General features: G+C 33.0%; 2 protein-coding genes across 2 annotated transcripts; one reads left to right on the top strand and one right to left on the bottom strand.

The window, feature by feature from the left end:
- Positions 1 to 5314: 5314 nt before the first annotated feature.
- LOC143225582 (serine-threonine kinase receptor-associated protein-like) lies at positions 5315 to 33328 on the bottom strand. The gene is made up of 7 exons (XM_076455279.1): positions 33169 to 33328; positions 30725 to 30864; positions 23331 to 23481; positions 20648 to 20747; positions 12978 to 13115; positions 12595 to 12731; positions 5315 to 8624 (listed from the first exon to the last, which is right to left on the bottom strand). The coding sequence occupies exons 1-7, from the start codon at positions 33281 to 33283 to the stop codon at positions 8401 to 8403; spliced, it is 1005 nt and encodes a 334-aa protein (XP_076311394.1). The 5' UTR covers positions 33284 to 33328; the 3' UTR covers positions 5315 to 8400.
- A 23918-nt stretch (positions 33329 to 57246) lies between these two features.
- LOC143225583 (transmembrane protein 45B-like) lies at positions 57247 to 70618 on the top strand. The gene is made up of 2 exons (XM_076455280.1): positions 57247 to 57411; positions 67698 to 70618. Exon 2 carries the CDS (start codon positions 67768 to 67770, stop codon positions 68647 to 68649), a length of 882 nt encoding a protein of 293 aa, XP_076311395.1. The 5' UTR covers positions 57247 to 57411; positions 67698 to 67767; the 3' UTR covers positions 68650 to 70618.
- Positions 70619 to 72089: the final 1471 nt, after the last annotated feature.

Raw genomic sequence — 72089 nt, forward strand, 5'->3', positions numbered from 1 at the left:
GACAGTTTTTCTTCAGCTTAAATATTTGGGAGTCCAAAAGGCTTACTGAAACTTCTATTTTTAACAGTTTTTATATGAAAAGGAATAAATAACCAAAAAGAAAAGTAAAACAATACTTTGGAATGACAAAAAAGAAGTCAGTTAGATTTCTCTTTGTAAATTCAATATATATACTGAGTGAGTACTCATCTCATTTCTTGAAGCCACATAGCTTTACATAATAAAGGAATAAAAATGTATACTGTAGTATTGTATAGACAAATAATGATATATAGTATAACATACAATATTACAGTATAGACAAATAATGATATATAGTATAACATACAATATTACAGTATACATTTTTATTCCTTTATTATGTAAAGCAATGTGGCTTCAAGAAATGAGTTGAGTACTCACTCAGTATATATATTGAATTTACAAAGAGAAATCTGACTTCTTTTTTGTCTGTATACTGTAGTATTGTATACACAAATGATATATAGTATAACATACAATATTACATCAGTTAAGTAACGTTTATGGTATAATTTTCTTTTTTAATATTATCATTTTCATTTGAGGTTTTAAAGAGTTGAGAGCTTAGTCAATACTATTTATCCATGTTATAAATCTAAAATAGAAGATTTATTTTAAGCTTTAAGAATACCCATAATGATGTTACAAACTAATACTCTAAATAGCCAATCCATATCCCTCTTTCCTTTTGGGGAAACATGCAAAGGGCATTTCAGATCATGGTAATTTTTATAACTACTTCTGGATTGTAATCATTTTATTATTCATACTTTAGAATCATTGGTGATTGTAGGGAGGGAAGCATATGAAAATATTTGAAATTTGAGCCAGTGAATTGTGCATTTTGTTAATATACAAAACAATATTTACATATATGGATGTAATGAATGAATAAGGAGCTGTATAAGCCTTGTTTTTAAATATAAACTATTTTTATTCTGTTTCTATAGGCAAATGTAACTTTATCCACATTAAACCCACTAAAATCCTTAAAAATAATTAGAGTAGTAATATTTCACTTTATTTACTTCTATATTTTAAAATGTTCAAATCAAATTGGAATGGGATAATAATACCCTAATTGTATTGGCATTTATCAGTTTCAAAACATGTATTTAGTCTTTTGACTTTATATATACTGTTTGTACACAGAAAACATACAAAAATTCACCAAGTCAAGAAATGAGTTGTGAAGCTCATGAAAATCAGAATATCTTTTGAAACATTCACTGTTATGAGTAAAACATTTTTTGTTAAAGGTACTAAATTACTATTAGTTATTTACTAATTTTATACCCAAATAAAACAGATATCAAAATACAGTTTTTAATATTTGCAATTTAGACTTTATAGTTGTTTCCATTGTTCTAATGAATTTTATTTTGATTACTCTAGTTTCTCTCTTTGCACAATTTTTAAAAACTGTTTTCCCTAATTCAAGTACTACATATCTGTATTTGCATGGAATGAATTCATGTCAATTAAAAAGTGAACAGCAAAAAGGAACTATTCATTATGCTCCATATTAAGATGGTTACCTGTGTTTTTCACTGTTGTAATGGATTTACTATTATGTATTTATTTTACTATCTATGTTTGTTTCAGTTTGGTATATATTTAGAAATGCATATAATATTGTTCTCTAAATTAGCAGAAGATTCTCAAATGTAACAACGTACTAGGTGTGTATATAGTACTAGTGATTGTCAACATTGTTGCTAAATGAACTTTTGAGAATGTCACCCTGAGGTTTGTAAATCAACATGAAGGGGGGGCAGTTTAACATTGTTGATCTGCTACAGTTAGTATACTACAAACCTCAGAAGCTATAACTGTGATAAACACTTATTAGTCAGGAACTGCAGATGTATTTGACCAGGAATATTAATAGATTTCAAACATTACAAACCATTTGACTTCAACAAATTAACTTTGAACAATTAGTATTTCTACAAATATATCACATAACTTCAGCAGAAAAGCTCATATTGGAGTAGCAAGAGATAACTTACCCATTAAGTGAACTGTACCAATATATCAACATAGAATTATTTGTTCATTGTCATGAACTGTCAATAAAATATTCATTTACAGACCATATAGAAGACCCAGTATTGTTTGTAAAACTTTTATATACAAATTATTATTTGTAATAACTGTTATAATAAATTGTATTGTTGTTTGTATATTAACACATATTTGTGTTAAGAAAGAAAATTGTTTGTATGTCTTGTTGGCAAATATCATAAATTTGGTTTATAGTGACATTCATTTAACATCTAAATTAAAATGTCCAGCTATTTGAAATCATAATATGTAAAGTACTTAACATAATAAATGTGAGACTCATCTGAGATAAATTATGATGCATAACACTTGTTTACTACCTCTTTATAGTACAAGAAAATGACAAAAAATGTCACTTCTACATAAATGTTTACTCACCATGTGTAATACATTTACAATACCATACGTTTTGTGGTAAACATTAAAAAAAACTATTATTGGGAAATAACCCTATATTTGTCCTAGTGATTAGGTTACTCAACTCACAGTCTTGTGAGCACGAGTTTGAACCCCTGTTGCTGAACCTGCTCATTATATATAGGTGTAAACATTTTTAGTTACAAAAATACCAACTAACTCCAAACTAGTTAGGATTTACATTATAATGCAAAAAAGAAAAACAACAAATTTCAACAAATACAAGCTCAAAAGGATTTGGTCAGTTTTAAATTTTGCACGAAGCTACTTGAGGGCTATGTGCACTAGCTCAAAAGGAAGAAATACTATTTACTAAAACAATCATCCTAAACATTACATTATCAGTCTGTTTTGTATACATCAAATAAATCAACAGTTTTACAAGTGTATGTATGTGGATTGGAGGCCAATTAATGTAGCACATACAACTTAATCACTTACCAAACACAAGTACAAATTTAAACCAACCTCGAGATCTAATGAAATACTTAAAATTTATTGTTTCAGAATTCTATCTGCTCCATTCATGAGCATATGGTGCATTTTTGCAAATGTAAGCAGCTTATATGTGTTAGATAATACACTAATTATACAAGGTGTTGGTTATATAGTGGAGAATAAAAATATTTTATAACTGTGATTTCAAAGTATAGTGAGGAAAAGTAAATTAAACATTCTATGTTTTCAGTATAATAAATATTAAAATATACATTATTACTTTAATGGATAATTTACTAAAAATTTGAAAGGATGTGCCACGTATTCTTGCTATAGTACATATATTACTATCTCTCCAATTCTTGACTCGCAGTTTGGAACTGTGGAACACCACAATTAGGGTCAAAGAAAGATAAAAATAGCAGCAAGAGGTGAAACTACTAGTTGTTTTCATGTTTATTTGGAGATTAATTTTGTACCACAGTGGTAGAAACTAATACATTCAGTGTCAGATGTTTCTACTTAAATAACTTTAAGAATTATGGCTTGACCAAACATGGAAAGTGTTAGAATATTTTGTTGATAAAAGATTTGCTGCCAAACTACATGATCAGCATGTGCAACATACCTCATTAGACCCAGTACTTTAAAGATAATAGAATGTAATTCAAATGAGGAAATACCCCAGTCAAGGAGTCTTTATGCATCAAACAACTTTAACCAAGGTTAAACATGAATAAGTGTTTCCTGGTTGAGGCTGAAAATGTGAGTCATTACCATTATTAATGGTAAAAAGAAATAAAGTCACAGGAAGAAAAAGTCATTTTATTTAAATACTATAAATAATTAAAGTAATAAAACGAAAACTATTTTAAATCAGTTACTAACTGACAATATATGACTTCTACACATTGATAATACAAATTATGTATGATAGCATCACACATACACTAATGTGCAAAAAAATGGAACATTTCAAAAATATGTATTTTTAATAATAAAACAAAGTAATGAAACAAAAACATTTAATTCATTTATTATACATGATGTGTAAAGATTGAAAACACCTTATACAACATTGTGGCATTACATGAATATTCCAGCTGATACCACAAAGAAAGTTTGCAACAGTGTTGTGGTTCTTCTGTTGAGTAACACAAGTTGTGAAGATGTTCTTGTAGCTCCATGTAGTGTTGATAATCTCTTTGTTGAGATGGGTTTCCAATAGCATACAACTGATTGAAAATATTTTTTATTACTTTAATTATTTATAGTATTTAAATAAAATGTGGCTTTTTTCCCAGCCAAACTTGTGATTTTATTTCCTGGATTCTCATTAACATCCTTTCACTCTGGCTGCCTATTATTCTGGATGATTCTCGTTTAATGTCATATGCACCTTTTTTCTTTGTGGAAAAAAACTGCTGTACAGTTGAACACATGCTGGCAAAGATAATTTTCACTGGCAGGCTAGGTGATACATTTCGTTATTTAGTTTTAGAATGGCCACAAGTGACAAGGATAGTACAACTGTGCTGAAAGGGATTGCATTGTACTCTTGTATATAATATTATAAGGTCTGAAATAAGCTTACAAGTAACATTTTTCAGTTAAGTTACCTATTTAAAAATAGAAATTTCCATTAGGAGTGCTGTCTATTATCCAGTGCATTCATTTCACTCTTTGTTTCAAATTCAGTTGATAATTCAGACTTGACTCAATGATACATTTGCTAGTATTCTTCGAGTAACTGAGGTACTATTTCTAAGTCTAATATTCTCAAAGCACTTGGGTCATTTACATAACCTTGTTATTACCATAACAATGAGTAAATAATATTAAAAAGAAAAAATAATGTCAAAGTGCATGCACAATTGCATATTATCCAGAAATGACATGCCATACATGAGTGTTTCTCGTGTTCTAGAATGATCAATAAGACTCTCATGTCATGATTGGTCTGGAGAAACTATCAACCTGTGATTGTCAATAGTTTATGCAAAACAAAATTTGACCCAATTTCAACAAAAATGATTCACTTATGTAAAAGTACATATGAAGTTTTTGAAAAATCTGTATACAGCAATTACTATAGAACATATTAACATTTCAAGACCATAAATCCATCATAGTCCTGTGAATTTTATGGAAAAAAGTGAAGATATAATACTTTTCTGAGTATGGACCTTATATTTTCTTATGAATTGTTTAAAAAACAGGGTTTATTTTGATACTTAATCACATTTTGATCTTTGAAGCTTTTGTATCAAGTTCAAATATTTAGTGAGTTTATTACCATCACACTTCATATATACCAATACGAAATGTACTATGTATGTTTTTGTATCTTTGGATTCACACTGTACTCAAATTTGACAAGACAAAGAGCATTTATTTATTTTAGCAAGCTCCACCAACAACTGAAAAGTTATTCCATAAACTTGTTAATGGTTTCTAATAGACAGATGTAATCACCTAGAATGATGTTTCAAAGTTATCTTAGACAGTATACATATAGCAGAGCTATGGCTTTCTTGGAAAGCTTCTGCCTGTTGTTTTTTTATAAATACAGGACGTCTTGGCTTCTATGCTTTAGATCTCAATACCTTATTTGAGAAGCCAAAATGTCATTTCACTCTAGAAACAGGCAATAGCAGTCCATTAAACCCAAACTCCACCTATATCATTTCATGAATACATTTAGTAAAGATGCAAAAAGTTATGTTAAAGTAACACATCTTAAACACATTATTTTTCATTACTATTATAAAACATACTGAAAACTTAATTTACTTATACAGTCCATAGAAAAATATTACATCTTTGAATAATGGTGTTTCTAAAATTTTCTTAAAACAACTTAAATTTTTCAATATTTGAAAATAACATTGGAATGGTTTTTATCCCCATTTTTCACTTATGTCAGTAATTTCCCAAAATGATTAATTCAAATAGCAATAGTACACATAAAAAGCACAACTTTCTTACCAGCAGCTAATGTTTTACTTGCATAGTAGAAAGTATATTTTACAACATTCTTGACACCATGAGCAAAATAACCAAACTCTGGTATTTACTATAGACCTTGGTGATGATACGTGTTTTCAAAATTACTAGCGCAAGACCAATAAATCCCATAGAATGGTGATTATCATAATATAGTCTTATAATATAGATGATCAAGACAAAAACCAAAAATCAGTATTTTTCAGCTTTTGCTGGGTTATTAAATCAAAACTTTTAAATTTTTGAAAGTTAGGAAATTTATTTGGTACTTTCAAAATAATGTTATAGTTTAAAGAAAAACATAACTAACAATCTTGTTTGTCATTCTTAATATAACACTTCTAGATAACTTTGCTTATAAAAAATAAATAAGGACTTCAATTATGTAATTGCACAAAAGTACACTAGTCATATAACAAATAATTACAGACAGGAATTATACATCTACCAATTTAAACTTCCATATTTTCACATAAAAATGTTGCTGTTGTTGATACTTGATAAATGCCTTCATACAACTTGGTTGGACTGTTTGAAATCTAGATAGCTTTCTTACTTTTCCAATTCCTTTTATTTTTTTGTGTGCATAACAGAAAGCTATACGTTTCTTTTTAAACCCAAGAGTGTATTAAAGTGTGAACTCATATATATGCTTGTCTGAAAGAGCTTAAAGAACCTAAAAGAAAGTAGTAAAAATATATAGATTTAAGTTCTTAAGTGAATATTTCCAGAGGTCGCACAATGTTTTTACAAAAGTAATTTCACCATTTTTAGGGAGTGAGTTAGTTTATATTAAAAACATGCCCTGTGTGGACACTACAATTAGTAATTGGTGATGAAAGCAACAATGCTTTCGCTCATTTTATGGGATGACTAAAACTTCTTGAAGTAATGAAGAACATCAAACTATTTTTATGAATAAGCAATAAGAATCTCTTTCGGATGGGCCAACATAAACTGTGTTAGCTGTTAACATTGGTCAAGTACCTACTAATATATTTCCCATTCCATGATAAATATTGCTGTGATTATTGATATAATAAAATTAAAACTTACAATAATTGCTAATGTATAGTGTGTGCTTACCATTAATAAAATGTGATACAAAGGTTGCCAAAGACCTAAAAACTTTAAAGTAAAAAATTAAAGAATTTAAAACATATTTGTATGTAAGCAAGCTGTTAATTTAATATCCCCATTTGCTGGTATGAATTAACAGCTTCATAAAGACACCCAATTGTTTCATACTTGTGTCATGAATTTTGAGCTAATTAATTACAAATCAGTGCATTAATCCATGTAAAATATGCTTGAGTTGAGAAGGAGGATGTCTTACCAATAGTGATGTATAGGTTACTTCTTGTATTATATATTGTTCTTGCTACACAATTTAAGTTTATCAGTTTCACTGTCTTCTTTCTTTGGTCAACACTGCACAAGTTAAATGCTTCTAGATATCCTTAAAACGCACAGCAGGAAGAAGTGAACCAAAAGAATATGACCACAATAATAAAATGATTAAATATTTACCATTTTTTTACATTATATTTCATGAGTTATTTACTCAGGAAAGTTTATTAACATTAACAGACCATAAACTTATTCTTGGAAGCAGTTATTATATATATATTTTAAGTTTTTTGTTCCTAAGTAAGTCTTCAGCAACTACCAATTTTTTTTATAATCCTGAAAATGATTCATTTATTAACTTTATTTTTTTACAAAACCAAAACACTTTTCCAGCCAATAAAATAGCTATGTAAGCTACTTTTAAATCTTAAAAAGATCAATAAAATACAGAGCTTACAAATTATTTGTATGCACCTAAAGATTATGCTGCAGTGACAAAGAAACAAAAATCCACAGAACAGTCTGATTTAGAATTCTTTTATGTACCAAAAATAATGCACAAACATGAGAAGAATAGCAGATGGTAAAATTTTACAGAGCTGTATTGAAATTAAAGTGAAAACAATGAGATTATATGTGTAAATATTATACCTAATTCTATGCAAAAATAGACAACCAGAGAGAAATGTCAATAAAGGTACAGTTCCTAGTTCGAAGAAAAAAAAATACTGACAATACTTTTCAGTAATAGAAAAACAACTAGTAAAACAAACTGTATATTGCATCACTATTCATACGGTCATCAATTTGTGGTCCTATTAATTCAAAGTTTTAGAATAGCAAGTTTAACTTTCTAAGTATGCTTGTACAAGTAAACAAAAAGAAATTCAATATTGAATTTTTACTATTTTATTCTTTTTCATTTTTAGCTTCTTAAGCCTTTCTTATTTATCAACACCAAGTGACAGGGAATTTGAAAAGTCACTTCTGAGAGCTTTAAAAAAGTGGGAAGCATAGTTTTACAAGTTTCATTTTTAATGATGTTGACCTAAACCTTTTAATTTTTAAAGTAACAAAATATTGGTGAGTTTTAAATCAATATTAAGCTTCTGCCTTCACAGAATTACCATCTTGGGCAGAAGAGACATCACCAGATTCATTAGCAGCTGCATCATCAGGAAGTACACATTTCCAAAGTCCATATGTTTTACCCACTGTAGTTTGCCACAACCGAAGGGTTCCATCCTCACTACCACTTGCATACAGTTCTCCATCAGGAGAAAACCGCACACAGTGAATTGGTCCAAAGTGGCCTTTGAAAGAATCTAAATGAAGTTTAAAATAAGTAGTCATAAACTTCTTGATCTATCAGCATACTAAAGGAAATGACAAAAGTATCACTATACTGTGAAATTAAACTGCTGGTAATTTTAATTAAATAAAAATGCCTTTATAACAGATTGAAGTCTGACTTCTATTAATATATTAGCAAACAAATAATTTAGATTAGTGGTTCTTAACGTTGTTGGAGGTATTGAACCCCCGGAAGTTTCGTACTTGCATTCACTGAACCCTTCATAATTGGAAAAGTAAAATATGATTTTTTCAAATTCAAAACATAAGCAGATATTTTATTAGTGCACAAAATGAACCATGCATCAGTTGCACATAATATCACTATGTTCAAAGAACAAAAGCAACAAAACATGAATTTCACACAAAAACAAAACTCAATTAATATTTACTGCAAATCAATGTGACTTTTGCTGTTGCCTTTCAGAGAGAAGTTCAGAAATGTGCAGCTTCACCTTGGCAAGTGCCACTCTCATATCATTTTTGCAACAAAGTCTGTTCCTCTTCTTCGTTTTTATGTCTACCATCCTCGAAAAGGATTGCTCGCAAAGATACGTTGTAACAAATGGTACAAGTATCTCAAGGAATTTCTTAGGAATAAGAGGGTAGGCTACGATTTGATTACACCGAAACATTGAGAGCATTGTTGTTCTGAAAAGTTGCTGTTGAACCTGGCTCTGCTGAAGTTCAATGATTTTATTGAGGTATTCATCATTGACATCTGCTGTCGCAACACTAAATGTGAACGGCTGTCTCACCCATGCTGGATATGACTCTCTGGTGAGAAAGTACCCATCAAGAGACTTTGCAAGCTCATCTAAGTGCATGGCAATTGCTTGCTTCAGTTCCCCGGGGTACAGAAATGTCTCCAATTTCAGATATATCTTTTATCTTACTTACACAGTTGTTCAACATGGGAAAGTTTGCAAAGTTATCATTTTCCATTCATCGTTTCCATAACAGTAGCTTTTTTTGAAAAGCATTCAGGTTTTCATCTGCTTTGATGATGTTGACTCCACCACCCTGCATCTGTTGATTGAGAGCATTGAAGATATTGGCCATGTATGCCAAAATGAGAATTAACTCAGATTTTTCGAAGCAATCTGCACGACAATGTTGGTGCTTTCGCTAAAACAGGGCTAATTCTACACGCATGGCAAAAACATGATTCAGCACCTTTCCCCAGGATAACCACCGAACATTCGAATTCAGAGCCCATTTCATTATACAGCTCTTTGAAGATGCAGTGCTTCAGGGCACTATTTCCCACAAAGTTGACACATTCCACTGCAATTTTTAATACTTCTGCCAGTTTTGAAGGCAAGGGTTTTGTTGCCAATGCATGCCTGAGCAGAACACAGTGCATTACAATGATGTGTGGTGCATCGGCTTTCACCAGCGCACTAAAACCAGGGTTTTGTCCCAACATGACTGGAGCTCCACCTGAACAAACTGCAAAAACCATATCCCACGAAAGATCATTGTCTCTGAAGAAGTCATCCACAAGTTTCTTCACGTCGGCTGCCTTAGTTGTTGTTGTAAGAGGCTTACAAAATAAAAATCTTTTATCTCGTTGTTCTTCACATAGCACACGAATACAATAAGCTGGCTAAGATTGGAAACGTTGGTGCTCTCATCGTATTAAAGGCTGAATTTTGCTGGGCTTGAAATCAGATCTGCAACTACTTGAGCCAAGATGTCATCGCTCATGTCATCTATTCTGCTGCTGATGGTGTCATTTGAAAGAGGAATTTGGGATAACTTATTTTCAGCAGCTTTTCCCATCTTAAATGCAGCTGGTTTTACGAGTTCTTCACCAATGGTGTGTGGTTTGCCCTGCTTTGCGATCAAGTATGCAACTTCGTACAATGCTGTAAGGATTGGTTTGTCGATGGGTACAAAGCCGAGAACAGGCAGCCTTTTCATCGAAACTGGCTCTCTTTACGTTGAATTCAGCAAGCATTGTATTCTTGTATTTCCCATCTACATGCAGCTTTAGGGAGTGTTCTCTTAGTTTTGCTGGTGGAAGATTAGAATTGCTCAACTTGGCATTGCAAATCATGCATTGAGGATACTGACTCCCATCATGTTTCGTTATACACATGAATCCATATTGTATGTATTCGTCCGACCACTTTGTTTTTGCTTGATATAGTTCGTATGAAGGGATTGAAAGATTAGGAAAAAAAATCACAAATGATGCACGATTACTTCAGTCACAAGTCAACTGCTAAGCGCATGAAGTTCCCTGCAGCACAGATATTAAGGCCAAGTGATGTGACATGATCAGCCGCAGCCAATGATAGCCAAGTAAAGCATGACATCATGAATCATATGAGTGGGGTGAACAGAACGGACACACACAGTGTGTGTCTTAACCTCCGCCGAACCCCTGAGACTGACTCACCGAACTTCTGAGGTTTGATTGAACCCAGGTTAAGAACCATTGATTTAGATTAAGTTATTTAAATATTTGCATTAAGAAAAATTCTAAAATCATGACATATCTGACCTTATCCAATAAAATGTAATTGTAATTTAATGAATGTACACTTCTTTAACATGCAATGAGATTGAATTGAGCCTGTCAATTTGCTTTTAACTTTCATAAAATCACACCTTAACAACTGTTCTTATAATGTTCATTAAATTTCTGTTATAAACATAAATATAACAGTATAATTATTTAATTTGTTTTGAATACAATAAATCATCTTTGCTTTTTCTTTCATTCAAACCTCTTCTGATCTTGCCTAATTTCCTCCATTTCTTTTCTTAGAAATTAAAACTTTGTTGTAGCAGACTTAATTATCAACTGAACTACACTTACTTCTTGGATATTCCATTTACAGTTCCTTTGCACTTTAACACTTTGTTAACTTCAGTCTTTTGTTTCAACAAATCATTTTCATACAAGGATGTGCTTTGCATTTTCATTTGTACTTTGTATAGATTTGTTAAAAAAATTAGCTGAATATCAAATTTCTGGTTTACCCTATTCCCAAAACATAGTGAAATATACATTTTTTGGAAAAAAATTTAGATAATTCATAACCTGTTAAGATGGAACACTTGATATTATTCAACAGTTATCATGATTACTATAAAATGAATTTTTTCTAACACACAGAAAAAAACAAAACAGCTAATCAAAGAATTCACTTTTGGTAAATTCTGTATAGTCAAAACTTATGCAAGCTTACTACCAACAAGATTATTGAGTGATATATACTGTTACGTTCATCACGACAACACTACTTGCTGCATATGGTCACCACACAGATTTCATTCACTGTGCACAGAGGCACTTTGTTGTTTTTATTTCTTAGCCAAATATTGTCATAGAACAACTGGCTAACCACGTCATCACAGAATTGCATAGTTTTTGTAAACATTTTTATCTCTGTAGATGCTGTACAGCAGATGTTATCAAAACTAAATAAACATAAAGAACCTATCTTCTGGTCAAGGATAATAAATATAAGACAAACCTCTACTGCTTGTCATGGTCAGGCCCTAACAGACAAACATACTTCCAATTACCTCTACATTCTCTCTACTGATCTTTGTTTTGGATCTTAGATTCATGAAATGTTCACACATAAGAAGAAATATGGCCTTTTTACAAATAGCAGCTTAGAATACATGTACATAATTTTGTATATGTAAGGAACATAACTTTTTTGCATGTTATAGTAAGTTAATGTTTCATATGCTATTACTAAATAGTTTTTCTCAAACAGTTTATGTTTTTCATGTTTGAAAATTAAATGCACCAAGTCCTAGACTATTACTTGCCAAAACAGTGACATAATAAAATGTTCTCACAGAATAATTAATATATACTTGGAGCAACAACTTCAACATTTTTGTACATATGCAAAATATTTAGTTTGTACTAAGAGGTAAGTAAAGCATAATAAAGAAACACAGTTGTCTTACCAAGTTCTGTTCCAGTCTCATAATCATACTTGTACATTTTAAAGTCTTCTCCTCCACAAACAAACACAGAGTTATCAGGATGTAAAGATGCTGAATTGACCTGAGTTGGTGCTGTGTATTCTTTGATTTGGTCATAACTAGAAACATATATAATGTCAAACCAAACAATTTAGATATTACTGTTCTTTATTCAGCTCAAACAAATTAAATTTTAACCACATTAAATCTCAGGTATAATGAGGGTAGATATTTCTTTTTCAAAATGTAACAATTAGTATTAGTAGTATAAAAGGAAGAAATTCTTAATTTCATGAAGTGCTTTAATATCTTTAGGTTAAAACTATATTTTTACTTGGAAAGAGAGAGAGGTCAACAGAGCCCACCTGTTGGCATCCCAAAAGCTAATGTTGTTTCCATATGTAATGACTAGAAGAGTTCCATCCTGTGACACTTGTAAACTACTTGGAGTTGCCTTGAATTCCAGTTTCTTCACTTCTTGTTGAGTGCCAGTGTCCCAAATCCTTAAATATTACAAAAACATTAATTGACAAAGCACTATAAATGTATGAAGTATATTTATACAATGATTATGAAACAAACTTCCATGTCATAAAAAAATTTTTTTTTTTTTCAGTTTTATTTTGGACAGCATTTCACATATCATCAGGTCCAACTGATGTACTGCCAGACCGATGAAGGGCCAGTTTGAGTTCCACCAATGTAAAGGGACAATTATAGTCATGGAGACAATCAGCTCGAAAGGAAAGGGATGATTGCTCTGCCCGAGTCTTGATAGCTAAGAAGGTGGAGGAAGAAGCAAAAGTGCTAGATACCCAGCCAAAGCTTTTACTTAGAGTATCAGCTACTTCCTGGCCATCAGAGAGCAAGATCGAGAGGGGGATAGAATTATATTGCCCATTGACCTTCTGAGTCTTGTCCCATATGACTGGTGGCAGAAGATATGCTGGTTGTGAACTTAATCCAAGATTCCTGGCTTTGATGTCTTACCCATCGAGCACGTGCACGGGTTTGCTGGAAAGGAATGAAGTTCGAGTGTGTGGGATATCTACGGAAAGTTTCCCAGGCCTGTTTTTGAACCTTCTGTGCCATGTGGCAGACAGGATTCCACCATGAATGAGGATATCGTGGAAAATGTGTTGGGGTTTTAGGAATATATTAAGCAGCAGCTTGTATAATACAGTCAGTTACTGCTACCACACAGTCATCTATTAATGGCTTACAGATGATGGCAGGATCAAGTTCTGCAAGAGCAGTGAAAGAGAGCCAGTTTGTGTGATTCAGCTTCCACAGGGGCACGTGGGTCTGATGGCATTGACCATGGCCACTCTCTCTCAAATTTATAGCAAAATGATCACTGCCTCGTGGATTATTATCAACCCTCCATGAAAAATGGGAGAATAGTGAAGGGGAGCAAATTTAGATACCAATAGCAGTAAAGGACTGAATAGGTGCATGTAAATAAGTAGAAAAACCAGGACTGAAAAGAGAAAGGTTGTGATCAGAGAGCATACACTCTTCAGAGCAATCCCTCCTATCAATATCAGCACTTCCCCAGAGGGGATGATGTCAATTAATGTCCCCCAGAATTAAAAAAAAAAGGAGATGGCAACTGTTTAATGAGAGCATCATGGTGCAATTGATCACATGTCTCTCCAGGCAACAGGTAGAGAGAACAGTGATGGTAGGACCCAAGGTAACATGGATGGCTACAGCCTCCAAGGGTGTTTCGAGTGGCAAAGACAGGGTGGGCACATGCTGATCAACCACCAGTACCACCCCTCCATGCATTCACTCTTCCATCACACAGCTTGTCATTTCTGTACGAAGAAAACCACCAAAAGGTGACTGTATAGGCAGGTTTCAGAAATGTTTCCTGAAAGGAAAGACATACAAGATGGTAGGAAGTAATCAGTGCTTTGATGTCATCCAGATTAGAACGTAAACCTTTACAGTTTTATCGTATAAAGGTGTCCATTTTTACTTATGTGCAGACAAATTGGAGGGGAGAACCCTTCTGTTTATGACCACATCTTTTCTCTTTACTGTCTTTATTCAAGGGAGGTCTTTGATGTTGGAAGAGGATTCCAGCAACTGAGGATGTGAACAAATGATTGTTTTGCATCTTGGGGTGGGAGAAGATGTATCTGAGGAAATGCCTGTACCCAGAACCAAAAGAAGGGGATCTTGGGATTTGTTGGTATGTATGTAAGGGACAGAGATGGATGTTGAAGTTGATTTAACAACTTTATTAACCATGGAAGTCAAAAATCTTTTCATCTGTTTTGAGAACAATTCTTTTGGAGGCACAGAGAGATCTGTCTGCACATCTCCTGTAGTAGTGGAATGAAATGCAGCAGCATACATCCAAGATAAAGTGGCAGACAGCAACTTTCAAGCCTCATGACAAGTAATGTTATGAACCATTTTCAAATGCTGCATCTCTTTTTCTTCCAAGCATTTGGGGCAAGAACAAAAGTAGGACAGGTGAGAGGCAATGCAACTGATGCAACAAAAGTCCATTTTACACTCATAGGCATCGTGGTCCTTGCCACCTCAAAGAGTACACGTCAAGGAATCACAACATGACGTCTCTGAATGACCGAACCGCTGACACTGGAAACATCGGAGAGGGTTTGGAATGTATGGCCATACCCTGCCTTGATGGTGGCAGGTGGATGTGGTGAGGTAAATGCCAGAATGAGGATACTGGTCAGCATTGTAATTCCATCTTTGCAAGTGGAGATACGCCTCACTGCAGAAACTCCTTGCAGAAATCAGTGAGAATCTCTGACTCACTGAATCCCTCCCAACCATAGCTCCTTGTGATAAATTCAAAGTAGTATGAGGTGTAGCCTCAATAGGTATTTCCCCAATTGCCTTTTAATGCAAGAGGAGTTCACTGTGTTGAGATGTGGATGTTTCCACCAATATGTTACTAGATCAAAGCTTCTTTACTGACTTTGAAGAGCCAGCAAGTCCATCTAGTCCTTTCTGAATGAAAAATGGAGACATTTGCCCTAAATGTTTGTCTGAAAGAGAATGTAGGATAAGAAAATGAGATACAACAGGTGTTATACATGTTGAAGATTGCTGTTCAGCATCTACAAGAGGTGGTAATTTACCTACGGACTATTTTTCACTATTTTAAGTACGATTTTATTTGGAGAATCCATAATAAAAAAAAAGGAAACTTCAGTGCCCACTGACCCCACCCATTATGAAGCCCTAGGAGAGGATGCATTAACAATGCCAAACAAGGACACTGCAGCAATGCCAGAGTTTCGTGAGCACTATACCCAAACACCAGCATCAGATACAATGTCCACAACACCTGTTAAGAACATTCAACACTGGTACTTGGTTGACCCTGGCCCAAGTGGACCAGCCGATAGATCCAAGGGGGCCACCCCAAGGCTGCCCGTCTACAGGAATTAAAGGCCAAAGTGGTGTGTTAGGGTTGGACCCCTCAACCACCAGGATCCTCTCCTCCCCTTTATGAGTTACCATGCACAGCAAACACGTGGATGGATGTTGAGATCCCAGAGGAGGTAAACTGAAAGAACAGAACCTTCCTAGGAGGTCCCCTCACCAGGGACAGGAATTCACACCAAGAAGCAGAAAAAGGGAGTAGCACATCCAAAAGGGAGAGAACAATGATCGGATAGGGATCCAAACCACTTGATATATGAAGCTTATTCCTACAGATAACAGTAATGTGAATGAGAGTGAAAAAGATATGTCCCAAGGTGTAGAGTGGTTGGATACAATTGACCATACAGACAAGTCTATTGCATCCAAAAACCAACCACCAGAAAGTGACATTCTTGCAGTGGTAGGATGAGGATCATACCACCTTTAACTCAAGTTTAGCAAGCCAGAGGGGAATATCATACTCACCAATCTGTGAACAGAACACATAATAGCAAAATGATCAAATGTATGACTGATCTGGGAACCAAACAACCAGATTATTGGAATAATAAAAACTCCCCTGTATTGCAAAATATTCCACTCAAAACCAATAAGAGCAGTAAAATCCTTTGTACTTGAAAATGTTCAAAGAATGGCACAAGAGGGAGAACTGTAGTAACTTACATGATCATACACGGTGACCAACAACATGATAGTAGTGAACATGAGTTTAACTGAGCGAGGGAACTTCGATTGGTCTGGTTCTGAATCCAGAATCCAGTCACTGGGGACAAATATTCCTGTGGGGGTAAGAAGAGAGATTCCAATTGAAGGGGGTGAACTGCAATTTTGATGGTTTACTACAAAGCTTCATCCCTTCAGACAGATTCATTTATGGATCAAGCATCAGACTAGAGGACATCTCATCATTTACATCAGCAAAATGCCACCAACCTACTCTCAACAGAACAATGCACTATTGTTTATATCATATCTTTGGGATTTGGAATACTACAAGTGGTACCAGGTTTTTCTTTGACAGAGTGTTTAGGTAGAGTATGCATCACCTTGATCAATGGTTAAGCTTGCTGAACAGATTGTACAGTAGGTTCAAGTTGAAACCCAGATTACAATTGATAGAAGCACCACCTAGCTGACTAAAATGCTTATTCTCCAAACTTCAATCTCTCTTTCACTTCTTTGAATGTCACTGACTTATGCAGCAGTGCAAATACAAATTTTCTTGGAATACATTTCTTTAGCTGAGCTTGCACATCATTGACAGATGAGAATATTTTTTTTGTATCATATATAAACCATTACTTTAAATTTTTAAATGTTATATGCACAATAAAAGAAATATTTTCTATACAGTTCTACACTTTGAACACATTCTTACAACATGATACAAATGTCATTTCCAATCACATTCAATTAGACCATCTGGATCTCCTTGGAGTAACATGGTGCATGATTCTCGATAGTCATGCAGAACAAATGCAATCAGTTGTTCTTATTAAGAGCACTGAAACTTGATGCTTTCTCTCAAACTTCTTCATTTGAAAAGTTTGACGTCAGTGTGAATTCAATAACAAAGGACTTCCAAATTGAATAGACATTGCTTTCACTTCCTGTTGTAGTACTACAACCACTTGCTTTTACATTTGAGTTCTTCGATGATCTGCACCATTCCTTCAGTGTCACAAAATCCCAGGGGTTGTTAGAAGTATTGCTACACATTTTATCTTCCTTCAATGGAACAGTATAACAAATCCTTCCTTTTTTCCTTTCTTCAAGTCTTTAATTTACTCCGTGACCGTCTCCCATCTGCTTTTCATACCATTCAGACCTCTGGGTCTAAAACCATTGCATACACACTGACATCAAGAACATTTCCCATACATTCTGCACATACTCACTTTGCACTTAAAAGTCATTTTCTTCTTTTCCTGTTTTAACATTGCTTTGTCTAAACATGATCAGTACACTTACTCATTGAATGCTAATGCCCATTTTGTGTACAGCTGTGGAACTGGTTTTAATGAAGGGTGCAGCAATTACCTGCTTTTTGTCCAATCAGATTTTGGTAAAATTGATAGCCAATCAGCAAATGATTCAGAATGACTTCAAAAATGTTGTGCAAAATCCTGGGTACTTGGCTCATTGAAGCACTGTTAAGTATTTCCCTTTAGAACTAAAAATTTAAAACATATATTAATATTAAAATTTGATTTATTATCTATGATTTGATGATGATAATTAAATAGTTTAATTAAATTATACCAGTAATGGTACTGTTACTGGACATCCAGTATCACCTGTACAGGCACCTCCATGTTCCACCACCCCAATGACCTGGAACTGGAAAGTTGTAAGGACTGCTGTACTCCACCAGAAGAAAAAAAAAAAAAAAGAAATGCAATGGAGAGTTTGGAAGAACATGAACACTGGAGATAATGGAATGGGAGACCACAAAATCCCTATTCTGAAAAGCAGACTATGCCTGATTTATTCAATCTAAGGAATGGCAGGATGGGCAACTACCCCTTCTAGATTTTGTTTATTTGTTTAGAATTAACCACAAAGCTACATAATGGACTATCTGTGCTCTGCCCACCACTCAAAAAGACATGATTGGCAAAGATAAAGACTGGAAAATGAAAATATAATTAAATCTATATTGATAAACATTTAGTAAAATACAGCTATTTACAAAAACGAAAAAGGAATTATATTGTAAAAATAAGTGTACATTAACAATAAAAACTTAGCAGCTGGTATTTGTTGAAGGTACATTTATCCTAATTTATGATTTACCAGAAAGATGTATGAGAGGTAAGCCTAAAATTACAAAGATGCATGTTAAGCCTTATCTGATATTTTAGTACAAAAAATATCATTAAATGTTAATTTAAAAAACCCTACCCTTACGAGAAGTTGGTAGAAATATAACTAAAGATATGATATTGAAACCACATTACTCCAAATAATAATGCTAATATCAAAAATATTTAAAAGGTTATAATAATATAATAGCTCATCTGTCCAAAGTTGGCAGACCTCATTCCAAATTTATGAGCCCTCAAACTCAAAGAAAGTCAACTCATATAACAACCAATCTCTTATTTTATTTTGCACACACAAGGCAACACTAAACAAGAATAGCTATTTATGTGAGTGGAGGTAATATACCAAATCAAAAAGTAATAATTCTCTCATTTAAATGATTAAGTATATATCTAAGTTCAAAACCAGAAGTATAATGTGCCCTATTTCAAGGTTTTCCTCACCCCCTCTTCGACAAAAAAAACCCAACAAAAACAAAATTGTTTGTGGACACAGTCAATTTGATGATACCATAAAAACATTACAGTAACTGAGACAGCCAACTCTGGGTAATGGATAAGAAAACACACACAGACATAGACTTGCAATAATATAAATTTCAATTACATAAATTTAAAAGTTAGATGTCTAATTTCTGAAGCTTTCAAAATACCATTATTGTTAACTAGTTTTTAAAAGCTAAGTTAATAAACACAATAAAACAAAAAGGTGTAATTACTCATGTATAAAGTATCAGATAAAAGTTTCAAGTGCAGTCAATAACTAATATTTTTGTAAATCATTGAATCAAGTATACTAAATTTTATGTAGTATTAATTCAAACAATAACTAGATTTAAAAAAATATTAAGAGGCAACAGTTTGAAATTCAACTTAAATTTTTTAACTGAATACAGATATATTTAGTTACTAGTTTAACTGAAGTAATAATTGGGACAGACCATTTGTTATACAGTACTCTAACTACAAAACATATGTAAGGAATCCCACTGCATTACTGATCATTTAATTCTACTGAGATGAGTCTTCCTATGGTCACAGATTAAGCTTAATTGAATTAATATTTTATGAATTTATGCTTATAAATTTCTTATCAAATTGTAAATTATAATTCAAATTTTAGCATCATACATTAATTTTTTTAATTTAAAAATATTTAAAAAATACACCTAAAAATTAATTTTTGTGAGTCGTGATAAGTTGAATGCAGCACCTGTTCAAATTAGATGTTTGTGATGCATGATCTAGGAACTTAAATTACTGATGTCTTTTTTATTTGCTGAGATACTGCTCATGTACTAGATCAAACACAGTGCCCCCACTCACTTCTTCCCATTTTGGAAATACTTATTTCTTTCTATGACATGTGAATAACCAATTTGAAAGGTCAAAATGCCCTCCTAGTAGCATTCTTAACCATTTTTAAGTATGTCACAATCACCTCATTCTTTCAAAACAAAACTTCAAGGTCATAGGTTGAGTCTCTAGTTTGCTGAGATTTCATAATTTTTTAAAGACTTTTGTAGCCATAAATTGGGTGGATTACATCTGACCCATAATGAAAGGGTTAAAAAAGATAATAGAAAACTGTAAGAATGGCTCTTGAAAGTTAAATTTTGTCATGCATTTTGCTTTGACATGTTACAAAAATAATTAATAAGAAATCAGTTTAATGAACTTCTACAGCTTCACTAGTCCCATTACCATCAGTCTGGTTGCAACTGGTACAGAAAGTAGATGTTTTTTATCACAAAGTGGTTCCTCAGTCAACTCACCTTACAGTCTTGTCATCAGAAGCACTAATCACAATGTTTTCTTCCTTTAAAAAGAGAGCATGCCTAATAGCAGATGTATGACCCTTAAACAGCAAAGGTTCTGAAAAGAAGAAAAAAGAACTGGACACAGGGTTATTTAATATTATCCTGCTCCATCTATAACAAGCTTTAAGGTATATATATATATATATATATTTGTAATATTTGAGCAATTTTTAATAAGCAAAATTTCTTTATAGCTCAGGAAAAAAAAGTTAAAAATTGTAGATGACACATCTAGCTTCGAATAATTCAAAATATAAATTATTAGCAATTCCAATTTTCAAAAAAAAAGAGAAAAAATCTCAATAATATTTACTGTTCAAGGCCAAGCAATGGACTAAAGTGAACAGAAGATAATCACTCAAGACAATTCCACCTATTTCATCCAACATATATAAAAGACAAACATTTAATCATGCAGTTAAACCCATACACACAAAAATCCACTTGATAACTCTTAATCATTATTATTACAGAATACTACTCTAATCACTTACATATTTATGTTTCTTGCTTGCTGTCATATGTAAGTTCTATCACTAAAGCAAAACTCCATACAGATGATTCACTACTAGAAGAGTGAAACAACAGGTAATTTGCTTCAAAAGTCAGTGCTGTTGAAATGCTCAAAATTGAATGTTTTCACAAATTTATGATTACATTTCTCCAAGGAAATTTAAAAACTGGAACCTGAAGTGATGTGTTTCTTTAAATTAAATCCAGTATTAGGATAGAGTTGGGAGATTTAGTTGACTAATCAGGATAACTGATTACCTATGAGCAGCAATTACCTTGATTAATGTCACAAAGTAATCAATTAAATTGTGATTAAATCAATTAATAAGAATTGGTGTCTCTCATTACCACTGTTTATGAGTATTCCACCAACTGTTTAATCAAAATTACAAATAAACTGATTGTCATCTAATAATCAACTAACTGAAATTAGTGTTTCTGATTATTAGTTTTCAATTATTCCAATAATCAAATAAAAAAAATTGAATAAATTGACTGAAAAATTAATTAATTGATACTAGGGTTTCTGATTATCATTACTTTTATTATTCCAACTATCCAAGTAATCAAAATATTGCTATTATGTTTATTTATTGTAAGCACAAAGCTATATAAAGGGCTATGTGTGCTTTATTCAGTTTTATATTTCTAAGATGTTTCATTTTATTTCAAGTTTGTTCTTCTTTGGTAATTCAGAATGTGAAAAGCTTGTGATTCTAGTATCTCAGGTTTGTTTCCCATTGCCAAACTTGCTTACCATGTCTTTGTTATTGCAAAGCTGCTAAAGTTAGTTGCTACTGTCTACTTTTTAACTACTGACTAGAAAAAAGAATAACACTCCCTATGCTTCAAGGAATGTGGTACTAATTGATTAATGGGACTGCCAATTAATTTATTAATAGATACCACTAATTATTCAGTTTTATACAAGAAGCACTGATTTGCAGTATTTAATACAAAAATTAGATAATTAGGTTAACGAATACTCTGCAATTCTCAAGGATACATAGAAAAAGCAAAAAGAAAGTTACTTGCTTACTTCCTTAAGTTGATGAACTTAATGAACTGTGTTGAGACAAGGTTAAATTTTAATGAAATAATCACATTTTAGGAAGTGATCTGAAAGTGAAAAATTTCACTGTTACCACTTTTTTTTTTTTTTTAAATATAAGCATTTACTCACTCCATATACATACACACCTAATATGGCTACTGATCATGCTATTTGTTGCACACTTGCAGGTGGAACATTAACTTGTTAAGGATGTAGGATTTTTATACTAGATGTAATTAAAACTAATGTAATAATGAGTTTGGAAAAATATATCACAGACAAATGTTTTGGAATTATGTTAATTGTATTTTGAAGAACTACTTATGTGAACACAATAACAAAACATGAAAGTATAAAGAAAGAATACAAAATAAAGAAGTTGAGAGAAGAGTACAAGTGTCTAGGAACTGAAGACAAGAACAACATGCTTTGTTGTATTTAAATGTTACAAAACAGCTGAAATGATCAATCAATTACTACTGAGGCCGAAACATGAGATGTCTACATATTTACCACACAGTATTTAATTAATGACTAAACTTTAGGATTTGTTGCTAAAATAGATATTAGCTAACAATTGTAGCCACAATCCCTGAAGTTTCTTGTCAACAGTAAATCCTATTCGTTGTAGATATTCAAGATAAATGAAATTTTAAAAAAAATTCTAAAGCTGTTTACAGCAGTTATATATATGTATCAGGTTACACGTTATAAAAAACACCAAATTATATATAAAAAAAAGATTAACCACCTAAAATGAATAACCAAATTACAGGAAAGGACTGACTATTTAAAGATGTTGATATCTACAAAAAGAGCATATTTAATATCAAGTTATGAAGTCAATCATTCATTCTCTTACTTACAAAACAATGGATATGACATTTAAAGCTGTGATATGTATGAAACAAGATATTGTTAAGATATAAAAATGGATATGATACTAAAAAATGTGATAAACTACAAGACAAGCCAACACTCAGTTACAAAAATATATCAGCTACTTAAGGATAACTATAAAGCAAACCAAACCAAAATATTCACCCCTACAAATTTAAAAATAATTAATACCTGCATCATAGTGGTTGATATCAAAAATGCGTAAAAGTTTTTCATTGCTACCAGTCAGCAACTTCTTCCCATCTGGACTGAAGTCTACACTCTTCACTATATGCTGATGAGGAAAAGTACGAAGATCTTCACCACTTGCTGCATCCCAAAGCTTTGAAACAAATTCCATTTTTTAACAGCAATATATTGTTCTTGAAAGAACACATTTTAGGGCAGGTTTATCTCACACTTCAATCATGAAAATAAATTTTAATATACGACAAAGATGTGTATATTCAAATTCAATAAAATTAACATTTCCTTAAGCTTTGCTAAAACACCTTTAATAGATTTACAATCTTACTACAATTAATGCAAGTTACAATACTTTTACTTACTTCAACAACATTTGTTTGGTCTAACTACAATTATTTCGTAAAATATTTCGCATTATGCTTTTTCAGATAATTAACCATAATTGGTTGTAAAAGGTAAGATACTGTTTTTGTTTCTTATAAAATTTATATATGAACAAAACATTTGATATATACTAGTCAAAGAAGTTTGTAGTCCAAGCACAGTATAATAAACAACTGACCTAAAGATAAGCAAGTGTGCATTTTTAATAGTTCAAATGTGTTTCAATCTTTCATTCCATTAACTAGAATTTAAACAACAAGCTAGTATACAGATGCTAACATCAATCTTAGAGTTTAAAATAAGTGTTGCTAGAAAATTAGCAAAATTACTTGTCTAATGTGCTAAGGAACATACTTAACTAAAACTATATCATTCTGTTAAAAGATAAAGAATAAGTTGACACATAAAAATAAAAAATTTTCATAGTTTTATTTTGTACAAAGTTTGAAGTAGATGCTTTTTGTCAGTTGGCAAAAGGCATGTTGCAAGGAAGTTAAGCTCAAATTCACTTCGATATATTGAATTTAAACATACTTTATCAAACTTTAAAAAGTTTAAACCATGAGCTGTTACTAACTGCAATGAAATAAAAATATAATCTTTTGTATTTTAAAACACAAATAGACTAAACTTATAAACATAATAACAATTAGAGATTTACTAATACGTACGTGTAAATACTGAAATGTTCAAAAATAAGTGATATTGTAATAGTACACAAAGCTTTTAATAATTCAGATATCTTAATGATAGGATTTCTCTCAAATTTTCTACACATCTCAAAGATTAAGAACAAATAAAAACAATGCAGGAATTATGAAAATGTGTAACTCAAGTAAAGATTCAAGTGGTGCAAAAATAGAGAATTAGGAGATTTTTAGTGGAATAAAAGGTCATCAATCTTTAATAATAACCAGATTATATATTTATGTGTTTATAAAACCAACTTTATACCTTTCCCAATAAATATGCAATATCTTTTATATCAAAATATGCTATATGCAAATTACTATATGGAATTAATAATTGATAACCGAAACAGTTTCAAGAAAAATGTTTATAAATTAATTACAAAGCACAAAAAATATTTTGTCACAAAATGTGTAGACACACACACAGATGGTAAATAACAGATCTTTATTAATTAAAGATAATTTATTAAATATTCATCAATAATATCTGCTTAAGACATCTTAAACAAATTTCTGTTATCCTTAACTATTTAGGGCCAGACAAGAAGTTTGGTAATGGCAACAAAGATAGTGGTTATGAAAAAGTTTATTTACAGATGCTTTATACTTTAAAATGCACCTATTCATTATCACCCAAATCTCAAAATGATGATCAAAAATAATTTAATAATGATAAATAATCAACAAATTAAAAACATGTACATGTAACATACACCCTTGTGCAAATTAAATGAAACAAAACGGAAAATTATGATTTTTTCAATTTTTTTGAATTTTATTTCTGAGAATCCAAAATTTAATAACAAATTAAACATGATATAACCGTCTTTATTTTTCAGAAGATCATTAATCCCCCTTGACATTGAGTCCATGAAATGACTGCAATCTTAACTAATTTTTGGATCGCAGTACCACACTTCAATTATGGCCTCAATTAGCTTATCTTTTGTAGTACAGTCTTTTCCCCGAAGTCTTTCTTTACAAATTGCCCAAAGATTTTCAATAGGATTTAAGTCCAGTGAGTTTCAAGGCCAGTCCAGCACCTTAATTTGCATTGTAGTCATAAAATTCTTCACAAGTTTTGACGTGTGGCACGAAGCCAGATCTTGCTGAAAAATGCCAGATCCATCTGGAAATCTCTTTCAGTTTTGGAACAACTCTTTTCTGCAATACTTCGATGTACTGTGGTCCTCGCATCATACCTTCTACGATATGTAAGCCTCAGGCACCATAGTAGCAGAAAAAGCCCCAAAACATCTTCTTCAAGGGATGTTTTATGAACTGATTGATGTGAAATTCTTGAAGTTTCTCACCTGAAGATCTGTGAACATGCTGACTTCTTTGACCTTGCACAAAGAAATGAGTCTTGTCACTGAATAACACCTTCCTCAATTGTTCTTGCGTCCAGTTCTTGTATTTCAGATCACACTGATACCATTTTTTCTTCATTGAGTTGGTAAGAAGTTGTTTTTTGACTGGTCTCCTTGCCCTTCTAATGGAATTTCGAATAACATAATATTCCTCAAAATTTCATTATATATCCCAAAAATAGATCAACCATACTGCAAAACACAGCTAATGACACCGTCTGTGTGTAAAAAATGACTATTAAAGGAAATCAGTGGCTCCAGCGAGCCTACACCAGCTGCCATGCAAAAATATTGAAAATTGACTATTTGTTTCAATTAATTTGCACAAGGGTGTATGTAGTAAATTTTAGAGTACAGGAAAAAGTTAATTAAATCTGATGAAACTTTGTAGAATGGACAGCAACTGCCTCTTTTGGAAACACAAGTGTAGAGGACAATGTTTCAAAAGTCTTTTGCCTTTCATCTCCGGGTCAGTGGAAGACTTTCGAAATGTCATCCTCTACACTTGTGTCTTCACAACGGCAGTTGCCATCTATTCTACAAAGTTTTATCATGAATACCCTGCCTAAACAATCTATCAAAGAATAATTAAATCTGCCTTAAATCAACTATCCCTACCATCTTTTAATATAACTCATAATCAAAATGATCTTATGTCTATCAGTTAAATGTAAATCTATTCAAACCTTGGCACCAATAAACAATCATAAGTTAGAACTGTCATCCTGAAAGTAAGGTTTAAAATACTATAAAAGGAAACACTCCTGTAAAGTACTAAAGTGGCTTAACTTATTTATCAGGTTACCTGCAACTGTGACATTTAGGTTAGCTTGGTAGAAATATTGATGGTATTTAAGGTTGATTGACCTTCTGTTATTTTAATTCATATAAACGATCAAGTTAACAGAATGTTATTTGTACATTAAGATAACTTCTCTGCACACCAAACTAAAATTTAACCTCTATGACTATATATTTTTCTTCACACTATTTGTATGTTCTTGGTATATTTATTTCACCAATATATGTTCAAATATTTTTATTATCAGTTCTATCTACAGGTGGACAAATGATAAGGTTGGAGTACAGAAATTCCTTAATAACTTGTGGAAGATGACAATTAGCACTGGATGCACATTCTAGGTGTAATTATCAATACAATAAACAAACTTTTTATTTATGGTAAAAAAACAAGCACTAATCATAGAGAGGAAGTGTGAGACTGTACCAGGCAGATGAACTTCAGTGCAGAATCAATGATATTCAGTACTTACTATCCAATCCATGGTGGAAGTACACACAATCTTCAACTCAAGTACAGGAGACAGAATGGAGAAATTTTGTAATTCCCAAATAAACAGGACACGTGTGCAAATCCACAACCAACATCATCCATTCCTGAACTCAACATAAGAATGATGGAAGGAAGGAATATGCCAGTGTGGGAGTTCATTCAAATCCAGAACCAATCAGACAAGTTTCACTCTTGCAACATCATCCTCCAGGTTTGCACCTCATGAAGGTGAAATGCATAAAAGGACTACATCTGTTTTCCATGCAACATCAGCCTCTGCAACTCCATGGAATGAAGAAAAATAATGATATCCCAATCCAGAATGACCACCCAACAGAGAGGCTAATAAACCTAGAAAGAATGTACTAACAGGGAAATAGTAGTGGAGGAAAACACAGATCAGTGCTTGAAAAATTGAAGGTACAGGGAAAGGTTACATGATATCCCACAACGGATGAAACTGAAGCACAATGATTGAACAGAAAGGTGATGAAATTCATTAAGAAAGGAACAAGGATTGAGGAGAAAATCCATGACAGAGAGACCAATGGTGGAAAACATCCACTTCTGTTGATAAATTAGGAGAAAAGAAGAATGAATGAAATGGGACAAAGGGGATGCTACACACAGGGATAAAATTGAAGGAAAAATGCCATGTATGAAGAACAAAATGAAGAATGAAGAGCTAATGACCAAGGTAGGTGAAAGAAAGATGGTGTCAGAGGAAGAGTTAGGAGTTGTTTGCAGTTGAAGGAGAAATAGAAACCAGGGTTGTGTTGGCCAGAAAGAAGCTATCAGTCGGACCTGACAAGGAGTGGACTGGATGATCAAAATATCAGGAAAGACATGGACTTGCATGGAAGTGGGTAAAGAAAACAGACTGTTAAAATCCTCATCATCATCATGAATGAGTTCCACTAGCCCTCAAAATGCTTTAGTAGGGTTGGGAGAAGAGGAGCAACTCATGCAAAGTTCAATTTCTGAGGGAATGAAGGCTGAGAGCCCCATACCTGAAGATATTATCACAATATTCAAAGTAGTAATTAGAGCAGAGATGTTGAGACACAAAATTTGAAAGTCATATTTGACTGTGAACAAGTTGAAAATCCAAGAAAAAGGTTTAAAAAGAAAGTAAAACAAAAAAACAAGATAAGTTAACTTGATAATAAACTACAGTTAACAAAGAATTGTGGAAACTTGAAAGTACTACTTCAAATAAAAGAAAGAAGTATCATGTAAATCTGTACAAAAATTCAGAACATCTCAATTCATTGACCATCTAACAAGTGACTATAAGGTAAAATCAAACAGAGGGAGTAACCTATGTCAGTAAGTGTATGTAGACAGAAGTTTCATGGCTACATATGTAAATAGAGGTAATGTATTGGAAATCTTAGCTTCGCAATAATTTTTAATTTGTATTATTACCAACATGATTATTTGCAAGCCCTTTTTAAAGAATATTATGTTTCATTTTGGTTCTCTTGTTAACAAAGTGCATAGACAACATGGGCTCATTTTTTATTTTTAAGGAATAATTGATTCCCCTCTTAAATTCTTTTAGTAAAGATGTTCAAGGTACCAACTCATTCTATAAGCTAATCAGCCTGGTAAAATCATAAAAACTTCCCAAGTCTCACCCATTATTCTTTCAAGTTTTAAACTTATATACTCTCAAAATATTGTTATAAAAATTTAGAGACCTTTATGATATTGAAATGCTCTCTTACCCTTCTTTTCCCAAGAGTAAAAATTTAATAGACTTTATCCTATCCCACAAGGTAATCCTTCCACATCTCTGGAATCATGCTAGTAATCTTAATTTGAATCTTTTCAATAATTCAATATCCCTTCTTGATAAGGCCAACAGTGTACAGAGTACTCCAAGTGATTTGTAGAGATTATTACTTCTTTTGACTTAGACTTAATGAGTCTATAAATACATTAAAATTATATTAACTTTGATACTAGCAATAAAGTTACAGTGACTTATTCACCACTATGCCTAGATCCTTCTTTTCAGTCACACTACTGAGTGAATTCCCACCTCTATTAAATGTGACCAAAATTATGATAATCTAAATGCACTACCTTACACACACTATAATTAAAGGTAAATGCCACCTATTTGTACTAACTGTTCAATGTACCAATTGATCCAAGTTATTTCCCGATTCCTCCATATCTTCAATTCAGCTGAAAATATAAAAGTTTAGTATCCTTAACCAACTGTAATAATTTAGTTATTATTCCTCTATCAGTGCCATTAATGTAAATAATAAAAACCAAAGGCCCAAGCACTTTGCCCAGAGGCACACCACTAGTGACAAAAATCTATTCTGAATGAACTAACAATTTTTTTATTTTTTCAACCAATAACCTAAAAATCCATTATACTGAGTTTTTTCAGTTACCATGATGGAAGATTTTGGTTTAAGAGATCTTAACTATAAAATGAGACTTTAAAACTAGGATTTATTTTATTCAGAGATCAGAAGAAAAACAGAACTTAAGTGTCTCCTGCTAGCAGCTTTAACTATGATTGGTTTATTTCAATGGTGGAATAAGGTTTGAAAAAACTTACATATCAAAGGCAAGTTCTACTTTTAGAACTTCAGGATCAGGATTACTTGCTAAGCAATAACATACTACACAAGAATTATTAATAAGTGAAATAGGTTACCTTAGAAAGTAGTTGGATGCTATTAGACAGAATTTACTCAGACTTTTGATGGATATGAAAGTTTGTTTGAATTTCTCACAAAGCTACACGAGAGTTATCTGTGCTACCTGTCTATAATTTAGCTGTGTAAGACCAAAAGGAAGTCATCACCACCCACCCCCAGTTTTTAAACTACTCTTTTACCTATGTATAGTGAAATTGGCCACCACATTATAATGACTATTGGCTGAAAAAGCAAGTATGTTTGATCTGACAGGGATTTAAACCAGAGATCTTCAGATTACAAATCAAGCATCCTAATCACCTGGCCATGTCAGGCCATTGGAAGTAAAAGATATTTGGTTTGAGTTGACAACGTTGCTTTGTTTTCTGAAGAGTAAAGAAACTGCCTCAACTGAATCAATGGTTTTTCTTTCAATATTTCTATTTTTATGTTCCTAATACCTTGAAATATAATTATACAAGTACATAGATATGAAGAAATGTTTGTCTGGAGAGTGAAAACAATATTCCCATGATGCCCTGAATGTTTTTTCATAAAATAATACAAAACCTAAGTAATTTTAATGTAATGTTTGTACAGCAAATAGAATTATAGAATTAATTGGCCTACAAAATAATGTATCTTTGAAAGTTTTGAGAAGCTAATCCAATCACTAAAAGATATATGGTGCTTAAAAACACATTTAATGTTTCACATACATCACCTTAAAGGACAGACTTCATAAATAAATGCCATAAATATATACTACTATGCTAAGCTCAGTAAGGGTAGTAAGACTACATAACTGAAGCTAACTTCCTACTCTAATATCACATAGGTAGAAGTCCAGTGGATCATCTCAACAAACTTTTTCCATGGAATAAAATGCTTCAAATATTGTTAATTATATAATTATTTGTTCTTAAGAAAGAAAGCAAGAACATTTTCCGATATAAAAAACTGAAAATAATACTTTAGCTGTGAAATCAGCAGCTCCAGTTGCTGCATGGCTGGCATCCTTATTCAGAGCAACTCCCCATACTGCACCCTTATGTCCAACAAATGTTCCTATCCAGTCCCCAGTGTCACCTTGTCTGAGCATTGGTTTCCCATCTGAAGAAAAAAAAATGTAATAGTGAGGTTTTTGGCCCTAAAGTAACCTCAAGTAATTACTTTTTAAATTTATTAACATTTTTCTCATCCTTGTCAAAAGTTAAGTATTTTATAAACAGTATACACAAATAAAACTTTCATTCAACATTTCAGTCATCCTTTACGTATGGAAATCATCTATATAACATGAACCACATAATTTCTAACTTTATCCTTGTTTCACATACACTAATAAAAACAAATATTTTTGGTCATGTAAATACTGTATCCAGTGCATGTTGGTATTGATATGAAATTCAAAATTAAGTTATGGAAAAAAAAAATGGTGTGGAAGAATACTTAATGATTAAGATAATCATCAACATAAATGTTATACAATAATATGATTTCATATTTTTATTCATTTCCCATTCAAGTTCTAAGAGTCAACAAAAGATAAATGTTTTGAAGTGTCACAAGTACCAACAAAAACCCTGTGAATTTAGAGCATTTTTTTTTCTCATGACCAACTGTTCCACACAAGTGTAAAATAATCTTGAAGTGAAATATGTTTTTTCTACTTTTATTCATTTTACATTTCAAAGAACTTGTTTGTTTGTGTTTTGGAATTTCACACAAAGCTACACGAGGGCTATCTGAGCTAGCCGTCCCTAATTCGACAGTGTAAGACTAGAGTGAAGGCAGCTAGTTATCACCACCCACAGCCAACTCTTGAGCTACTCTTTTACCAATGAATAGTGGGATTGGCCATCACATTATAATGCCCCCACAAATGAAAGGGCGATCATGTTTGGCGCGATGGTGATTTGAACTCGCGACTCTCAGATTACAAGTCGAACACCTTAAGTGGCCATGCCTGGTTGTTTCGATGAACTATCTTCGGATTATGATGCACTATTTTGAATTTTGCAATCTAACAACAGATACACAGGCTTAACCATTTGAATCAAAAAGCATTCTGAAAGAAAGCACAATTCCATTATTGTAGACAATATTTTATGAAATTATGAATAACCTGGACATGCCAGTCACATCAGTCATTTAAATGGCTGAACATAAAAGAATATTAAAAATTAAAAACTTTTTTGTTGTTGTTAATAAAGAACCATTATGAAGTGGAAAACACTGGCAACAGTTCTCAAGTTGTATTTAGGCTATAGCTGTATAAACTATTATAGTCAGCAATTATTATAAATATTTTACTGCATTATGTGTGTTAGGGTATATAAAATAAGCTTACAAAGGTGTCCTACAGAAGAACCATAACTCTGTGCTACGTTTAAAGTGTGAATGTAATGATGAAGTATCAAACCTTTAAATTAAAAATCTTAATACCGGATGTTCAGAAAACCACTGTGCAGTTTTGCAATCAGCATTCATACAGTCTATTTCAAGCCAGCAACTAAAAGCAGTGTTTACAAACAAAATAAGCAGGATCCAAGCCTGTATTGATACCGATGGGGGTCACTTTCAACATTGTTTATAATTGTCATTCTTATTTACCTCCTTTATTCTATATTGAAACATGTCTGTTAATAAATATATAAGTGCACAGTGACTTTCAAAACACCCTTTAGAAATAGAGAAACAATATGCTAAAAACTTTTCTTCAAAATTTTAGTTATTTGTTTCAAATCAAGGAGATTTAATTAAAATTATTTATGTACATTGTCTTATTTCACAGTTGATCTGATCTATAGCAACAGCCAATAATATTACCAGTATGCCTCCACTGTTCCAATTTAATTTACATGTTGTACAGCCTGGCCGACGTGAATAATACTGATATATATATTTACATTGAACCAATCCAAGTATCATTCAGTACCATAAGTACCAGAAAATTATCAAACTGTTCCCAATATCACTATTAGTATTACTTACCACTTGTATTGGAGATAAGTTAAAAGTACAATGAAACTGCTAAACTAAGTAATTTCATTTTGATTGCTCCCACGACAGCAAAGTTACTATTACTTGTGTAGTGTTAACGTATTAAGTCACAACTACCATTATTAATGTTACTGTGTGTGTATCAGTACTATTGCTAGTACTAGTCACATACATCAGTAATACTAATATCACTATCAGTACAAAAATGTATAGTCACATTCACAGAATATAGTTTTATTTTAAACATAAAGTTATTTTTAAGTCATGCTTTTACTGCTTAGTATTAAAATATAAACTCACTAGTACTAAACCAAATAAAGAACTGAAATAACGAATGCAAATTGAACTTAGCAAGGAGATATAGACTAATGTCAGGCATTTCAATAAATAAATAAGATTTTGACTTTTAACCTTTGCATGCAGATATTAAAAAATATCCATATGAAGTAATTTGGCTAAAAGCAAGATGGACAACAGGTCTAGTATGGCCACTGCACGTGAGCGGAGTCTGTTTCATACCAGCCATGTTGGCAGCTAGAAAGAGAAGTTAGCCAGCAGATGGCGTAGACAACTGGTTCTCAATCTAAATATACAAACATTACGTACAGTCATTTCTAAAAATGCACAAGGGGTAAGTAATTATAAAAATTACTTGAAATAACAAGAGAGTTTAATTTTCTTCAGAATAAGTATACTAATCATAAAAATCAGTTTAAAATAATGTAAAAATCAAGAAGACTGTCATAAGTAATACATTAAAAAAAACGCGCTTTTCTCTAGTCAAAATATGTTTCTTGGGGCCCGGCATGGCCAAGCGTGTTAAGGCGTGCGACTCGTAATCTGAGGGTCGCGGGTTCACATCCCCGTCGCGCCAAACATGTTCGCCTTTTCAGCCGTGGGGGCGTTATAATGTGACAATCAATCCCACTATTCGTTAGTAAAAGAGTAGCCCAAGAGTTGGTGGTGGGTGGTGATGACTTGCTGCCTTCTCTCTAGTCTTACACTGCCAAATTAGGGACGGCTAGCGTAGATCGCCTTCGTGTAGCTTTGCGTGAAATTAAAAAGCCAAGCCAAGTGATAAGTTATACACTTTTTAAAAAAATGCGCTTTTCTCCAGTCAAAATATGTTATTTGGTTATAACCGGTTTGAGACTTGGCAAGTTCCAAAAAAATATTCACTAAAATGGAGAGGCTAATAACATTTATTTATTTTTTCTTGTTTGTTTAATATATATGAGTGAGAAAACCGAAAGGGTTACAATGTGGAATAAAAACAAAGAGGCAATATTTTTCAAATTTCAATCATATATTGAGGAGATCGTAAGAAGCGATCGGAATTTAGAATAAAAACAAATATAATTATATTTCTTTAAGTGTAACCATAAAAAAATGTAATAGAAATGTACACAAGATAGTACGAAGAAGCATAAAACAGCTTTGAATTAACTTTCCAGATAAAGATCCTTTTCCTCCACTGCTTTGTGAAGTTCATTTTATCAATTCCTTATGATTCAAACTTGATGCTACCAACTTAATTTGTTAATAGTATTATTGGTAATTTGGAAACATTATTCAGACAGATCGACCTCAAGAAAATAAAAAAGATGGTAAAAAGTCAGGACTGTACAAAAAGAGGAAAGATTATCCTTACGACTTTCCTTTATTCTAATCGTTAAACTACGAGTAACCTAAGTAATTTATTTTTTGTATTCTGCCTATTTTCAGTCATTCCATTTATACCATAAAGCACTATTATAAATAATTCGTCAGTTTAAAATACAGGTTACATTACGTTTTTCTGTAATTAGTTGATTGAATAAATAGGTTATGTATTTTTACTATGGAATTTACAGCAAATATTTATTTTTCTTAAAGTTAAGTTAAATTTCTCTCCCGTCTTTATAAATATATTTACAATGTGGTATTTTCAAATAAATTAATTTATTCACAAGTATTAGACGAGTCGTCTTTGCAATTTGTGAGGTAATCTGAATCTAAAAGTTCGACTGTGTTGGCCCGGCATGGCCAAGCGTGTTAAGGCGTGCGACTCGTAATCTGAGGGTCGCGGGTTCGCATCCCCTTCGCGTCAAACATGCTCGCCCTTTCAGCCGTGAGGGCGTTATAATGTGACGGTCAATCCCACTATTCGTTGGTAAAAGAGTAGCCCAAGAGTTGGCGGTGGGTGGTGATGACTAGCTGCCTTCCCTTTAGTCTTACACTGCTAAATTAGGGACAGCTAACACAGATAGCCCTTGAGTAGCTTTGTGCGAAATTCAAAAAACAAACCAAAACAAACAAACGACTGTGTTTTGAGATGGGAGAGAAATAAACAGGTTGGCTGCATCTGATTGAAAATGAAACAATTTTTACAACCCAAGCATAAAAATAACGTGTATACTTGCTTACACGTGAAATTGTGACCTCTGCTGGATTAATAAGTAGATTTGCAGCCTTCTGTGTCTTGAGGTAGATCACTGTTGAGCTAACCACGTTAAAAGAAACAAGTAGAACCGAGCGAGAATAAAGTTTTGATCTTACGAGAAACCTTGTATTCTTTCACTTGTGATGACATTACAATCTAACTTGCTACTTTCTCACAACGATCGTTAGTTAAAACGCAAAGACATCAACTAGGCCAGTGCAAGGACATCGCCGCATTTTTTCTGGGTGAAAAATTACGCGAGAGGATTAAGGATATAAAGACAATTTCAATTCGGAGTTCTAACTGTTTTCTGGACAATGTGTTTTATCGTAAACTGCGTAGAAATAAACTACAAAAACTTTAAAAAGTTCACTATTACTAAAGATGTTTGTAAAACAAATGATATACTCACATATTTTATTTTCACCTAATTTCTTCTTTTAGGTATGTAACGGATTAACTATTATGTGTTTATTTTAATATAGAGGTTTGTTTTAATTAAATATATATTTAGAAATGTAAGTAACTTATACTGTTAAATGTGTATTGCGAAAATCCTGCCTGTTCAATAAATTTGTAGAAGATTTTCTAGTGTAAGAATCAACAATACACGTTTTACAATATTGAATAGTTCAATATTGTTGATTTACTGTAGTTCCTATACGATAAGCCTCGGAAGCTATAATTGTGATTAAAGCTTATTAATCAGGAAAGTGCAGATGCTTGACCAGGAATATTTATAGATTTAAAACATTACAAACTCCTTAACTCAGTGAATTAACTTCGGACATTAACATTTTTGCAAGGACATTATGTATTTTCGTTTGTGAAAAACTCACGTGTGAGCAGCTAGAGATAGGTTAACATAAAATTAATTTGTTCGTTGTGAACCGTCGAAAAAATATTCACTTCCAGATTGGTCAGATGAGTAAGCATTGTTTTAAGTTTGTAAAAATTTTGTATATGATCTATTATTTATAATAACCGTTATTGTAATGTATGTTATTGTTTATATATTAAAATATTTTGTATTAAAAAAGATACTTTGTATATAAATTTTGTTGACAAGTATCATAAATTAGATACATATTGACATTCATTTGACATCTAAATCTAATTCAGTTTCAAGCTATTTCAAATTGTTTGTTTGTTTTGAATTTCGCGCAAAGCTACACGAGGGCTATCTGCGGTAGCCGTCCCTAATTTAGCAGTGTAAGACTAGAGGGAAGGCAGCAAGTCATCACCAAGCACCGCCAACTCTTGGGCTACTCTTTTAGCAACAAATAGTCGGATTGACTGTCACATTATAACGCCCCCACGGCTGAAAAGGCGAGCATGTTTGATGCGACTGGGATTCGAACCCGCGACCATCGGATTACGAGTCGAACGCCTTAACACGCTTGGCCATGCAGGGCCTTTTCAAGTTCTAATACATAGCATAATAAATTGGGATCTTATGACCGAGATCTGAATCAATGACAAAATTCGATCTCAGTTAAAATAAAAATCTTAATTCAACTTATATTTATAAGTGCCAATAATATTTGATCATGTCTAATTATCTAGGTTTTCTTGAATCAGCTTTCCTCAAACAACTAGAAAGATACAACAAAAGTGAATTTCTTGAAATTGCCAAAGTTTTAGAGTCATGATTTAAGACATCAACGAGAAAAATGAACTAATAAAGCATATTATTGAAATACTAGTCGATGATGATTTGTTGCCTGAGGAAGCATTAGGGGAATACTTTAATGTCTTTACTAGCCAGTCAGAGTTAAGTGATAAAGATAAGTTAGAAATGCAGCTAAAACTCCAATAAATCGAACTTGAACAAGCCCGTATCGAAGCTGAAAAGGAACAAGATCGTACCAAAGCCGAAATAAGCGCAAGAGCAAGCACATATCGAAGATGAAAGAGAAAGTAAACTTCTCGAGGCTGAATAAAACGGTATCGAAACTGATAAAGAAATTAGGGTGAAATAAATAGAAATTAAACTGAACTTCGATCGACCAAGGCAAAGTGACAACTTTAAACTCAATCGATACATTAAAGTACCACCATTTAATAAAAATGAAGTTGATAAACACTTTGCGACAGTTGCCCAAACATGGAATGGTCCTCCGAAAATGGCCATTAACTGGTAAAGTTTATGCTGCCCTGTCTCTAGAAGATTGTATAGATTATGATAAAGTTAAAGCAGCTATTCTCAAAGCATACGAGTTACTACCAGAGGCTTATCGTCAAAGACGTTTATTTTGATCGATAGTGTTATTCTATACATATTAACAACACTTTCGACAAACTAAGACAATTATGACTAATTGAAGAATTTAAACATCATGCGAGTGACAACCTCAAAACTTACTTGGATGAAACGAAAGTTGAAATATTACATAAAGCAGTTGCTCTTTTCGATGATTACACTTCCATGTCTCAAAAATTGTCCTAAATATGTTGATAAATTTTTAAGATTCTCACACACTAAGAAAACAGTATTTGGTTCTTGTTTGACTAACTAGCAAGTCATCCAGTGGGATAATGGTAAGTTTTTGTAGTTACAACTCTAAAATTCCGGGTTTGGTTTATTGTGATAAACATAGCAGATAAACTAATGTTGCGTTGCTCTAAAATAAACTAAATAATTAGTCTGCAGCGAAGATAAGCGCTAGATCTATTCATAACTTTATTATCTGATTTACTGTTTACACAATTCAGCTTGGAACATGGTCAAAACGTATGTTAAGTTTCAATTACCTAAAACTGCATGTAAAAATTCAGTAGCTGCTTGCTGAGTTTAGTTTGCGCTTATTTTAAAGGATTAAAAGTATTTCTCATTTTCAGATTTACAAGTTACTTTTAACATAATACTGGAGGCTGGGACTACATCATATTTATTTGATACATGCTTAACAATGCTTTAATTGTCTTTGAACTTGAAATTAGTGTTCTTTTAAACGATATTATTTTCTTCTAATAGTCAATCCAACATTAGCTCCCCCAGTATGTTGGGCAATAAAGTTTATAAATAACATGGGAGTGCCGAGTAATTCAATACATCTATAAAACTAAAAAAAATCCAACTTCTCAATAAAGGTCTGAGCACACATTGAGGGTAAACTTGTTAATAGACTCTCTTCACTATGATATTTATTTTCTAGTTTCTTCTCCAATATTCGTTCAGTGACCTGAGCAGATGTAGTTGTTGAACAGTTTTATTGTAAGTAGAATCAATAAAGATGTTTTTGAAAAAAGGCATGTTTCAAAATCAGTTTAGCAGATGTAAATCTCACCATAAAAGGTCACAAAAACTGGTGATACAGTTTTTAAAGGATATAAAACATTTAATTAGGTTTTGTTTGAAATGAAGTGCAATGGGCTTTTTAATGGATGTATAGTTGATGCAGGTGGCTTTATGATAACAACAAACATCAATATGCTCTTGTTTGTTGAAATACATGTGTCAAGAAAGGGCAGAGCATTGCTTGCTTCACAGTTGAAATTTACGTTTTCAAATGTCTGGAATTCAAAAATTTTACAGATTTCTCTAACTAAATTACATTTTTCAATACAAAAATATATCAGCAACATTGCGATTGTAAATAAATGGTTTGAGCTTAATAGAACAATCCCCCAGCCAATTAGTTTAATGTAAACACGTGAAAATATTCACCATTATAACACAATAACAGAAACGGAAACACGCTTTACCAAGCAAAATAATTGCATAATTTGTGAAAAGTTAGGCCATTATTATTAAAATGAAATAGAAATGCACTTAGTACTGTGCAACTGAAAACTACATGTGATATTAAACATCTGCTTGTGTAATACGTATAATCAAACAGGTTCCATGAGCATCATGAACGATGCATCAGAAGAAACAAATAATTTTATGAGTTATCTGGAGAAAGATGTGCAATTCAGCATTTCAAGCACTACAACAAAACCAAGAGATATATAATGAGCAAATGTAACATCAAATTATTGTATACAGCGTCTGTAACCTTATATCAGTTCAAAATAAACATTTAGTACTTTGTTGGTCCTCTTTGTATCCTAATAACCTCTGTAAGGAGATGTGGCAGGCTTTTGATGGGGTTACTGATGTAACTCTGTGTAATTTTATTACGGCTTCTCACTAGAGGTGTTGAAACTCAGGTACAATAGCAAGTTTATGGTCGTAGTTAGCAATTTTTCGACTCAGTTCTGCGCAACAGTTTTCAAATGGATTATAATCTGGAGACTTTGTTGACCATGGCAATCTTGTAACATCCTCCTGATCGAGATATCCTGTACAATACGTGCACTGTGGGCACGTATTATTGTTCTTCTAGGATACAAATCTAATGTCAAATCTTTCCGAAGAATATGGCAAAAATATCTTTACCAGGTGGTGCTTGTAGGAGGCATCATTGACGTTTCCATAAAGGATATGAAGAAAAGTTTTTCCATTATGATAAATAGTTACCCAAACATGTACTGCACCACATCTGTGTTCCTATAATAAAGATGTTCTTCAAGAAAGAGACGAACACAAATTCTACCACAAGCTTTCACAGGCGAAAACAAGACTTATTTGAAAATATTATATTTTGCCAGCGTCATTGCCCCCCAGTGGCTCAGCGGTATGTCTGCGGACTTACACGCTAAAATCCGGGTTTCGATACCCGTGGTGGGCAGAGCACACATAGTTCATTGTGTAGCTTTGTGCTTAATTCAAAACAACAAAACAACAACAGCCAGCGTCATAATTGTAAGTTTTAATGTTGTCTTGCCCGAGTAACATGATGACAGCAGTGAATTTTGATTAATGTCGGTTTGCAAATGGCTCTTCTTGCAAAATAACCTTGTTTGCTCAGTCTTCTATTCACTGTTCTTCTAGATATTCTGGGGTGAACTTGTTCATGCTATTTCTGCCATAAGGTGTTGCAGGCCTTCTTTTGACCTTGACGTGTTAACCTGACCAAAACACGATTATCTCGGGCAGTACGTTTTCGGTGTTTACCCGTAGACTTTTCTAGAACAACGTTTCCTATAGTTCAATGACATTTCAGGATTATGAATACAGAGCACTGAGGGTACTCTGTATTGTTCTTACAATATCTGTTTGCTTCATATCGGCCCAACATGACCAGATAATTAGGGCGCTTGACTTGTAATCTGAAAGTCGCGGGTTTGAATTCTCGTCATACTAAACATACACGCCCTTTCAGCAGTGAGGGCGTTATAAAGTGACGCTCAATCCCACTATTCGGTGGTAAAAGAATGGTTCGAGAGATGGTGATGGGTAGAGATGACTAGTTGCCTTTTCCTTAGTCTTATACTGTTAAATTAGGGAGGACTAGCGCAGATAGCCCTTGTGTATCCTTACGCGAAATTCAAAACAAATGTTTTCGTTTTGGAATTTCGCACAAAGCTATTCGAGGGCTATCTGTGCTAGCCGTCCCTAATTTAGCAGTGTAAGACTAGGGAAAAGGCAACTAGTCATCTCTACCCATCACCATCTCTCGAACCATTCTTTTACCACCGAATAGTGGGATTGAGCGTCACTTTATAACGCCCTCACTGCTGAAAGGGCGTGTATGTTTAGGCGACGCGGGCGCGAACCCGCGACCCTTGGATTACGAGTCGCACGCCTTACGCGCTTGGCCATGCCAGGCCTCAAAACAAATGAACAATTGCTTCATACCATTTCTAGACATTCGATAAATTTGACGATCTATATCTTCTGGTTCGTGCAAAGGCATGACTCTATACCAGCTACAGGGAAATTGCCTGAACAAAGCATTTATTTTTCGAAAAAAACTGTAACAAAAATACACCATTAAAAAAAGGATATGTGTGTATGTGTGGTTTAACAAACTAATGCTCAATACAGACCAGAATAACAACTCGTACATCTTTACCTTAGTTGTTACTACTCAGGCAATTACTCAACAACTAATGCATACATGTAAACAGTAACATTAATATAGAACAGTGTTTAAACATTTTGGTCAAGACTGTACAGTGAACACAGGGCAAAATCTTCCTGAGACTTTACAGCTAAATTATATTAGCAATTTGCTCAAATGTCAACACTGTTTTGCATTTTTTTAAAATCATTGAATGGCGCAAAAACCATGGAGCACAATATCTTTTCAGTCATTATTTTTTATCATATGCTTTTTGAAGTAAATCGAGTGGTAAACATCAAAATGTATAGTTCACATCATACTATGAAATACCACGTGATAGCTCAGAAAGCAAGAGTTGTAAAGTCCTTTCAACTAAATTTCTGAACTACTAGTTCCAATTTTCAGTGATACAAACTGTTGGTTTACTAGGTATTATACCTATTCAATTCATCTGCTTTAATTTTTTTACTGATCGAATAATGAATGACATATCGGTGTAACGCGTGCAGTGCATTTCACGTTTCGCTTAGGAGCTTTTCAATTACTTGACTGTCCTGGTAGTCCTACAGTATAGTACATACATCACATCTGAATAGTTCTCGATAGCTCAGATAAAAAAGGTCACAAAAACCCTCTTAATCATTGGCTTTTAACAAAACAACTATCCCAACTTTTATTGTCAGGTTCAAAACACGTAGTGTGCTCTTTATACAGAATGTGCATTACCTGATGGTTTGAAAATCAAGGATCACTATTTTTGTTCATTATGTGATTGTGCAGATAAGTGGAAGCGTTAACCGTATGTGGAATTGTGAATTACTTGATAGCTATAAAAGCAAGGAACACTACTTCCTTTCAGTCTGTAATCATCTTTGTTTGGTTAATTTTGAATTTCTCGTAAGGCAACTCTAGGGCTATTTGTGCTAGCCATATCTAATTTAGCAGTAATAGGTTATAAGGAGGGCAGCTAGTCAACACCGCCCACTTCAAGCTCTGAAACTAGCCTTTTATCAATTAATAGTGGGATTGACCGAACATTATAATTCCCCACCGCTTAAAGGGAAGTATGAATCTACAATCATCAAATTACGAATCAAGCAACTTAACCACTAGGCCTACCTGTGATCATAAATAACAGTCATCATCCTAGATAGTTTTCAAGCGTTAATCAAAAATGAATCTTATACATGGTGCCTTATACTACCACTCATTCAGAAGATAAAGGTCACAACATACTTTAGTCAGAAATGTTTTCAATAACGTGCTGTCCTAACTTTTGGAAAATCAAGTAGAGATAATACAAATGTAGTATATACATTGTCTGTGTTGATAGCTTGGAAACCCAGGATCATCACTTCATTTTAAACAATGTCTGCTAGACCAACTAATTCTTCTAGTTTTTGATAATTTATCTGATCCTCCAGTATTGATTGGGAGGTTGGAATCAGCGTCTCTTCCAGTGTTTAGAGCTATCTTTTGCTTCTATCGCCAGTGACAGTTCATCTTATTAATAGGCTGTCAAATTAAGTGTCTTCAACTCTTTCTTCTTCACTGATTGCATCATTGTGATTCAACACAGCATACTCGTCCTTCTTTACTTCATCAGTCTCACCTCTAGCTCTTCGTCATGCCCCTGCTCCAAAGGCTTGCTTGTGTAATGTGATTAAAGCTTACTGGGATCATCCACGATCTCTTGCAGGTCTTATATCTATTATAACTTGTATATTATTAATGGACCAACTTATTGCTTAATTTTATATCTATTTAAGAAAACACCCAAGTTTTGTGCTGACTGTTTCGGTTTGTGTTTTAGTGCACGCTACTGAAGAAGCTATAAAGTGATACATTAAGTGTTTAATTTAATAAAAACAATATTTTGGTGTTAAAAGATCGTTTTTTTCTAGTATTAATGGATCATCTTGGTAAAGTATCAGGTACGGACCGATCCAACCAAATCAAAGTTGTTGCATCCATGCTGTTGGCATGTATCACGACCAGTCCTAATATTTATACAAGAACGTCCGCTCAATATTATCCAATCATAATATTTTTCTATCATTAAATAATATTTAATTGTTGTCAGGGGACCCTAACAATCAGCATACTATGCATGCTTGATGAAATAATTCAGTTTTCAATGTCATGAACCATAGATTCGGCAATGCAAGTATTATGTTTAAGAATTTTTTTCACAGAACTTAATCCTCAACTCAGATAAGACAAAAATAAACAAAGCACGAAAAAGTAATAATTTTGAGTGACATCTATTCTCAAAAAGGTCTGAAAAAAAGTATTTAAAACAAAATTATCCCTGTCATCTAATTCCTATCACATCAGCTTTGCCCCAGTTTGAGCTATAATTACCAATTACCCACAGTTAACAAATTAAGTAATTAAGTTAAGACAATTTTTATCAGCTTCATTGTCTCAGTCAGACATTTGGTGGCGGTTATGTGTAGCTTAACTCGTCCATTATGCTAAATTTCTTCTTCTTGTGATTTTCCTATATTTTTATTTAGCTAACTTTCTAGAAATTAATTTGCTTTATCCATTTTTGGTTATTGATGATACTGAGTCTTTTTGGAAGATGGGTTAGTGTGAGTCCTACTTTGACAAGCCTATTATTCTTCGGTCCATTTGTCAAGGTATTTCTCCTGCGATGTGTTTTCAGATTTCTTTACTCATGAGGAATGGCTCCATGATGTTTATTCACACTCTAGCCATGAAAATCTCAAGTGTATTTTGCAGAACCTATCTTCTATATCCTTATATTTTAGTAGAGACTATGCACTGTTGGTAAGGTTAGGCTTACCTCCTCCCTATAACTTAACTTGTAGAAAGGGCACCTAATAATGGCTAAACTTTGTTAAATTTTCTGATAACTCCCAAATCGGTGTTGTACCTTGATCAGTGAGTATGTTTTGATAGTCTATGATAGCACGAATTGTTTGATTTCTGTAGTCTTTAAGAGTAATTATTTGCCATATAAGTTATGTTGATAGTGCTTGTAAAATGTGACCAATAGTTTGTAAGGAGTTTGGGAATCAAGTTCCTTTTCTACGAGCTCATCTTCAACCTAGGTCCACCATAAATGTTCTTTATAACCCTAAGTCCCTGAATCTGTTTAAAATGATAAGTGTTCCTGCTTCTTTTTGCATTTTCCATCCATATTACTCCTTCATTGTTCTAATTCTCCCTTGTTCCACTTAAGGAGCCATATGTTTTTAGTTGCAGCAATCCAGCTCTCCACTTACTTCAGATGAGTAAAGTTGGTATCATGTATAACTATTTTTTTCTCAGTTTGAATATGTTGTTTCGTTAATGGATCAAAAAACTGACGGCGCTTCGGATCAACTAAGGTTTGGAGAATGTCAGTTTCTATCTCGCTTTCTTGAGTTAGATGAACATTACTTAATTACTTCTATAGTAGAACTAAGGTTGTTCTCAAAACTTAGCATATTATAAATAAACATTAGGCATTTTTTTCCAATGAAATATTCTCAAGGTAAACCTAGAGAGATTGGGAACTTTTGGGAACACTTTACAATCTAAACAGCACGACTTTAAAGTAAAAAATAAATATTATACTGTACATTAGTTTTTTAAAGATCTAGCTTCATTTGTCACAATCTAGCTGTTAATTAACTTTAGAGAGCAAAAATACTGTGCTTATGGATATCAATGTACTTAAACATTCATCAGTATGAGGTATAAGAAAGTTGTCCATCTTTGCAGCTACATTTACATTACAAACATGAATACGGAAGAATTAAATGAATTTAGAAGACCGGATAATTCATTATATAAGACATCCATTACATATCTGGTGACATTACCGGTAGCTTAAGACATTTGTAGTGGAGGGTGATTGTTAAGTTTGAACTTACTGACAGGACCCAGAAAAACATCGTGGTTATTTTTCAGCAGGGCAGTCAACTACTGTTTGTTTCTTAAAATGATTTTGGAGGTTCTAAAAGTGCTATCTGTGTTGTCCTTGCTTTTATTATTTCACGATTCTGTCTCCAAATCTCTCATATCATGCCAGCTGCCATTTTTAGTTAATTTTGTTAAATAGTAAAAGTGTGGTACTTCTTTTATTTCTTGAAGGTCATTGGTTTTCCACATTTATTGGAGGTTTATTTCAGTGGTTAACTTTTCAGTATCTTGATTCATCGTAGAAATTGTTAGAAGGGGAATGTTTAGAACTACTGTCCAACATAATAGAACAAAGTTGTTTTTTGGTGGTGTTACCTTATCTTAAAGGTGGACTCTTTCTATAAAATACTATGTGGAAACCTATGATCATTTGTCCATTTTAGATAATGACAACACAGGCATATTTATATGTCAAATGCTGTATAAGCCTTTTATATTTCTGTTCAAACTGGCCCCCCGCTAGTACAGCGGTATGTCTCCGGATTTACAACGCTAAAATCAGGGCTTCGATTCCCCTCGGTGGGCTGACCAGCTAGCCCTTTGTGGGTTTGCTACACGAAAAACACACACACACTGTTCAAACTGGAATTATCTATAAAATGTTGCTAAAATATTATTTTAAAAGCCAGTGCGCAATGCACCTAATTGCTCTACATGACCTCAAGAAAAAAAAAAGTTAGTTTTGCAGAAGAATTATTGGCATAAACTTTAATTTATTAATTAAATGTAATTTCTTTAAAACACAGCTATACCAGTATGTTATATGGCATTTTTATAACACCTCTTGTCACAAAACATTTCAATACATACTTCCTTCCCCTTGTAGTAAAAATATATTATACATTTTCCTGTCGTAAAGCTTGTATGTTCAATATGATACCCAAATTTTCCGGAATTCTAGTTCAAAACCTGGTAAATCATGTCTTAGGTAGCATTCTTTATGGTCATATCTTATGGAATATCTATAGAAGTATTTATTACTATCACATGAGGTAATAAATGCCACCTAATCTATAGAATTTTGCCCGATTATGATAACAGCTAGAGCAAAAATATGGATTATGAAAGACGTTTTGGTGCTGCCAGAGAAACTTGTATTTCAGCTCTGGAAAAAATAAGACATATTGGTAAGCTGGCTACACTGCTTTCTGTGTATCAGTTCTAACGAACCAGTGCTTTTCTCCCACTTTTAATGCATTTCTAAGAGTGATTGAACGAAAGACAGTTTTAATGCTCTTCATTTACGAATTTGATCTGTGAATATGGAAAAAAAATACAAGTTTTAGGCTACAGTATTAAATGAAGCGCCATAAAATTGTTGATTTTGCAATAATTGTGCAGAAAAAATTAAAATTATCATTGACCTGAATTTAGTTTGAATCAATAACACGTAAGACGTTTTATCACCCATACAATTCCACCATCGACAACATTCAGCGAAGCTTGCCTACTGTAGACTGAATAGTAAATCAAAGAAAAGATTAGGCCTTTAAATAATTCAAATATTTACTTGACTGTGGATCCGAGATTTCGTGGTTCGCGCATCGTTACGGTAAAAATAACAAAAACAAATTGCTCTCTGCACTTTGGAGACATGGGTACATCATAAGAGTGACGTTGAAATCTCACTATTTGATTTAAATAGTCTACGAGTTGGCAGTGGGTAATGTCGACTTCTGTTTGGTCTATCACAGCAGTTAGCGCCTGAGTAGGTTTGCACGAAATTGCATAAACAATAACAAACATTCATAAATTATTTCTTTTATTGGTTGAAGTTACACACTTTAGAGAAGAGAAGAAAATTGCAAATTATATAAGTTTGTTTTCAGCAAAAACAACAAAAAATTTAAAATTTGAGGAGTTTGAATAAATTTGTTTCGTTGTAGTTAACCATGAAGCTAGCACACAATAGGCTATCTGTACTTTGCTCACAACAGATATGGAAAGAAATTTTTTTTTTTTAGCGTTACAATTGCTCAGACTTCCATTGGGCTAGCTGGGAGAGCTTTTAATAAAGAACCCACGATTTTGGGATTGTCTATTATTGGCACAACAATATGTCTACAGACTTATAACACTAGAAACCAGGTTTCGATACTTATGGTGGGCATAGCACAGATAGCCCATTGTATAGCTTTGTGCTTAACTGCAAACAAAAATATTATAAAAGGAATGTATTTCTTTAAAAAAATATAAATGGTAGGTAGTTTGGGTGTTTAACTCGTAATGTGAGTATTGCGGGTTTGAACCCCCATCACACCAAACGCGCTCATCTTTTCAGCCGTAGGGGCGTTATAATGTTACGGTCAATCAAACTATTAGTTAAAAAAGAGTGGCCCAAGAGTTGGCGGTGGGTGATGATAACTAGCTGCTTTTTTTCTAGTCTTGCACGAAATTCAAACAAAGTTTCTACACGAGCTTATAAAGGAGTATATATATATAAAGATTAATTTATTTTAATAATAACCTAGGCTAGTTAATTTGGAATTTTAGAACCTTATGTTCTTCCTACTTTTTGTTTGTTTCTTGTCTGCTATGATACATTTTCCCAGACAGGAGTTACGTCATAGTTGTTTCTTGTCTGCGATAATATATTTTCCCAGGCAGTAATTACGTTTTGCCTTATATATATATATATTAAGATAGTTTTTATTGACGTTTTAACATAAGCTATGAATCTGCGTGACATTTTTATCCTTTCCTAAATAAAATGGAAATTTTTGTTGTGTCTACTTTCATCTGTCGTGTAATCATTATGAACTTCACTCATACATTAATGTGGTAAAGACGACTACGTGCTCTGTCCTAATGGGTAACATTAATAGGCAGTAAAGTAACTAAAATTAAATCAATAATTGTAATTCCGAGCATTTAGCCTAGTTTTTAAAGGGGTTCGTTATCCTCTTCCCCAATTTTATTGTGCTAGATTACACTGAACCAACGTTTAGTTTCAAAAAGTACTTTGTATTGAGTTTTGAAACTCCAAAGCATTCACAGACAATGGAAATGATCGGGAGGTATTTGACCATTCTAGTATATAGGTTGTTGGTTTTTTTAAGGGGAATAAAAAGTTTCCTTTAAAAGTAGTTTGATGAATAATGTTCTTTGAAGCATTGTTTAATTATATAAATAATTATTTTGTGCAATAGTGCCATTAATACAAAAATAGGGTTAAAGAGAATAACTTAGGGACGGCTAGCGCAGATAGCCCTCATGTAGCTTTGCGAGAAATAAAAAAAAAAACGCTTTACAACAAATTCGAATAAGAGACTTGAACGTTTAAAATAAAAGAACATTTGTGTTTTGTAATCTTCCGATGAACCAGTCACCGGAATTTAAGAACAGTACATAAAGTAAAGGCACAAACTTTATAGAATGTGGTCGAAAATAACAATAATGAGCTTAGAGCCAAAAACATCATCATTCTCTGGTGCATTTCGCTAGTTCTGTTCCTTTACAGCTTATTTCACTGTGTTATTCTGCATAAAATGTAAAATAACATATTAAATATTTGAAAAATGTATGTTAATGTCGATTATTATACATTATTTATTTTCTATTACTTCTGTTATCGATAACTCTTTATAACAAATCTATTTACCATTTTGTTTTCCCCATGTTACTACACGTAGAAACAAATAAAAGAAATAAATAAAATGTGGTAAGTGCAGATAAATAAAATAAAATAACATATTGCTGAATTTTGTGCAACAGCGATACAGGTGAATGTTGTGTATTCTGTGTATCGTGTAATTGTTCACCACTTTTGGCCTCCCCTAGTGGCACAGCGGCATGTCTGCGGATATTGATATCTGTTGTAGGCTGATCAAATAAAGCCTTACATGCAATTTTGTGCTTAATTAAAGAGAACAACAATATTCACCACCTTTAGTGATACAAATTGTTTTGAAGTTTTCATGTAGTTTGCTTCTATACTGTTTTTGCAATAAAAACATTTAGTACAGGATCATTTTTTGTTATTTATGCCTTTGTCTCGGTCTCTTATTTTCAAATTCAGTTTCTATTTTTATTTTTCTTTGTCTGTCGAAAAGCAGTGACATTCTTTCATTGACGATCTTTGCACGTCACAGACCTAGGACTGGTATGCTATAGAGATCGCTTACGCGATCACGCCATAATGACAGACAGAAAACAAAATTTTAATTAAAAATAAAAAAAAAAAGCTTTATTTATAAACAGGGGTACGTTTGTTTCTTTTTTGTTTTTAGAGAGGGTGCTTTTTGAGTTTTTCAGCTGCAGTTGTTCTACATGCAAGTACAATAGACAGTAACAGTATGTGACAGTCTACGCAAGTACGCACATGGTTTCAAATGTACCCATTCTGTTTATTTCTCTTTCAAGTCAAGTTTTCAGATTCAGATAGCCCAGTAAATTTCCTGATCGATCCAGGTGCTGTTAGTGGACCTATCTTGTGCATGTAGCGAAATCACATAATAATACGAACATGATTTTAGACATTTTCTATCATTTGGAAATCAAAGCATTACATCTATTGGACCGAATTTTACCTCGACTTTTCCGAAAAGAACGTGCGTGTTTGTTATCAATTTTACTTGATTATTATATGTGTGTTGTGTATCTATATATGTCAGTAAAACGAATAATTCTTATAGCAATAAAGGCGATAATTTAGCATCGTGCAGTATAGGTATTTCAAATAATTGTTATGCATTATTATTTTGTTTTTTGTTTGTTTGTTTTTGGAATTTCGCACAAAGCTACTTGAGGGCTATCTGTGCTAGCCGTCCCTAATTTAGCAGTGTAAGACTAAAGGGAAGGCAGCTAGTCATCACCACCCACCGCCAACTTTTGGGCTATTCTTTTACCAACGAATAGTGGGATTGACCGTCACATTATACGCCCCCACGGCTGGGAGGGCGAGCATGTTTAGCGCGACGGGGATTCGAACCCGCAACCCTTGGATTACGAGTCGCACGCCTTACGCGCTTGGCCATGCCAGGCCCAGCATTATTATTATTGTACTAGTCGCCTGGTACCGAAGGAATCACATTTGGTTATGCAAAATTTGATCTCAATCGATCGATTTATGAGTTTTGTTGTTGATAGAAGAAAGAGTCGATATTTTTAAATAGCTCCTTCTCAATACATTTTCAAAACTCTGGAAAAAGTTCTGGCAAAAGCAAACTCAGTCTTCGTTTAATAAGTGTGTAAAAGTATTAAATTATGATTTTATATTTGAAAGTTGTTTCACTTTTGAAATTTACTGAAACCTTTGTGTGTGTGTAGAGGTGACTTATTACTCCGAATGAATATGTTAAACTCTAGGTTTTCTACGACTAAGTTAACTTAGAGCTTATCATCACACAAAACGTAATGCCATTAAACCTTTTCATTTTTGAAATACAGCTTTAGGTGCAATATCAACAACACGAATATTAATGTACTACATTAGACAGGCATGTACTGTCTAACCTTCTAACCATCTGGCATTTTGAATGTTTTTAAATGAAATTTTTCCCAATGTTCCATTTCACACAACAGTTTGTTTCCGGATATTTTTACGTTATAAGAGAGATATATCTCAATGTTAAACAATTAAGCGTCTTGTATGCATGGAACCTAACATTTTAGAAATTCTTATTGTGTTTTTCTCATTCATTTCCAAGCTGAGTTTTTTATGTTCTGTTATTTTTCAAAGTGTTATGCATGTATGAACTTAATTCTAACCAATGTTAGCATCTTTGTCAGATAAAATTAAAAGAGTAATTCATTGTTGAAACCAATATTAGCATTTGTATCTTTATATACTCTCGTCTCCTCAGCTCTTTCTTGTATTCTTTTATATTGTTGTATCCTAGCTCAAAGAAGCACTCTATATGTAACAATCTAACTGAATGAGAGATGTGTATGTATTTATATAAGATAAACTAAGTAGCATAAGCGAAAGTACATTGAAAGAGATAAGTAAAGATCTAGTTTTATCTTTCAAAGACTAATATTGAACTAAATGGAAAGTGAAAGATAAATAGAAATAAAAGCCAAAGAGTTTTAATTTTTAAGTTTTATCGAGAGAGACATAGAATTTTCAAATCATAATAACTTTATTTTGTAATAAAAGTGAGTGTCTTGAAAAAGGAATACTGGAAATAAAACTGACATTTTCTGTTACTGTAATCGAGAAATATTAACAGTTTTCCAATTAACAATGTGTTTACTTGATTCCTTGTTTATGACCTGAATATGAAAATTCTAAGCTCTAGAAGTAATTATTTCGAATGATCTGTCACGTGTTCATGCAGGTTTCTGGGCTCAACTGAGAGCTCTCAATACATCGTTCAAGACAGTAATTTAATACTGAAAATTTCATATTTTAGATCTCTTTAGCGATGTACTGAAAGCTCTCAGTTGCTCCCAGGAATTTGCATAAAAATCAGTTAATCCTGAGAGTCCATCAAGTGTGAGCCTCTCCTGTTTTTGTTGAGCTCTTTCACGATGACCGAGCATGGTGAAGTGGTTAAAGCGATGACCGAGCATGATGAAGTGGTTAGAGCGATGACCGAGCATGGTGAAGTAGTTAGAGCGCTCAAGTCGCAGTCCGAGAGCCACGGATTCGAATCTCCGTCAATCTAAACATGATCGTCATTTCATCTGTGGGGACATTATTATAAAACGATCAATTCCACTATTCGTCAGTAAAAGACTAGCCCAAGAGCTGGTGGTCGATGGCGATGACTAGTTGCCTTCCCTCTAGTCTCACAGCGCTAAATTAGGGGCATCTAGTGCAGATAGTCCTCATGTAGTTTAGCGGGAAATTCAAATCGATCTCTCACGATCATGTTTTAGAGAAATAATAAAAGGAAAAAAAACAACAAAAAAACTTCTTGTTCGTCCATGCATGGACTGAGCCCTGAAATGGGCCTGAGTATGTTGTTATACTTTTACTCTGGCCCAAAGCTATAATCGTTCGAGAGGGAGGAAGAGGTCAAATGTACCTGACCCTCCTGGGTATTTAACATCAATACCCAAATACCGACACAGTGAAAACTTTACTTTGATTATATTACACCTTACGGACATATGTCCTAAAATCCGTATAAATAATATATCAAGAACAATATATGAAGATGCTGGTTTAAGAGACATTTCTTTTTTAGAAGATAAAAATCACAGTGCACAAGCAGTGTGTTAATAGTTATATGTGAAAAATGTCTCAAACATTAAATATATCACATCTGAAAGATACAACATAGTTCTGAAATGTTATTCTTTTATTCCTTTGTTTTGAACTGCAATAGACAAATTAAGAGGTATGTGAGAATAAAGAACGTATGCAGTTAAGATGTTTTTTAACAAACAGAAAATAATTTTTGTTCACAATGAAGCTTAACCTGCAAGTCAGCAATTTACTGGCTTGCTTTCGAATAGCATTCCAGCTGCATTTACTACTGAGAAACAGAAGTTTCCAAAAATTGTAAAATGCAAAAACTTTGAAGACAGAATAAAGACTAGAGATCTAATACGGTATCCTACGATCTTCGGGTTACTTGCGATAATCATTCCAAGGGTACACTATTACCAGCTTGTGCAAGTCTCTAGATGATCATTTGTAAATAAAATAATCTCATTTCAAGGTTATGTAATATGAAAACAAGACTAACCAAATATAAACCCTGTGGAACAATCACTTTAGTATGTAACTTTTACCTAATGTAGTGTGTCCGTCCGTTATTTGAATAGCCTAAGGTTCGTAATATAAATGATGCCAATGAAATGTTTCCACACTTTCAGAAGTGCAAGCATTATAATAGTGCCAATTGTTTTATTATTTAGTTCAAAGAACATAATAAGCCTTTTAAAATGGGGGTGCTGACAGCCAATTGCCTTCTATCTCGTCAGTAGTTCAAAATTAGGAACGACTTTACCTGTACCCAATAATGTGACCTTTAATTCACGCATGTATAAGCTGTCTTTAGGTTGGAAATTCCAATTCGTAATTATTTTGCTAATTTTCAAGTATATTAAATGTTACGTTGTTAATATTTCTTCTGATTTTTTACCAAAACGTAGAAAGAACGTAACATCAGTATAACCTTTCACTGTTTGTGTTGTGATTACATTTTTGTAGTCTTCTGTTGCGCACAGCGAAGTTTTTTTGCAGATTTGTGCTTATACAAGCATTTTTTTTAATATTTTAATTATAAGGAAAAATAACAATTCCTGTCAACTGCGTTATAAATTACTTAGTACTTGTTTGGCACAAGAACACTATTAACTACGGTCATGTTTTCTTTCTTTCTTTTTCATAGACCCAGCATGGCCAGGTGGTTAGGGAACTCTTCTAATAATCTGAGTCTCCGTCGCACCAAACATGCTCGTCATGTCCGCTGTGGGAGATGTTATAATGTGACGGTCAATCGCTCTATCAGATGATAAAAGTGTAGCTCAAGAATTGGCGGTGGGTGCTGATGACCAGCTCCCTTCCTTCTAGCGTTTCACTACTAAATTAGTGACAGCTAGCGCAGATAGTCCTCGTGCAACTTTGCGCAAAATCCAAAAATGGAGAAAAACAACAACCAAATAAATGCTTCTTACATCTCGATTTTTCGTAGAAATAAAAACAAGCTAACCAACTGGCTGGACTTGAATTGGCCAGCAATAGCCTTAATTTATTAAACAATCATTATCTACTTTAGCCAAGCTCGCGTTCTATATTGCAGAAATCGTTTCCTAGACTTTCAAGACAACTCTTGTCATTAATCTATCTCTATAAAGTGACTTTATATTTTCCTCTGGTGAAAAAACAATACAATTGTCTAAATTAAAAAGAAGGACATACCCTACAACAATACCAGTTTTGAAAAATAGCAACAGAAACAAATAAATATGTATATTGTACAATAAGTGCTTAACAAAGTAGGTAACACTGAATAAATGTATTACAATACACCCTTTATAAGATCATAATGTATAATTTAAATATCCTTTTATGCAAATAATTCATAAGATTTGTTTGTTTGGAATTAAGCACAAAGCTACACAATGGGCTTTCTGTGGTCTGTCCATCACGAGTATCGAAACTCGATTTCTCGCGGTGTAAGTCCACAGACACACCGCTGTGCCACTACGTGGCAATTCGTAATTCTAGAAACAAGCTCACTTTTTAACGTTAAAAGTGGAAGAACTTCACTTGTTTCCACGCAAACTTCAGTTCACTTATGTTAATTTGACGTGATCGGGTTCATTATTTGGAGCAAATTTAGACAGCTTACGGTTTGGCAACGAATTCTAAGAATCACAGGATGTATGAGACAATATTGTGGCGAAAATTATGAATTTTACACTTTTTATAAACTTGACATCTTTGTAAGAGAAACCTACAACAAAACAAACAACAAAAATGATATAATGATATTTAAAATCTGTTTCGATTTAAACAAGTAAAATTGTGCTAACCACGTGTCTGTTATAAACATCTCACTTTCTATGGTTGCAAACCGAGGGAAAACAAGGAAAAAAGAAAATAACACGAAGTAAATAAAATATTATTTTTTATCCTTCTAGTTCATATAAAAACAAGGTAAATTTTATGCATATAATTCCATAAAAGTAATAGTTTTTTTTATACAAAAAGTTGTATATGAGTGTGTTACTATTAAACTTTAATTACATGTTTTCATGTGCGAAGATCTGCATATTTTATATCAGCATATAACAGAGGCAAGAACATTTTCGTTTCATCTTCGTTCTGTGTAATATTATATTCTAGTGTACTAAAATGGTTATATACACGTGAAGAAAACGAGTTTATCGTTATACCACATGGGCTAACAACAAAAAATCACTAACGTACATGTCTGAATATTTTTGATCCATCTATTTAACTATTGCTACACGCCCACTCCTCTTTGCCTGGATGAATTGATTTACAGTCAGTAAACAAGAAAAGCAGCTTTGTCTTCAGCACTGGCAAATAAAAAAAACATTTGTTGTTGTTGTTGTACCTTCACCACATTAAATAGTGAATGTACCGACTATACTATGTCGTTTGAGTTTCGAAATAACATATATGGTGACTACAGAAAACTCTAGTCTTGTATTATAAAAATCTGGAAAGCGTCTGATTAGTCATTGGTGTCCTTCAATCACAAACTGTTCAGTATAGTAGGATTTTGCAGTCAGAAATAAACAATATGTATATAATGTTCTGTAGTTAGAATCCGATCAGGCAAGTAATGGGAAACCAACTAGTCAGAAATTAAGTAGTTTTCTGGTGACTTGTCGTCAAATATCAATTTGTTTCAGAGAAGACAAGTAGTGAAAAATCAGTTAGTCTGAAAGACTTCTCAAATCAGAAACTGACTCGATTTATGAGATTTAGCAATTAGTTAGAAAATAATTAAAGAGAAGTTAGCAGCTTTCTGGTAACATTGAAGGCAAAAATCATCTATTCGTATTAGGCCCTTCAATTGGAAACCAAATATAGTAATATAACCATTATACGCTTGGCAAAAACAAGTATAGGAGCTCAAGAAACTTACACTAGATTCTATCGCTGATATAAGGATATCTTATGAGAGAATTATCCTTATGAAATATTGTGTGTTTGAAGTTGCACCATAATTTTCAAATAAGATTTAGGATTACAAATAGGTTTACATAGGATTTAGGATTACATTTAGGATTTACAAATAAATAAATAAAAAACTCATTTTTCTATCCTTGACATTGAAAATATATTTTCTTTTACAGATTCCTCAAATAAACCATCCACATAAATAACTAACTAGCTTATATACATTTCAATGCATGGTTTAGCTTTATGTTAAAACTCTGGACTTTGGAGTTGACGAGTCTGGTTCGAATTCATGCGATAAAATAAAAAGGTTCTCTGTACTTACGCTTTGCGTGCGTTATAAGAGTGACGATCAATCACTTACTGTTCATTTTGATTGGCTGGGTGCTGCTGATCAGATATATTCCCTCTGGTCAGTAGTTTAAAGCTAGTAAATGCAATAGATAACCTTAGTAGTTTTACTATTGTTTGATTATTTTAGTGCAAAATTACACAATAAGCTATCTGTGCTCTGCCTGACGCAGGAATCTAGATCCGGATTTTTTTATCGTTGTATTGCTATAACTTTATTGCATATCCGTCAAGTGACAACAGCTTTGCCATAAATACAAAACACAACTTCCATACATCACTTCGAGAACGACCTACTAACATGTTCCATACATTCAATAAAAACAAGGTTGACCCGCGATGACGAGAAACCCACTTGAAGTAAAAATATATCTCAGGACGGCTGATATGGATAGTTACCCTTTAATTAAAATAAAGTACGAAACATCGTTTCGATCTTCTTAGGTCATCTTTAGGCTAACAAAGAGGTTAACCTGAAGATGACCTAAAAAGGTCAAAACGTTGTTCTGTACTTTAGTTTAGTTAAAGCATTAATACCCAAACAAGGCTGACGCTTTAAACGCAACTGTAGCTTTAAAAAGATGTTACTTATTTTAATTGGAAAGATTGAAATTATAACATTCTGTCTTCTCGAATCGTTCTGCTTTTGTCTCTGCTGTATGCGTTTCTGGAGGCTGAAACTTCGAATTAGTAATCGTTGGATTCATTAGATAGCACTTGGCAGAATATTAGAATATTCAAGTTCATTTGCGTTGCACCTTTAAGTATGTTTACTTGCCATATACTAGCTGATTATTTTTATACTTTTAACTTTTGATATTGATATATGTATTTGCTCTGCATATTAAAATAAAAATGTATGATATTGATACATGCATTTGCTCTGTTTTTATCAGGGATATGTATCATGTACATAACAAATACATATATCAATATAATACACATCTCTAACAAATAAATTTGTTCTCACGTTGCTAGAAATGTGTATAATATTCATATATTTATATGTTCTGTATACTACTAGAGATATGTGTAGCATTCATATGTCTGTTGCTAGAGATGTGTGTAATATTAATATATTTATTTATTCTGTATATTGCTATATATTTATATATATAATATTCATATATTTATTTGCTCCATGTATTGCTCATTTAGATTTATGTTTTGATAGTTTAGAAGAACACAGTATTGCATAAAACCATATGGTACGTCGTTATTTGTCTTTAACGAGACTTTCGTGTATTACAGATACACGTGTTCATTTGTAACGTTGTACTTCCATACATCACGTGAGGAACCGCCCACAAACGTAGAACGTGCAAAATATGGTTATTGCTCTGAATAACAAACAATGCAAGCGAACAGCGCACCTCTTTCGCTTATACATACAATTCCGTGTTTCTTTTGTAAGAGCTGAACTGTGTTTATAGTGTATATACAGCATTAGCCATCCAAACGCTACAGAACTGATATCACATATTTGCCAAAAGGTAAGAAAAGTTGTACTATCTATAAACAATGAAACAATTTGCAGCAATCTTTGCATCTCAGTTGTATAAGAAATAATTGCAAATTATAATTTACTTATCATTTGAACCTGAAATACATTTTTATGGTTATATAAGAAAAATAACAATTAACTATTTTGATATAATTCTATCTTTGTTGACAACCAACTCAAAAATTTCATCCAATCATCTTAATTTACAAAGTAATGTATTTCACGTTCTATCTGTTTAATCTCATTTCATTTTACTCGTTAGCGCGAAAATAAAATGTATGTAATTTGGTTAAATTTTCAAAAAGTATATCCTTTAAAATAGGTTTATATATAAAACATTTCTCACGTTAAATATATAACGTGAATATATGTTGTATACTTTGGATACAAATATGTATTATAATTCCATATCTACTCACTTACAGGACGACAAAAGAGAACAAACTTTCTCAAGTGAATTGTCTGTCCTCTCCTTGTGGTCCGGCATGGCCAGGTGGTTAAGATGCTTGACTCGTAATCCGATGGTCGCGGGTTCGAATCTTCGTCACACCAACCATGCTCGCCCTTTAAGCCGTGGGGGCGTAATAACGTTACGGTCTATCTCACTATTCGTTGGTAAAAGAGTAGCCCAAGAGTTAGCAGTGGGTGGTGGTGACTAGCTGCCTTTTCTCTAGTCTTACATTGCTAAATTAAGGACGGCTAGCGCAGATAATCCTTTGCGCGAAATTCAAACCAAACTTTCCTTGCGTTAATTTAAATTTTGTGTTAAATGTGAAAAAAAATTTTTTCGTAATTATATAACGGTGTCTGACATGGTTGAAAACTGTCAGACGTTCACTATTTATTTATTTGCGAGTGAATAAACATTTATGTAATTATTGTTATTCGTCTACTTTGTTTTGTTTTCATTAAATGCATCTTAGGTATAGGCCCGGCATGGCCAGGTGGTTAAGGTCCTCGAACCGTAATCTGAGGGTCGCGGATTTGAATCCCCATCACACCAAACGTGCTCGTCGTTTCAACAGTAGTGGCGCTATAAAGTAATTATTTGTTGGTAAAAGAGTAGCCCAGAGTTGGCGGTGGGTGGTGATGATTAGCTGTCTTTCTTTTAGTCTTGCGCTGATAAATTAGGAATGGATAATACAAATAGCTCCTGTTTAGTTTTGCTCGAAATTCAAAATAAACCGTAAGTATATAGATGTATGTGTTTTCTTATAGCAAAGCCACATCGGGCGATCTGCTGAGTCCACCGAGGGGAATTGAAACCTTGGTTTAGCGTTGTAAATCTATAGAATTATCGCTGTATATAGATAGAAATATATATTCAAACAATTATAAATCCTTTTCATATTTTCGTTAATTATAGATTTTAGTTTTTTGCCAAAGTTTTATGTTTTAAATATTTATACGCAAACATAGTGAACGCTATTTAAAATGTAACGTATGTATGACTTGAATCAAACGTCTTGCCTCCAAAAAATTGAAAAAAAAATTAAGATTCAACATGTTTACACATTACATTAACCACGTATATATATATATATATCTTTGAAACCAATATTTAATAATTTACTATTGTTTAAAGAATTAGTTTATGTCAAAGTGAAACGTAAAATTGTATAGCAAAATACAAATTACTGTTTCTCATATACTTAACACATCCATAAGCGACAATTTAATACATCCATTGGTGACGTCACAGACATAACCCTGAGCTTATTAAGTATAAACCAACTCCTTATATTTTATTTATTTTAGGTATGTATTCCTTTATTAAAATAGCTTCCTGTATTTTACGTTTATTAATAGTGAGTTCACGACAAATAATTTTAACAATTTTATTTTTATTACCATACTTTGGATCTTAAAAATGTTGATACAAATGGATTTGTTTGATTGTTTTCTTATATCAAAGCCACATACTGAGCTATCTGCTAAGTCCAGTGAGGGGAATCGAACCTCTGATTTTAGCTTTGTAAATCCGCAAACTTACCGTTGTACCAGTGGGGCACGAATAATGTAAATAGGATGGATCGTGCCAATGTTCCGTTATTTTAGTAATTTAATTTCTACCAGTCCACCCCTACGAAGAGATTATTACAGTCCGTACATTTTACACCGTAAGTTACTTTTTTTTCAAACGTAGTTGTTTTAATACTATCTTTTAAGGTTGCATTCAACTTTATTTTTCCTGTAAAAAACAAATTTACATTGAACTGGAAGCTGTATTTCCTTTCTATTTTTGTAGATCTATAATTTTCTTATCATACTTGATAAACCAGGTATATACCACAATAAACCAAATCCTCTGAATGAATTTTCTTTTCCTTTTTTCATGCATCAACCAATCAGTTTTTAAATATTTTCTGTCTACATTAATAGTGTAATCATTTTTCTTTACAAATACAGGCCCAGCATGGCCACATGGTTGAGGCACACGACTTCTAATCCGAGGATCGCGGGTTCGAACCGCCGTCATACCAAACAAACTGTGCAGTTTCAAAGCTAAAGAGTGTAGGAAAGCTTTTCTTTTAGCCAATAAACATGTCCAAAAGTTTCGGTTTAAATTAAGAAAACCAGATTGGATAGTTTTTTTTTTTTTAATAAAATATTCCTCACCAGCTTGTGAAATGTCCCTAATTTAGTAGTGAAACACTAGAGAGAAGGAGCTAGTCATCACCACTCACCGCCAACTCTTGGGCTACTTTTTTACCAACGAATGGTGGGATTGGTCATAACATTATAATGCCCCCACAACTGAAAGGGCAATCATGTTTCGCGTGACGGAGATTTGATCCCGCGAACCTCAGATTACGAGTCGAGTGCTTTAACTACCCGACCATGCCGGGGCCACTTGTGAAAGGCCTGTTGAAATTAAAATATTTATTTAAGAGATGTATTTCACACATGATACATTCCTTGTTGGTCAAATATTGACTTTGATAATATTACCTAAACAGAAAAGTGTATTCATTTCTCAAACTGAAGAAATGAAAAAAAAAAAAAGGATTTTACGTCAGACTAATTAAAATATAGTAAATTCTTTTTTGTAAGTTGGTTTATATTGGAAGGTAACGCACACCACGATTTCATTGTATTAAAACGCTGGGATGAATATACAATTTTGATAACACAATGATGTGAGAGGTGAATGTCTTTATTGCAACATTCGCTTAATTTGTACGTTTCGGGCTTGAAATCAGAGGTGTATAACAACACTATTTTAGATTTATAGTTTACTGTAACACGATAGGACAGCAGTAAGTTTATGGACTCACAACGCTAAATTCGGAGGCTCATATTCCTGTCGTGGACACAGCAATAGTCAATGTTTCTTTGCTATAAAACAACTAAATAAACTATCTTTTATTTTACGTACATCACTGCCCAGAGGGCCTTTGTTCAATGCCAGAACTTTTCATTGCGCTCAATGATGACAAAATTGTATTTTTAGTGCAATTTTATTTCGATGCTGTGAGGACTATGGGAAATACCAGAAAGTAATACCCTTTCTTCAGAAAGTGATCATGATATACGAATAGCAGACGGAAGGAGTATGACTGGAGTAAAAGTCTGCTTAAAACCAATATAAAACAATGCAGAGAAAGGAAAAGACAGTTTGTTTGTTTTTTTTAATTTCGCGCAAAGCTACTCGAGGGCTATCTGCGCTAGCCGTCCCTAATTTAGCAGTGTAAGACTAGAGGAAAGGCAGCTAGTCATCACCACCCACCGCCAACTCTTGGGCTACTCTTTTACCAACGAATAGTGGGATTGACCGTCACATTATAACGCCCCCACGGCTGAAAGGGCGGGCATGTTTGGTGCAACCTGGATTCGAACCCGCGACCCTTGGCCATGCCGAGCTTAGGATAGATATCGATAGATATGGTTATGATGATTTGGATCACCTTCATCAATGACATGATGAAGGTATTTGGGTTGTGTTCTACAAGAAGATATTGTTTAAGAGACCAATGAAATAGGAGTTGAAAAAGGTAATCAAAAATTATATTTTGAGACAAAAACGTCGTTGAACACATTTGACACGTAATGCTTTAAAATGGTTATAATTGACGGAAAGGAGATTCTGTCATAGAGTTCCTTAGTCAAACTAGAAAGTCGAATGTGAAGGCTTACTGTAACTCATGTTCGATAACTTGAAGATGGACATAAGAAATATCTTATAAATTTAGATTAAAAAAAAGAATAGGGTGTAACCCCCATGAGGTTACCGTCAGAAAAAGAAATCTAAACTGAGGATCGACTGTTGGGTATTTTACTGAATCAGAGAGTTGGAAAAAAATGTTGTCTGTATGAACATGGCTAAAAGAAAACATGGAGCTTACGGCATTTTGAACGAAAGAGTATAGATTTCATTTTATTATATAGTCACCAATAACGACTTCCGTACATGAAGTCGTTGATAATTTTTCAGATGGTTCTGTTAATTGGAAGGTTTCATAGTCAGTCATATAGTAGCGAGAGTAGTGTCGTCTCAATATGTCATGAATATAGAAGATAGCCTAAAGGTATCAGCTATATATATAGGATATAGAATAGTGGTGGTAAAACTGATCTTAGTGGTTTTCTAGTGTCCAAAGAAAAACAAATTGGGAATTGTATCTTCTAAGAAAACTCTAACTCGACGACTTTAAATAAAAGAGAAAATAAATGTACGACAGTGGAAATAATCGTCTTATGAGCTTAAATATTAAGTCACGATGCCGATGCTAAACAGAATCAAAGACATGTTCCAAATCAAATATAGTGATTCATGAAAGTTTGCTAATGTTGAAGTAATTGATGAATATATTTAAGGCCGAAAACTGAGGGGTAAAACCAACCTGCGAATAATGAAAAACATTGCAAGTCAAGAGACAAAAGTTAATATACTAAGATATGTTCCAGGATTTTGCTGGACCACTTGTGAGCTTCATAGGTCGATCACAAAAGATTCTATAAAACAATATTTAAATAAAATATAATACTGCAAAAATACGGTTTGAAAGCTGAAAATCAGGGAAGAATGAGAAGCTAATAGCTTACAACTTGCATTAAAAGTAACGTAAACTAGAGTTGTTTCCTTTTCATTCCTCTTAATTTTCTCACTTAAGATTAAAACCCAGAGATATGTAAGGTTAAGGAACGAATCTGATAGTTATGAAATAACTAATAGAATTATAACAGTTATTTTTATTTAATTATGTGTAATGTGACTGGAGTCCATGCACGCTATATATTGTTCATAAAAAGACGTTTCACAGCAACTATTGCTATGACAACGGGTTTGTTTTTGAGTAAACATAAAGTTAAAGACGTGCGTTTGACAGGTAAGTAGTTAGTGGAAAAATATATAAGTATTGCACTGTGTATCTCTTGTTAGTAATAAAGATGGGGTCACTGTTTCAAAACTATCTTGGTGGAATGACTGTTTAAACAATACAAATCTGTTTAAACATCGTGAATCGTTCCAACAGTGCCTGGTTCTAGAGTATTTACTTCTCTACCTCGATAAAAAAATATTTCTATTGATTGACGCACTAGTTAAACCTTATTATTGCAAACAATGGTTTCCGAAATATTAGAATTTATTTGTAGATCGTAATAATATGGGCTTTTTTAAAAATAACTTCTTGGTAGTTTGGAAAATTAACATCCTTTTCTTTAACTTTTGTTGTTTTTTTGAAAACAAAACTTTTATGTAGGGAATAATTTTCATGTAGTCATTTCGACTGCTAACTACATAATGAGAATTTCAGTAGCAAATTATTTTGAAAAATCACCATTTTTTATCATATTGTTACCAATATAAAGGTGTAATATCTTAACATTCACACTATTATGGACTATTATTTTAGTTTGTAAAACACGACAAAAGACGTTATGCTAGGTGATGCTCAAGTATTCACTTTTGTTTTTTTAAAGAATGAAGTAAAAAATTAACATTACAAATAATAATCCTATTATTAAAGTATAAAAGCTGTGAAGCCATCAGTTATAACATTCACGAAACATTCTCTCTTCGGTTTTATTCATTTAATTCCGTAACAGAAGATGATAAACATTCTCTATACACCCACCCATAAAGGTACGATTATATTTTAGTTATTTTATCATTGTAACATTTACGACTATTAGAAAAGAGGACAAAATTGAAAAAGGATGTCATTTAAAATTATATGTTTTTGAAAATTTTAAAAGTAAAGTACATGTTTTTAATGTCCTTTAACACGCGCCCGGCATGGCCAAGTGTGTTAAGGCATTCGACTCATAATGGTAGGGGCGCGGGTCCGCATCCCCATTGCGCTAAACATGCTCGTCCTTTCAGTGTAGGGGCGTCATATTGTGACGGTCGATCCCACTATTCGTTGGTAAAAGAGTAGCCCAGGAGTTGGCGGTGGGTGGTGATGACTAGCTGCTTTCCATCTAGTCTTACACTATTAAATTAAGGACGGCTAACGCAGATAGCCCTCGAGTAGCTATGGGCGAAATTAAAAAAACAAACAAATACACACAACAAACCTTTAGCTCGCAAATGATGTGTAATATTGAAGCACAATAATTAGTTTCCAGATTAATTTATTAGTGTATTTTTACATAAAATGTTTAACTGATAATTTAAAATCCGTACTCTAAATGTTGTTTACGAAACCATGTTTACAGCATAATACATTAACAGTCACTCTCACTTACCGTAAATAATGTTTTCAAGAGCAAAATTTATTACCATCGAGACAGACGTATTTTGACACAACATATGAAACTTTTAAAGTGAAACGATTGCTTTCAGAATGAAAATGGAAAAGTAAATTAGATGTATTTTACTCACTTAGAAATTGGCTTTTACTAATTTAGAAAACTATACATTAAATAAAATAGAAGTTTTAATTTCAAAATGACAACCCGATCAGAAAGAAAAATAAAAACTTCACCACGGATATGAAATAACTAAATGAATGTATAAAAGTATAACAGAAAATTAAAATAAAACTAGCAAAAGAGACGGGAATTTAAGAGAGGAGTTAAAAGAAAGACACGTGACATTTAAATAATAATTCATTAAAATAATAAATATGATCCGAAACAAGATCAACAAAACTATTAGAAATGTACGGAAGGATTAGAATAACAAGACTAAAGAAGGACAGAAAGGCAGTAATGACAAAATTGAGATATACTGATAGGCAGTAATGACACATTTGGAAGTTTACAGAAGTACATCAATGACATGCCATAATGACAAAATTGAAAGAGAGCATCAGAAAAAGTCGCCATTAAGATAAAATATAGGAAATATGATATTAATTTCTCTTACCACTACACTTACAAGAGCTTTATACCTGGAGATACAGGTATTTTGCAATTAATCAATGCCATAAGCTATTACATAAGATTAATGCTAGAGATACAACATATAGTTTCTCTATGCGCTGTAAGAAAAGAGTGGTGAAGGTACCTGATAGCCGATTTTCCATAGCAGCCTCATATAGTCAAAGAAAGTATAAATTTATGCATTAGAAACAAACAAAGGTAGCTTATTGTACAATTTATATTAGGTGTTTCTGTTTTATATTCGTTCTATTTTGGAGGTTTTGTGAAGTAATTTCTGCATTAAGTTGTATTGCCTCATGATGAGGGGTTTGAGGGAATAGGTTTATGACGTCAAAGTTACACAGTGATATTACTGTTTAAGTTATGTAAGTGTCGTAGGAAGTGTAAAGTGTTTTTAACCGGGCGTTTACTTTGAAAACATAATATTCAAAAATTCAGTTGAAGTATTTATTAAGAATGTGGTTCCTCCTGGTGGGTCAGCGGTAAGTCTTTTGATTTATAACGCGAAAATCTGAGGTTTTATTCCGCACGGTAGACGAAGCTGTGGATTTGTTGTAAGAAAACCCATACACATGCAAAGAATCTCATCTAGAGAATTGTAAGGAAGAATTGGGCGTAAGGATTTTTTCGATGGACTTTCGGTGGATCTTTGATTTTTGGTATTCTTGGTTGCTTTTATGTAAAAGGTTTTAAAGTTGATACGTAGTAGTTTTTCCGTCAATAAAATTTTAACTAGTTTACGTAATTATGAGACAGCAAGGTTTGAAAACGGTTTTAAATGAAGCAAACTTTATTGCAAGTTTAATATTGTAACAAATGTACCTGATGATGGCAAAACCTTATCGAAAAGTTGTATATTTGTTAATAAATTAAACTTATAGTAACGTTTTCTTCATTGTCCATTTTAAGCAGTCTCTAAAATTTAAAATTTTAGATCCATACAAGTCCAACACTGACGTCATAACTCAACAGTCACTCATATTACGATGACTGACGTTGAACATATTCCTTTACAATGGTCGTAATGTGTTTATTATTCATATATTCGTTTAAAAGAGAGATGTGACAACAGACAAATTTAATATCTTGATATTTCGCGAATGAATTTCGAAAGCCATCGAATCATGATTCATCATTTAAGCTGTAACCTTATACTGAATATAATACTGACGAAAATATACGTTAAAAAGTTAGATTTTGAAATAAGTGTGATATTTCGTTCTTGCTTGCTTTTTGCTGTGGATTCATTTTTGCGTTTGTTACATATATGTAATAAAAATCATCACCATATTCTTGTTACTAGAGGAACGAAGAGTGACTACCGACTTAAAATGAAATAAGCCATTTGTCAGTAACTGATAAATACGTCAAAAGCAAATGATTCATCCACTCATATAATTTCACTTTAATTTTATCAATATTATGACTTATAACAAATGATGATACAATGTTACAATGTTACAACCTTATTATTACTTTTACAGCTCATGAAAGCGTATGAAAAAGGAACAAATCCAGAAAACAAATTATTCTCGTTCACAGATCACATTTGAAAACAATAAAAAAACAAAATAAAACTTATAGTTTGCATTTACTTTGTCAGTTATTTTAACAAGAGGGAATCCTCAATAGCCTTGAAGTTCATTTAGACAGGATTAGAGCAAACTGTTATATTAAAATTTTTTTTTTCTCTTTTTATTAGTTATATTTTTATGTCCAAGAAATACCAAACGTGAGGCAGTGTATACCCAATTTGAATTTATTAGTCATTAGGATCTCTACCAGCCTACCCTCAAGTTGAAATTAGAGTATAATAATACAGTATTAGAGTAAGTTAATCTACGAGACCCTCATCAGTTAAATATATTAATCGAAAGAGTTTGACCTCCTGACTCCAAAAGTATAATAGATCTCAAATTGGTCAAGAGATGATTCAGCTATGAGCCAAATGTTTCTACTTGAAGGAAACTCAGAGCCATTCTCTGAGCCGCTATGCCACGGCTAAAAATACGATCGCTGATATATCATAATTAGTTCAGCTGAAAAACCTGTTTAATAGTTTTAGAAGAAAAGCGATAACTTCTTTTGAAACTACGTACTGACTGGTTTTGGTCAACGATCTCAAGATTTATTTATTTAACAAAAATAGTTTTTTGTGTGTATTTTATGGGGATCTTTCATCGCCATTGGTGCCTGAGGCAGTACAAGATATTGTTTGGTATTTATAAATATCTGAAACCACCTTTCAGCTCTGGAATTGTTTCTTTATTAATGATAGATGGCTGAGGAAAAGAGAGAAGTAGAAAAGATAAACTTATAGATCTATATGATTTATACATTACATTTTCATACCTACTTTTAATACCATACATTTGTTCAATATTTTGTTAACGTTTCAATAGAATTCGTGTTTTTTGTATTATTTATACAGCAGTATTTACTAATTACTATTATTTTTTTCAGCAATAATTTATTTTAAAACCTCATAGCCTAAAATTCAAGCTAATTATAAAGAACCACTAAGAATGAAAAGCTATTAATTAATCACACTCATAACATGCTTTTCATAACTGACAGTAGTGTCCCCGAGTGGCTCAGCGGTATGTCTGCGGATTTACAACGCTAAAAACCGGGTTTCGATACCCGTAGTGGTCAGAACACAAATAACTCATTGTGTATATTTGCGCTTAATTCAAAACAACAACGATGGACAGTAGTGTAGATTACAGCTGTTATCCTAAAAGACCTAGGTTTACTAAATTTTCCATTGATTTCGGACACTAATTTTTATCAGGTTTTTAACTTCAACGAGGGATATATCACATGTTTAATAACTTTTCAAAATTTTTTAATAACGAAAATCATCAAGTTGTATTTACAACTTTGAAAATTAGACTTATAATTGTTACGTAAGATTTCTAATTTCTATTCTTTTTATTTCAGTCAATAGACTTGAAGGAGCTTCTTGGTGCAACTTATTGCAGTATCTAACTTCTGTCGACACTTATAAACGATGGGAACATTTGGAGGACACATTTTACCTGGATCGTTCTTTATTCTCTTCGCCATATGGTGGACGATTTCACTTTTCGTTAAGTACTTCCGTGTTCTTTCTCAACGTGGCCCAGCAAGAAGATATAGGGGTGGGGCTTCTTTCCCATACCCCCACCTTCCGAACTTACCTGTAGAAGGTTGTGTGAAAGTTTTGTTTTGTGCCATTGGAATAACTGGAGAAACAGTAACCGCTTTTGATGATCAGGGCAGATTTGCTACAATGGTTAATGTGCATCACATTACGATGTTCTTCTTTTTTGGAGTTAATGGAGTTGTAGATATCTTGCTCTTCTACAAATTTCCAGTTCCACCTGATTCTGACTACGTTTCCATGGTGATGGCGCTAAGTGTTGAGGCACTATTGTTCCATTTTCACCTTCATGGACGCTCGGATATGGATGTTCATGTACATACTTTACTTCTGTACACAGTTGTGGCCAGCGCCGCTGTTTTGATTGTGGAAATTAATCATAGAGATAATGTATCAGTCGTCTTTCTTCGAGCATTTTTTACTTTTCTTCAAGGTACGTGGTTCTATCAGATCGGCTTCATATTATACAACCCTATTTCAGACGCTTTACCATGGGATCAAAATAACCATCAGCAGATTATGCTCGTAACTGCCATTTTTGCGTGGCATATGGCAGCCATTACTGTGTTTATGGGGTTGATTGGATTCTTCGTATGGCTCAAATACCGGCTACTTTTCAAACAATCAGAGCTTTACTACAATGCAACGCGAAAAGACATTTGTGTGGAAATATTCCATTCCTCTAAAGATTCGAACCAGAAAGCAGATGACAAAAAACCTTGTCTTGTTGAAGAGGAAGATGAACTCTAGGTGAAGATTTGGAAAATCCAAGGTCCTTATGTTTGAAATAAATCACTATGGAGGAAAGAAAAAATAAATATATTATATAATTAGATACCCGAAAGCCTATTTCTTTCTAAGATAGTATTTTTCATTATTCTTTCTTTAACCTTTCGAAACTGTGTGCTCGATTTAATGTTTGCACAAACCGTCCCTTTAATTGTTAAATTACAAGTCATAATCTTCTGTTTGAACATTTCTTTAACGACAATTGTTTTAGGATGTACTCATTAGAACTCATTCATTTAATAAAATATCGTGTTTTTTGTTTTCTTTTTGTGAAGCTCTTGAAGATAAAATGCCAAACTTTAAATATTAATTACATTTTCTGAAGTTCCTATAAGTAAATAATCATTCTAAAACGTTATATTTACGTTATAAAATACTTCGATGTTAATATTAACTATAATTATGACTTTAAATCTTCCATCAAGAAGTTGCTGTACTTTGATTTAAGGAGACATAATGCTTTTGCTATTGAGAATCATCAAATGTTAGTATATGCTGTGATCAAATATGTATTCTTAAATCTATACATAGTTGTACTTTGGATTTTGAACTGTATTTACTAAAACAGTATTCCCCGGTGGGCAGTCAGTTAGCTTATGGACTTATATATCTAAAATTTAGGGCTCGATTCACCGCAGTAAATATAGCAAATACCCCAATGTGATTTTGCACTAAAATAGTATAACATTTTCATTTTCAGTGGTTACCTTTATTAAAGAGACAGAAGTTTTTTAGAAGAGCCTGTTCTTCTAAATGGTCAAGTAATTATCGTTCCGAACTGTGAATATCAGGCTCCATGATTCTTGTCCCGTTATCTAAAAAAAAACAAAAATTCGTGTGGGTGCAATACAAGCGTATCGATCTAATCTCACAATATGATTAGAGATCCCAAGAACTAGCGGCACATGGTGTTGACAGATTTCGTTATCGCTATTCTAGCACTTCAGATGACTCTCAAGTAGTTATGAGCAAAATTTAAACAATCAAGTTTAATGAGAAACGTAGGCTAAGCTAATAATTATAGTTATGACAGATATTTTTGATTAAAATGCTTGTGTTTCTGCTCGAAGTGACACTTAGGCTATCCGGAGAAAACTGAATTCAGGATTTTTATATTGTAAGTCAGCCAGTAAACTTATCGATGCCTCACAGTGGGACATTTTAGTTATTATAATTATTTTCTGTAAACACTATTCATACCACAGTAAACGTGGACAACCATGTATAAAACTAAAGAGTAAATGTGTATATAATTAAAACTACTCAAGCGAAATTCCTATTCAATGGGATTTAATAAAATATTGTATGTGTATTATAGGAGGTTACAGAGTAGGTATTCCTCATGCAGTGGCAAAGAAATAGGTCTTGCCTTGATCTGGGTTGGCCAACTAGCGGCTCGTGAAACATTTCCGGCCAAGTCACCTTCCAGCATACAATATAAATAAAGTACAATCTGCAATTAGAGTTTATGTTCCAGTTTTGTTTTTTGAGTGAGGTGCAGCTTAGATATTTAATATTTGTTATCTGTTACAGTGAACACTCTGGTGCTTAATAACACTAACAAATTTGAAAAAACCTATGATACGTTTTTTTCGTTGAGCAGCGACGTTTCTTCAGACCGCACTCAAGACGTCTTGTGACCTGACAGCTGTACAAAGTTGGACAACACTGTCCTAGTTTAATGGAAGATTATTTTCAGTCGCGTTAAAAAATGTTCGTATAATAATATAAAAATGCATATTATATATCTATTTTTAGGTGTTATATGTGTGTGTTTATTTTTTATGTAAAATGGCACATCTTTAAACATAAACTGAACATATTTTCATATCCTGTAGTGATTCCTAACTTTTTACTTCAGATTGTTTGATTATTAACAATGAGAGTTTCTAAAATTTAGTAACATAGTAAGCCCTCAGGAGATGTTATTACTGCGTTGTGTTTTAAACTTCTAATATATATATATATATATATATATCGGTTAATTGACTCACACAAGTTGGTTTGACATTGACAGCTTAAAAATATATTTTGCTTCATAATCTTTCACTGTTTTAGTGATTAGATTACTATGAGTCGTTGCCTTCAGCAATTGGTTGTCGAGAAATGTTAACTTGAACTCTTTATTGACTATGATATTCATTGGTATTTGAAGTGTGCCACACATAATTAGGTAATGTTCTGTGAATATCAATGTGAGTTGTGGTTTGTTCTTTAACTTCATAAACTGGTTGGTTTTAGAGATCACTTTAAATGTATTTCAATATTTATTATTTATCAATAAAAGTTTGATTTTTTTATGTCAACTGTATTTGTTTAATTAATTCTACAGAAACTTTCTCGTAAATCATTTACGCCGCGGTAATAAAGTAAAACTTCGGCATGGCCAGGTGGTTAAGGTGTTCGACTCGTAATCCGAGAGTCGCGGGTTCGAATTCCGGTCACACCAAACATGCTCGCCCTTTCAGCCGTGGGGGCGTTATAATGTTACGATCAATTCCACTATTCGTTGGTAAAAGAGTAACTCAAGAGTTTGCGGCGGGTGGTGATGACTAGCTGCCTTCCCTCTAGTTAGAGACAGCTAGCGTTGCGCGAAATTCAAAACAAACAAACAATAAAGTAAAATCAATTCATGAGAAATCAAGTTATTGTTGTAAGCTGAACTTTCAATGTTATGAGTCAGTTGTTTGCTATAGAAAGTTGCTAACTTGTTGATGACGATGAATTAGAAAGATTTTCTAAACTAAGGTCTACAACTGCGTATAAATTATAGTTTTTTGTAACAATCATTGAGAAAGATATAACCTCTTAACTGAATTTGTATGAAAAACAAAAAGTAGTAATTTCATGTCCTTCTGTGAAACAGAGTGTATAATGGATACCAAATAACGAAACACAACTACAGCTTAAAAGCTTTGGTTGTCTTGCCGTGTCTCTTCAGTTGAACTTATACAAAAGAGTGTTCATGACTTATTGTAATAATATAAAGATGAGTACTTAAGCCTTACAGTCTCACTTTTCGCAGCTTAAGGTGTTCTGTGCGATTGTTCTAGAAATGCAATTTTTACCGCAGGAAACTTTTCTACAAGACACTGATGTCAGTGTTGTGCCTCTCCTCTATATACTTAACAAAATCTACCACTCGTGTGCAGAAGACGACTTCTGACAACCCGTTTGAACAACCCAAAGGTACAAAATCCATGGGAGATGTCCTCCAAGAATAAAGCATGAATTATTGTTTGTACTTCCATCTTACGAAGGAAATGGCGTGTTGCCTTCGACGTGAGTCTAGAGACTTTGTCTTGACAAAACCACAATTTATTGCCATTCAATACATAAAAGAAAAGGTTTTTCCCCTAATTGTATAGCGGTGTTATGTCGTACTGTTCTATAATTAGTTT

Source organism: Tachypleus tridentatus, chromosome 9 (assembly GCF_004210375.1).
Source record: "Tachypleus tridentatus isolate NWPU-2018 chromosome 9, ASM421037v1, whole genome shotgun sequence".
In the NCBI taxonomy this organism is placed as follows: domain Eukaryota; kingdom Metazoa; phylum Arthropoda; class Merostomata; order Xiphosura; family Limulidae; genus Tachypleus; species Tachypleus tridentatus.

Coding starts and splice junctions, on each gene's coding strand:
- LOC143225583 (XM_076455280.1), top strand. CDS start 67,768: ATGGGAACATTTGGAGGACACATTTTACCTGGATCGTTCTTTATTCTC.
- LOC143225582 (XM_076455279.1), bottom strand. CDS start 33,283: ATGGCTGGTATGAAACAGACTCCGCTCACGTGCAGTGGCCATACTAGA. Junction 20,748..23,330: donor TATCAACCACTATGATGCAG/GTATTAATTATT, acceptor TCTTCTTTTCAG/AACCTTTGCTGTTTAAGGGT. Junction 12,732..12,977: donor AGCTTTTGGGATGCCAACAG/GTGGGCTCTGTT, acceptor ATATGTTTCTAG/TTATGACCAAATCAAAGAAT.